The sequence below is a fragment of the Saimiri boliviensis genome, chromosome 1 (assembly GCF_048565385.1).
Source record: "Saimiri boliviensis isolate mSaiBol1 chromosome 1, mSaiBol1.pri, whole genome shotgun sequence".
NCBI lineage: Eukaryota > Metazoa > Chordata > Mammalia > Primates > Cebidae > Saimiri > Saimiri boliviensis.
This window is the reverse complement of record NC_133449.1, coordinates 126,289,297-126,350,244: the sequence shown is the minus strand read 5'-3', so window position 1 is coordinate 126,350,244 and position 60,948 is coordinate 126,289,297. Positions and strand designations below refer to the sequence as shown.

At 54.0% G+C, this 60,948-nt stretch overlaps 3 protein-coding genes and 1 long non-coding RNA gene across 8 annotated transcripts; 3 read left to right on the top strand and 1 right to left on the bottom strand.

Moving 5' to 3' along the window:
• Window positions 1-1,265: 1,265 nt before the first annotated feature.
• On the top strand, window positions 1,266-5,518 carry DUSP2 (dual specificity phosphatase 2). Its single transcript, XM_003941260.3, has 4 exons — window positions 1,266-1,775; window positions 1,860-1,981; window positions 2,385-2,604; window positions 2,716-5,518. The coding sequence occupies exons 1-4, from the start codon at window positions 1,388-1,390 to the stop codon at window positions 2,928-2,930; spliced, it is 945 nt and encodes a 314-aa protein (XP_003941309.1). The 5' UTR covers window positions 1,266-1,387; the 3' UTR covers window positions 2,931-5,518.
• Window positions 5,519-7,958: 2,440 nt separating this feature from the next.
• Window positions 7,959-22,981, top strand: ASTL (astacin like metalloendopeptidase). Its single transcript, XM_003941259.4, has 9 exons — window positions 7,959-8,013; window positions 8,625-8,750; window positions 10,893-10,954; window positions 12,206-12,299; window positions 13,155-13,272; window positions 13,963-14,144; window positions 16,550-16,631; window positions 16,714-16,868; window positions 22,543-22,981. The coding sequence occupies exons 1-9, from the start codon at window positions 7,959-7,961 to the stop codon at window positions 22,962-22,964; spliced, it is 1,296 nt and encodes a 431-aa protein (XP_003941308.1). The 3' UTR covers window positions 22,965-22,981.
• A 782-nt stretch (window positions 22,982-23,763) lies between these two features.
• On the bottom strand, window positions 23,764-29,923 carry LOC141585259 (uncharacterized). 2 transcript variants are annotated; one of them, XR_012518657.1, is made up of 4 exons: window positions 29,765-29,923; window positions 29,236-29,343; window positions 27,811-28,012; window positions 23,764-26,022 (listed from the first exon to the last, which is right to left on the bottom strand). It is a non-coding gene; the product is annotated as an uncharacterized LOC141585259 (long non-coding RNA). The 2 variants fall into 2 exon arrangements; XR_012518655.1 differs by having other exon boundaries at window positions 23,764-28,012.
• A 66-nt stretch (window positions 29,924-29,989) lies between these two features.
• ADRA2B (adrenoceptor alpha 2B) lies at window positions 29,990-39,903 on the top strand. Of its 4 annotated transcripts, XM_039479449.2 has the most exons (4): window positions 29,990-31,099; window positions 31,286-31,796; window positions 38,990-39,133; window positions 39,252-39,903. In XM_039479449.2, the coding sequence occupies exons 1-4, from the start codon at window positions 30,454-30,456 to the stop codon at window positions 39,301-39,303; spliced, it is 1,353 nt and encodes a 450-aa protein (XP_039335383.1). In that variant the 5' UTR covers window positions 29,990-30,453; the 3' UTR covers window positions 39,304-39,903. The 4 variants fall into 4 exon arrangements, with proteins under 4 accessions (XP_039335383.1, XP_039335359.1, XP_010350317.1 ...); XM_039479425.2 differs by having other exon boundaries at window positions 29,992-31,796; XM_010352015.3 differs by lacking the exons at window positions 38,990-39,133; window positions 39,252-39,903 and adding exons at window positions 32,052-32,179; window positions 33,176-33,747 and having other exon boundaries at window positions 29,993-31,796.
• The last annotated feature ends 21,045 nt before the right edge of the window (window positions 39,904-60,948 follow it).

The following is a 60,948-nucleotide window of genomic DNA, read 5'->3' as shown; positions in this document are numbered from 1 at the left end:
AGGGCTGCGGGCTCTACACAGGTCCTGGCTGTCACTCTCCAAGATGATGTGGACATAGAGGTCTGCGGGGGAGCTGGAAGGGTCTGAAAGACCCTGAGGAGGGCCTCAGGAGACTGGGGGCTGGGAGGGTGGGTTCTGAAATCCCACGCAGCTGGGGGCAGGGCGGGGGCAGCTCCATCTCAGTGACACTGTCCCCACCCACCTGAACTTCTTGCTTGAGTCTTGGGAGTTCACTGCCAACAATTCTTGTGGCTCAGACCCCCCCACGAACACCTGGGCCTCACAACATCCGGCAGCAGGGCTGGGGGAGGTCAGGATGGAGAGGATACCCAGGCCCCAGTCCTAGGGCTGCAGTGCTAGTCCTGGACTTTGCTGCCCAGGAGGGCTGGACAGGGAGGGCTAGGAAGGCGGAGGCCAGTTCTATTCTGTTTTTCCCTCTTCCCCTTGCCAAGGTCTTGAAAACCCCGCTAGTCTGGGGAGGGCTCAGAGCCGTCAGTGGACTTCCCTCCAGGGCAGGCTTGTGGCAGGGGAAGTGCTTCTCTCCGGGGCCTGGGGGCTTTCCCTGGGCCCAGGAGGAAGAAACTTGGCCCCACTCATAACTGGAAACCCGTCACAGACCCCCTGCTTTCCCCCTGAAAGGCCCCAGGACCCGCCTCATTTCCCTTTCGCCCAAGCCCAGGGGCCTGGGCCTCCGGGGACTGTGTTCTGGCCTAGCTTGGCTATCGACCTACTGCAAGACTCTGTGTGCTGGTCTCATGTGGGCAATGGGGCGGGGAGGTGGAGGAGAGTCCCTCCGGCCCAAGGTCTCCAAATAGATGAGAAAAAGGACAGTGTAAAAATCACCCGTGGCAGCAGGCATTTGTCAATATGGTGACAGATTCCTAGGAGGGAAATTCTGGGAGGTAAAGGGAAAAGGCAGAGGGAGAACGGGATGGGGTGGTGGGGTGTGCCAGGAGACATCTCTGTCCCTGAGGGAGGACTTGCTTCTGAGAAGCTGGGTTCCGGACAACTGAGTGGCTTGGGACAGGTCAAAGGGTGGGCGCAAAGACACCCTGTGGAGGGGGTGCTGGTCCCTCCAAATACAGGCAACAGCTTCCCCTCCCTCAGTCGCTGGTCCTTGCCTCCTCCCTGTGTGTTGGTCCCGCGCCCCGCCTTCCCTCGGAGTCCCCGGGTCCGCCCTGCCTGTGCCCCACGTGAGGGGCGGGGGCGGGCGCCAGCGCCTTCCTGCTCTGCCCTTGTATGGTGCCCCGGAGGCCGGCCCACGGGTACTTAACCCAGGCTGTTGCAGAGGGTGCCTGGAGCTGACCAACCGCTCGGGCAGCGCCACCGCCACGAGAGCTCGGGACGCGGGGAATAGCGGCAGGAAGAGGAAGAGGCACCAGTGGTCATGGGGCTGGAGGCGGCGCGCGAGCTAGAGTGCGCGGCGCTGGGCGCGCTGCTTCGAGAGCCGCGGGAGGCGGAGCGCACGCTGCTGCTGGACTGCCGCCCCTTCCTGGCCTTCTGCCGGCGCCACGTGCGCACCGCGCGACCGGTGCCCTGGAATGCGCTGCTGCGGCGCCGCGCCCGCGGCCCTCCTGCCGCTGCCCTCTCCTGCCTGCTGCCCGACCGCGCGCTGCGGGCGCGCCTGGACCGCGGGGAGCTAGCGTGGGCTGTGGTGCTGGACGAGGGCAGCCCCTCGGTGGCGGAGCTCCGGCCCGACAGCCCGGCCCACATGCTGCTAACCGCGCTGCTGCACGAGACCCGCGCGGGGTCCACAGCCGTGTGCTTCCTGCGAGGTGAGCGCGCCCACCGCCCTCGGCCGCCCGCATCGGACCCCGGCCGGGCCTTCCTCGCTGACTGTGCCCTTCCCCTCCCTGCAGGAGGCTTCGACGGCTTCCAGGCCTGCTGTCCGGATCTGTGTTCAGAGGCCCCCGCTCCTGCGCAGCCGCCAGTAGGGGACGAAACCAGTCGCTCAAACCCCAGGGCTCCCTTCTATGACCAAGTGAGTGGAGATAAGAGGTTCTTGTCACTGCCCTCCGCCCCTCCCTCCCTCCCCGCTGCAGGCTGGACGCCTTTAGGGAAAAAGCCTGCCATTCAGGGATGTGAGCAGTTTGCCCATATACACACCTTTATACGTGTGTGTGCGGGAGTGGGAGAGGGGCGGATACTGCTGCTCGAGCGTGCCTGTGTGGGTCTATGTATGTCTGCATGTGTATGCTGAGGGCATGAGGGGCCTGTGTGTCCCCGTGGGTCCTCCGCACATTCCTGAGTCCTGTCTCGGGTCAGGAGGACTGGCTGAGGGTTCCTCTTGTCTTGGCCAGCCCATGGGCTCTCCACCCACTGCTGCTGGTCCAGCCTTCTGGGGCTGGGCTGAGAAGGCCTCACCACCCCTCTGCCTCCTCCAGGGTGGCCCTGTGGAGATCTTGCCTTACCTATTCCTGGGCAGCTGCAGCCACTCGTCAGACCTGCAGGGGTTGCAGGCCTGTGGCATCACAGCCGTCCTCAACGTGTCCGCCAGCTGCCCCAACCACTTTGAGGGCCTTTTCCGCTACAAGAGTATCCCTGTGGAGGACAACCACATGGTGGAGATCAGCGCCTGGTTCCAGGAGGCCATAGGTTTCATTGGTAAGGGGGCGCCTCTGCCCAGAGATCCCAAGGGGCTCCAGGGGAGAGGAGTGGGGGCACCTATCTCCTGGCACATTCCTGTCTGACATCACTCCCCTGTTTCCCTTGCAGACTGGGTGAAGAACAGTGGAGGCCGGGTGCTGGTGCACTGCCAGGCGGGCATCTCACGCTCCGCCACCATCTGCCTGGCATACCTCATGCAGAGTCGCCGTGTGCGGCTAGACGAGGCCTTTGACTTCGTTAAGCAGCGCCGGGGGGTCATCTCCCCCAACTTTAGTTTCATGGGGCAGCTGCTGCAGTTTGAGACCCAGGTGCTGTGTCACTGAGGTGGCACCCCTCTGCCTGCCTGCCTTGCTGCTCTGGCTCTCCCTGGTTCCTGGGGGAGCTGACTGCGGACTGGTGGGCTCCCCTCTGAGCCAGTACAGACCCCTCACCTCTGGGAAGGCTGCTGCCTCCTCAGAGGTTGAGGAGCCCCCACATGGGGGCTCTAGGAATGCTGGCATGCTGGCCTTTTCAACCTGGTGCTCTTCTGCTGGGGGAATGAGGCTGGTCCTCATTCGGGGGTTGGGAACTGAGGTTGTGTCTGCTCTCTCCCACCCCATCTTCTGGCAGAAAACAACCGCACTCTACGCTGTGGACTCTCCCTAGTCCACCACTATGTTGAAGCCCTTGGGAGCCTGAGAGCTCCAAGGAACAAGCTGTGACAACCAGGAGCCCTGTCTTGGGGGGTGGTCCGCCCGGGGCCTGGAGCCTAAGCCCTGTGTTCCTGGGGGAGCTGGGGACTTGGGAAGTGATGAGTGTGTCATGTTGCACGTGTCCTCTGTGAGCCTTCCGCACCTGTGCTGGTGCTGGAAAGTTATTTGTGCTCTGCTGACATTTAACACTCCCTCCCCCGCTTCCTCCTAGCTCTGTGGGCAGGGGTTGGAAACTTAGCACTTTATATTTATACAGAACATTGAGGATGTGTCAATAAAATATTGTTTTGTTTAAAAAAACAACAGTCCCCCAAGCGTCTGGTCTTATCTGATGCCTGGGAGCCTTCTTGGACCTCACCTTTCCTTGTGCCTGCGCGGTTTGGGAAGTGGATGGGCAGAAGGGCCAGTGACCGGAAGGGGCTTTTCTGACCCTCCCGCAGAGGCTGCCCTGCTGGCCCTGGTTCTTCTACCCTGGGCTGCTGTCCTTTCCCAGACAGGGTCCTCGCTCTGGAGATGAACAGGGTCGTCTCTGAGAGGCTGGCTCCTGTCTGTGACTCAAAGCAGGGCCCAGTGCTGCCTTGATCAGACCCTGCTTCCTTTTCAGAACATGGAAGGATGTGAATGTGTGCCTGAGGGTGTGGTCCTGTGAGGGTGGGTGGTTTTGGCCTGTGCACACGTGTGTTGTGCGTGGTGTTCCTGTGGGAGCATTTGTGCACTCCCACGCGAGGCACTTCCCAGGCCGTGTGGGCCTCTGCTTCCTCACAGCAGCGTCCCGAGGCCTTTCTATTCTTCTCCCACACCCTGGGCGGCGGGAGGCTCACAGTGGCCCCTGTTCCAGGCATGTGGCCCCGTGTCTGGTACAGGACCTGTCACCAGGGATGGGATTCATTGCTCTGCACACCCACTTAACTAGCGCATCTTGGTTGAACTTCCAGTTACGGGCCCAGCATAGGACTAAGGTGTCTGTGGAGAGCTGAGACCAGGGCTCCACCCATGCCAGAAGCCAAGGGGTGCATGCCGAGGCTGCCGGAAGCGGTTGCTGTGATCTGCCTGAGAGCAGGGGTGCTGACGCCTTTGGGGATGGTGGTGCTGGAGCCAGTCCTGCTTCAGGCTCACTGGGACACTTTCGGCCACTCGGAGTGTCATCCAGACAAGGGTTGCCTCTGAACAGTCTACCTCTGCGGCAGGGGTCCCCAGGCCGTGGGCAGATCTCTGTTAGGAATTGGGCTGCACAGTAGGAAGTGAGCAGCTGCATCAGTATTACAGCTGCTCCCCACGCGCCCCATCGCTTGCATTACTACTACCTGAGTTCCACCTCCTATCAGATCAGAGATGGTATTAGATTCTCACAGGAGCTCGAACCTGTTGTGAACTGCATTTGAGGGATCTAAGATGCATGCTCCTTATGAAACTAACTGATAATCTGTCACTGTCTCCCATCACTCCCAGAAGGGACCATCTAGTTGCAGGAAAACAAGCTCTGGGCTCCCACTGATTCTACAGTATGATGAGTTGTATAATTATTTCCCTATAGATTACAATGTAATCATAGAAATAAAGTGCACAATAAATGTAATGCACTTGAATTATCTAGAAACCAACCCCCTCACCCCTGGTCCATGGAAAAATTGTCTTCCACAAAACTGGTCCCTGGGCCAGGCACGGTGACTCTTGCCTGTAATCCCGGCATTTTAGGAGGCCTTGGGTGGGTGGATTATCTGAGGTCAGGAGTTTGAGACCAGCCTGGCCAACATGTCGAAACCCTGTCTCTGCTAAAAACACAAAAATTAGCCGAGTATGGTGGCAGGCGTCCTGTAATCCAGCTACTTGGGAGTCTGAGGCAGGAGAATTGCTTGAACCCAGGAGTGGAGGTTGCAGTGAGCCTAGATCACACCATTGCACTCCAACCTGGGCGCCACGAGTGAAACTCGGTCTCAAGCAAACAAAAGAAAACTGATTTATGGTGCCACAGAGGTTGGGAACTGCTGTCTTACGGCATTCTGTATGCCTGGAAGGGCATACACGTGGGGCAGTGGGCAGCATAGTTTGACAGTATGGCGGCTGGTTTTGCTTAGCCTTGCTGTATACAGTTTTCTTGTCTGTAAAATGGAGTTTCGTCATTAGCCCCACCTCTCAGGTTGTAGACTTACACAAGCCAATCTGTGTATTGCTTGCACATAGTAGGTGGTCAGAAAATGTTAGCTAACTATGGCCCTAGCAGTGAGGTTGATCTGATATGCAGGTGTGCAGGTTCGAGGTGTGCATCTGGACCAGGATGGACACTTAACGACTGCTGGGCCTGGGGTCCTCTTAGCCCTGTGCCTGGAGCCCAGCACAGGTGGGCGCTCACTCTGTGAGGCTGAATGAAGGATGATCTTTCTTTCTTCCCTCTGCTCTCTGAGGGTGGGGTGAACCACTCCGGTGTAAACCGGGCAGAGCCAGAGCTGCTATCCTGATTTCCTTAGGACTTGAGCGGGTGTCTGTTGGGACCAGCTTATATCCCCATGCCCAGCTTGGGGCTTTAAGTCATAGGGGACTTCACACCACACAGCCTCATCTCACCAGCTGGACTGGTGGCCTCTGCCCACCCCACCCTTGGCCCGACCCTGTCCTGCCCCACCCAATAGCTTGTCATCCAGCAAACTGGCCTCTTTCTCGTTCCCTCCTTTTTTTCCTTCTATTAAATTTTCTAACTCTTAATTGTGGTAAAAAATGCAACATAAAATGGATCATCTTTACCATGATCAAGTGTGTAGCAGTAGAAAGTGTATTCACATCATTGTGCGACAGATATCCAGAGCTTTTTCATCTTGTAAACCCGAATTGTTACACCTATTAAACGATAACTCCCCCTCCCCACTCCCCAGTCCCTGGTAAGCTGTGCTCCACTTTCCGACTCTGTGCATTGGAATATTCTAGACACCTCTTGGAGGTAGAATCATGCAGGGTTTGTCTTTTTGTGACTGGTTTGTTTCCCTCAGCAAAATGTCCTCAGACCAACTGCAGTTCCTAATAAAGACCCTGTTTCTCTCCCAAAGCAGGATGATTATTTCTTACCATTATTTTAATTTTTTTTTTTTTTTTTTTTTTTGAGATGGAGTCTCACTCTGTTGTCTAGGCTGGAGTGCAGTGGCATGATCTCGGCTCACTGCAACCTCTGCCTCCTGGGTTCATGGGATTTCTGACTAATTTTTGTATATTTAGTAGAGACAGGGTTTCACCATGTTGGACAGGCTGGTCTCAAACTTTAGACCTCAAGTGATCTGCCTGCCTCAGCATCCCAAAGTGCTGGGATTAGAGACATGAGCCACCACGCCTGGCCTACTTTAATTTTTTTACTGAACACTTACCTTAAGTGGTCAGCCTCATGCACTTCTTGTTTTTTTGAGGGGACCTATTCTTTATTTTACTTATTTTTTCTAGCTTTATTGAGCATAATTGACGAATAAAAGTATCATATGTTTAGGTGTGCAATGTGATGTTTTGACATACGAATACCTTGTGAAATGATGACCACAACAGGCTAATTAGCACATCCATCATGTGCATCCTGACATCTGTCAATACCCTGCCCTGGCAGCAGGGTATCTGCCTCCAACACAGTCTCCCTGTGATTCTGATTCCTATCTTTTGAGAAGCTCTGGATTGCTGAGAGGTCTTTATGGACAATAGCTGCTGTTCTTGGCTCTGTGGTTTCCCTTCACTGGGCATGGGTGGCTGTGAGGATGTCCCCAAATGCTGCCCAGTGCTGACATGCTCCACCTCTGGGATTTCAGTCCAGGTGGGCCTTGAGTGACCTGGCTCTGAGGCAGGGGTACGGAGGTGGGAGGATATAGGTAAGGAGTTTAAATTTCCAAATCTGTGAAATGGGGATAAATACTGACTGATCATGCCAGCTGCTGTGGGATTAGGGAGGTGGACTTCCTGCGAGGCTCTGGGCATCTGGAGGTTCCACCTTTTCCACATGGCAGGCTTTTTGGGGTACTGGTTGCACACTATTCAGTTTGTGAAATTTCCTGGAGCCCTGTGCTTGTGATAGTGCGCTTTTCTATCTGTGTACTAAAATGAAAGCTTGTGAAAGTGCAGTGACCTTTCCCTCCTTCCAGAGATACACCGGGAGTGCCTCGGGGTCTCAGGTAGCTTTCCCCACGTCTAAGCACAGGCAGGGGCAGGAAAGGGTGTCTCCCTCGCTGGAGGGATACGTCTATCCCAGGGCTGGGGCCTCAGCTGGGCCTGGAGCAACTTTCTGCGATGTTTCTCTGCCCCCTGGTGGCGGGAAGGAACCTCAGAAGAGCCACACTCCCAAGTGGGCCCCACAGTCTTACCCACGGCAGTCAGGAAGAGGACTGGGCTGGGGTGGGAAGCCTAGGTCGCAGGGGTTGCAGGTAGAGGTGTTTGGGGTGGGGCTGCAGGTGGAGCTGATTGGGGTGGGGCTGCAGGTGGGGGTGGCTGGGCGGGGCTGCAGGTGGAGGTGGTTGGGGCGGGGCTGCAGGTGGAGGTGGTTGGGGCAGGGCTGCAGGTGGAGGTGGTTGGTAGGAGCTAGGTGGGAGCTGGAGCAGCTGCTATTTTAGAGGCGGTGGTGGTGCTGGTTCTGTAATTAGGTTTCTGTGTCCTACTGGGGCTTAGTCTTGCTTGCTGAAGGGGCGGCAGGGCTCTACCATGGAGGGCATAGGGGGTCTCTGGCCTTGGGTGTTGGGTCTGCTCTCCTTGGCAGGTAAGCTGGCTGCCTGGCCCTGCTGCTGCTGGCTCCAGCCTGGAGAAAGCTGGGGAGAGGCCAGAAGGTTGTGGCTGGAGCCTGCAGGGATTGTAGCTGAGTTCAGTGGCTCAGAGCACGGAGCTCTCCAGGATTGTTCTAGAAGTCAGCTTCTGGGGGCCAAAGGGAGGCCTCCTGAAGGTCCTGGAAGTAGAGGGCCTGCCTGGCAGAAGATAGCAGGTGTTGTGCCCCAGACCTACTTGTCTTGTGGTAGGGGTAGACTGAAAGTCCCCACTCCAGCCTGGTCAGGCCAGGAGTCATCCAGGCTGAGCCCACTGTCCAAGAGTCTGGGCTGAGAGTCATAGAGTTGGGTCTGAGGCTGGCCCTGCCTCTGCCATGGGTGTCAGAACCTGAGGTCTGTCCTGCCTCTTTCGGAGCTCCTTCCCTGAGGTCATCTAGACTTTGGCACCAGTTGGGGTTGAGCAAGGAGGCCAGGAAGGCTCCTCAGCTCTGTGCTGGAGCCTACTTGGGGCTGAGTCTTGCAGTCTGATCCCCTACAACCACCCCATATCCTGCGGTCTGGTCTCACCGGTGGGTGTTCCAGGATATATGTCCCTGTCTGTCTGGACCAGGTATGATCCTAGGAGTGCCCCTGGCCTCCAGCTGCCCAGGAGCCTGTGATACCAGCTTCCAAGATGGCCTCACCCCTGAGGGAACTCAGGCATCCTGGGACAAGGACATTCCTTCAATTAACCAAGGTGAGGCCACTGCTTCTTCTCAGTGCCTGGAGAGGCATGACATTGTCTATGTAGTGTGAAAACCACACTGAACACTCAGAAATGCAGAACCTGGGAGGAAATGGACCACCTTACTTTGGGCTCTAAGTGGTTTTTAAGAGATTGGGTAGTCTTGCTATGTTGCCCAGGCTGGTCTTGAACTCCTGGGCTTAAGTTTAAGATCCTCCTGCCTCGGCCTCCCGAGCAGCTGGGACTACAGGTGTGAGTAGGTGGAAATTCTGTAGGCAATAGCTTAAGTCTACTTTTTCTTTTTGTATCTTTCCTAGTGGATTGTTACTTTTATAAGAAAAACTAAGTTCTTAAATGGCCTGATAAAAGTCGAGGTCATTGGCTCTCTGAGCCTGGGTGTGGAGCTAAGTGGTTAGTTGACGTTTGAGAACATCAGCCACCCTGTGCAGGACTGTTTGCAGGTGTGATTAAGAAGTCTGAATCGGCCAGGCACAGTGGCTCACACCTGTAATCCCAGCATTTTTGGAGCCCACCTTGGGTGGATCACGAGGTCAGGATCCGCTGGTCAATATGGTGAAACCTTGTCTCTGCTAAAAATACAAAAATTAACCGGGCGTGGTGGTGCATGACTGTAGTCCCAGTTACTTGGGAGGCTGAGGCAGGAGAATTGCTTGAACCCTGGGGACGGAGGTTGCAGTAAGCTGAGACTGTGCCACTGTACTCCAGCCTGGGTGACAGAGTGAGACATCATCCTAATCAAAAAGTTTGGGGTCTTGCTATCTGGGAATGTGGGGATGTCAGCTGAGGAATGAGGGTGTATAAATAGCCTGAACAAAGCCAGTCAAAATGGAGACTGGATAGAGCCGTGACGGCTGAAGCACTGGGGAAACAGGGCAAGCCTGCCCTAAGGGTGGGTGAGATCCTGCCAGATGTAGCCACTGTAAGATTTGCCTCCCTCTTCCTCCATGAGCTGACACGGACCCGCACTAGCTAAGCCTTAAGCCCCAGGCAATGCCCCACCCTTAGGTCACCGTGAGTGGTCTGGAGGTAACCAGAACAAATGACTCTTCCCTGGCATTGACTGTCAGATGCCATGGAGAAAATTCCCAAATGCTAGTGACTCCAACACCTATCCTATCACCTATGGCAAGGCTGTCTCATAACAGCTGTCAGTGCCTTCCCCGGGAAACAACTACCCAATCTATAGCAGCTGTGAATATGGCTAATGCCACACAGCTGTATCTACTCCTCCAAGACTGGCCCTCAGCCAAAGGGAGCTGCCTCAGCCAGAGATGCCTGGGGGCTACTCCTTCACTTGCCCAGGTTGGCCCACTGTGACTCCTCAGGGACAGGAGTCTGGCCACTGCCTCAAGGTGGTACAAGTCAGAGGTGCCATTTGTGGTCTGGAGCACCCATAGGATCTGGCTGAGGCTGCACCTGGGTCCTTCCCTGCCTTCTCTTCTCTCCTGCTTCCCTCACTCCGAGTCACTTGTGGGAGACCCAGCTCAGGGAGAGACGAGAAGCAGATGCAGGCTAAGAGTGGAGAGGAGTTTGCGAGAGTCAGTACTTGCCTGCCTCTGATGGTGCAACAAATTTGAATTTGCCACCTCAAGGGGCCTGAATATAACAGATGGGTGGGGAACAGATGGGGGATGAGGTGAATGGAGAGCCCAGCGCCTGTTCTGAGGAATGTGGCTCAGGCTGGAGGAGGCTGCTGCTTCCTGATAGCAGGGACTGGATTGCGTAGGTCATAGGAGCCATGGGCTGTGTTTGAGCAGGGGAAGGATGCAGCCTGGCTGAGAAGGCTTGCACACTCAGGCTGTGCCACTTCCCCGAGGCCACGCAGGTTCAGTGCTCAGGGAACCTCTAGCTCCACAGTCAGGGGAAGGACAGACTCCAGCCTCAGATACCTTTGCTTTTGTCTCCCTGCCCCCTCACACCTGCAGACAGCCCCACACAGGCTGACATTCTCAAACATCCAAGCTCGGAGAGCCAACGACCTATAATTTCATCAGGCCATTTAAGAACTTACAAAAGTAACAATCCACCAGGAAAGACACAAGAATAGACTTAAGGAGGGATTTGCCTGGCCTGTCCGTTGAGTCTGTGTTCTGGGAGACATGGGCCAACAAATGTCCTTCCTTCCCTTCCCAGGGCTCATCCCAGAAGAAACCCCAGAGAGCAGCTTTCTCATCGAGGGGGACATTGTCCGGCCAGTGAGTGCACATACAGACGTGTGTGGGTGCGGATGAGCCCAAGGCTGGCCACAGGCCCTCTGTGCCCACCTCGGGTGTCATGGGGCCTGATGTGTGAGGGGCATACATAGCTTGATGAAGTCCCCTTTTTGTTGGTCAGCGACTCTTCTGTTAGGAATAAGCCAGCCTGAATGCTAAGGGACACTGGTATCTGAAGTGCTAGTACAGTTGGCCTGAGAGGGCTTCCTGAAGGAGGAGGTTTGAACACTTGACCCAGCTTGGTACCCTGCCTGGGGGAGGTGCTCGGACCAAGGAGGAGATGAGCAAGGGTTGGCAGAGTGGCTGGTGAGGGATGAAGGGCCTGGTGGCAATTGTGACCTGGGGATGGTGGAACAAGGAGTGGTGTGGAGTCTGACCATCTTGGCTGGGGTCGAGGGCCCATGTCTGAAGGGAGAAGGCTGCTGGGGATTGGGGTGCCTTGCTGGTGGAAAAGGGAACACTGCCCAGGGCAGCAGTGCTGTATTTTAGGTGACTGGGAATGGTAGAAGGCTCCTGAATAGGACAGTGACCCAGGGGAAGGCAAGACTGTCCTGTTGGAGGCTGCCACTGATGGCACAGCCTCCAGGAGAACCAAAACTGGCCCAAGCCTGCCCGGGAACTCCGGGGACAGGGCAGGCCCCTCTGTGGGTTATCCAGAGAGTGCGCAGGGAGGTGGTATGGGACCACCTGGGGCAGAATCAAAAAATGCCTCCAGCTGATGGTGCAGGCACACCAGGGTGCTCTGGAGCCTGGGCTCTGAAGGGCTCTGTTTGCTGGAGAGCAGAGAAGAGCGGGCCAGGGTGCTGCCTTGCCTTCACTCCAAATAGGATCTGTCCCTATCATCATCCCATATTCAGGGAAGCTTGGTGGCTGTTCCCCTCTGGAAGGGGCACTGCTCACATGCTGGGGTGGGGTTGCCAGCCCAAGCCCTTCGGATCCAGGCCACGCTGGGCTGCTGGGCCTCCTAGCCAACATCCTCAGGGACGAATCTCTTTGCTTGATATTGAAATTCTTCCGTTATAGGCCAAGAGACTGCCTTGTGCATCAAGGTTCACATAGCTGGCCCCCTTGCCTTTCACACCTCTGTCCCATCTCTAATGGTGCCCCATCCTCATGCACACAGGTCCTGACTCCCACATCTTTGGGTTCTGGTGCCCTGGGGTGTGGTACCCTTGGGGCACAAAGCTTGTGTGGCCTCTGCTCCCAAAGGTTGAGCTGCTGCTCTCTCCTCAGAGTCCCTTCCGACTGCTGTCAGCAACCAGCAACAAGTGGCCCAAGGGTGGTGGCGGTGTCGTGGAGGTGCCCTTCCTGCTCTCCAGCAAGTACAGTGAGTGAGCGTGGCGGGCTCCCTCCTTGCTGCCGCTCCTTCTTCCTAATGCAGCTGGCTCTTCTCTTCCCTTTTCTGCTTACACGACCACATCCCCTCCACAGAGGCCCTTTTGTTCCTGAAGGTCTCCTGAGTTGGAAGGGTTAAAATCCTGGAAGAGCTGATGGGACAGTATATCTAGGGGGATCTGGTTCCCCTTCAGACCAGGCTGTGCAGAGGACAGTGACCCACCCAAGGCCACACAGCCAGGGTCTGTCTGGGGCCCAGCTTCTTCCCGGCACTACTAGGCTGCCCTTTATTTTTTATTTTTATTTTTTTTTTCAGTCTTTGTAGAAAAATATTTTATTTAAAAAACTTGCTTTCTTTGGGGGAAAGAAAGAAGTTCAATAATATGTCCACGTATTTCCAAAAGCCATTTTCTTTTTTTCTATATTTTTATTTTTATTTTTATTTTTTTTTGAGACAGGGTCTTGCCCTGTTGCCCAGGCTGGAGTGCAATGGTGTGATCTAGGCTGACTACAGCCTCTGCCTCCCAGGTTCAAGCGATTCTCCTCCCTCAGCCTCCCAAGTAGCTGGGATTACAGGTTCGTGCCACCATGCCCGGTTAATTTTTTTGTATCTTTGGTGGAGATGGAGTTTTTAACATGTAGGTCAGGCTGGTCTCGAACTCCTGACCTTGTGATCTGCCCACCTCACCTTCTAAAGTGCTGGGATTACAGATGTGAGCCACTGTGCCGTACCAGCTGCCCTTTCTTGATGCTATTTTGGGAGAGTTCAGAGCTCTGCTTCCAGACCCCCATGTAGAGCTCAAAGAACACCAGGGCTCTGGGGGTTCAGCCAGACAGTGTCTTTCAGGTGAGCCCAGCCGCCAGGTCATCCTGGAGGCGCTTGCGGAGTTCGAACGTTCCACGTGCATCAGGTTTGTTACCTACCAGGGCCAGAGAGACTTCATTTCCATCATCCCCATGTATGGGTAAGTGCTGGGGCTAGTACATGTATCTCAACTTGCTTCTGTGTTACAGCCCAGAATTAACTTGTCCATTGTCTAAAATTTACTTCTGGGCCATCCTCCAGGGCTCACAGTCCCCCGCCCACCCTGAGGGGTCTGCCCAATGCGAGCTGGACTTCCAGGGCGGAAAGTGGGAAAGGGATGGGAATGGTGCCAGACCCTCATTTACAAAGCCCTCCTCTCCCAGGGGACTCCATGGGTGGTGAGGAAGGCAGGTTTTGTGGGACAGACAGTGTGTGAGTCATTGAGTCCTGGCAAGTCCCCTAACTTCGGAGCCTCTTCTGCCCTCTCTGGGAATGGGAGTGGTAGCAATATCTGCTTCCTAGCTTGTCAGGGGCCTGAGGCAATGTGTGTGAAAGCCTTGGCTCAGGGCTGACCAGGAGGGTGTGCTCACATAGTGAGCTATTCTGAGTTTATAGCAGCTCCTGCCACTTCCCTGCAGCCAGGCTGGTGAATGGGGTCCAGTATGCCCATTTCACAGAAGTCCAGGCAGTAAAGGGGCTTGGAGAATGGTGGACCTGAGACTAGAGCACAGAGTGGGGCCTGCCTATTGTGTGTTTGTCTACCTTGTAGTGTTGGGGGATGGAGAGCCCAGGTCTGTGTGTCTGGGGGGATCTGGGCTGGCACTCACCCCTTGCTCTCATTGCCCTGCAGGTGCTTCTCAAGTGTGGGGCGCAGTGGAGGGATGCAGGTGGTCTCCCTGGCACCTGCCTGTCTCCAGAAGGGCCAGGGCATTGTCCTTCATGAGCTCATGCATGTGCTGGGCTTCTGGCATGAGCACGCGAGGGCTGATCGGGACCGCTATATCCATGTCAACTGGAACGAGATCCTCCCAGGTAAGCCAGGCCATGTGCAGGACAGGTTGGTGCTGGGGAGGGAACAGCTTCCGTGGATGAGGCCATCCATCCTCCCTACCACCTGCCTGCTTCCTGTGGGGAAGGTGGAGGTTCTGCTTCTGTCTGGGATCTGGAGGTGGTCCAGTTGCTGTTCTGGGCCCCAGGCCTTCGTCTGCCCACCTGTAGTTATGCCTGAGCTGGGGTGTCACCACCTGCTTTGTCTTGATTTTCATCCCTGAACCTGTCCTCTCCCTGGGGATGGGGCAGGCAGTGCCCATGACACCTGCTTGTTGAGTACTCTAGCAGCGGTCTCATGTGCCAGATGCCACCACCATGGGCCAGGGCTGTGTGCCAGCTGGAGGAAGCTGAGCCAAGGCTTCAGCCCCAAGGTAGCAGGCTACACAGGCCAGGTGCTGGGCCACGGGCCGAGGGCAGCATTGTGGGGCTGGGACATGAGCCAGTGGTGCCAGTGTGCAGGAAGAGGAAACACAGACTGTGGCCATGGGACAGTGGAGGCTGGAGGGAGGCAGGTGGGCTGTGGTCTGCGCTGGGAGCAGCAGCTGTGTGGCACTGGTGATCAGATCCTGGTGATGGTGGGGTCCCTCCCACTGTGGGCTAGATGGCCTGGTTCAGGAGACAGGAAGAACCCCATGAGGGAGGGGCAGAGGAGGTGTGGGCGGGAGTCTGGCTTGGGGGTTAGAGCCGGAAACCCTTCTGCAGGTGGAGGGAATCCAGCAAGAGACTTTTCACTACTGTTAGCCAGGTGAGGCGGCCAGGGAAGCTGCCTGGGCCCAGGGATCTTCCTGGCCCCAAACACTGCTTTCTCAGTGGCTCCCAGCACACACAGAGCCACAGAGAAAGGGCTGTCTGGGGCACATGGGTAGCACCTCACCATGTGAGGGAAGGGGATGGATATTGAATCATACCAGACTGGGGAGGTAGTAGCAGGGGTAGTGACAAGTGACTCTGCACCCAAGACTGTGATCTTTCTCAATGCTCTTGGAACAGTTGTGAAAGTTTACCCTGATAATTTCATGACATGTCATGAAATACCATGAAAAACTCCAACTCTGAAAGTAGACGAATGTAAACACTCTGATCATGATGTAAAGTAGAAACCAGTACATCAAAATGAAAAGCTGCTCCTAATTAGAAATTAAAAAAAACAACAAACCTTTCTTTCAGCTCTGGAGTTAAAGAAATTACAGCAATTCTAAAACAAAAATCATGAAAGACTATCCAAAAACCAATGATTCACAGCTAAAGCAATGCTCAGGGAAAATGTGGAGACTTATGTATTGGTAAAAAGAATAAATTAAGCATTAAGTCAACCCAAGTTCAATGAAAGCAGGAGGGAATTAAAGGTAAAAGCAGAACCTGAGTTGGAAAACAGCACTAATAATTATTCCCAATGATAAAACAGGCTAAAACACCCGGTTCCCCTCATGGGAAAAATAACATATATTTGTATATTAGGTTAATATGTTCAGAAACTCTGCTAGGGCAGACACATTAATAGTAATTAACTGTTGTGGGGTGGGGAGGTGGGAACTGGGTGGGGGGATGGAGTAGGAAACTTCTATTACATCTCAATGTTTGACTTTTGAACCAAATGAATATATTACTTATTTAAAATTATTTTTGGTGAGTTTTTAAAAGGAAGAAATGAGCTCAAGAAGCAGCTATGCCAGGCAGGTGGTGGGGTATGAAGGTGCTGGAGCGCTGATCTGCTCCGTGGAGAGAGAGCTGCTGTGACCGAGGTGGGGTGTGCAGGTGGCTGGCTGGGTTTGGGGGAATTGGGGGAGCAAAGATGGAGGGTGAAGCTTCTTTCAGGGTCTCTCTCTGAAGGCAGGAGAGAACCTTGCCCTTCCCAGGCCTGGGGGACCAGAGCAAGGGAGGATGGGCTCCAAATCTGGGGAAGTATTGTGGCCTGAGGCAGGAAGAACAGCGGGCCTGTGGCTGCGGACTAAGGTGTCACCACTGCAGTTGACAGTGTGGCAGATTTTTAAAGCTGGGTCAAGGAACAGACACTTCATCTGGGGTGGGAGGGGCATCTGAGACCCTGAGCAGTATGTGAGCTGTGGTAGCTGTGCGTTATGCCGAGACCAGCCCCGTACAGGGTGAATACTGCAAGGGGGAAGGATGGGGGAGAAAACTGCTAAGAGGTCATTGTTGGCCAGCCATGGGGTCTCTGTGCCTCCATCTCACCACTGGTACAGGCTAGGGCTCCTCCCAGGGCTGGGGAGAGCTGGGCCAAGCAGGGCCAGTACCAGAAGCAGCATGGTAGCTGAGGGCTCACACCCTTAGCTTGGGTGAGTCATGAACTCCCAGAAGACACTCAGCCCTTGCCTGTCCTTTCTTGCTCGTCATCTTTATATGCCACTAAATCATTTTTGTGTTTTGAGGCTTTGAGATCAACTTCATCAAGTCTCGGAGCAGCAACATGCTGACGCCTTATGACTACTCCTCTGTGATGCACTACGGGAGGTGAGGACCCTGCCCTCCTCTCCCACTGCTTCCCCCAGCCTCTGTCGTGGTCTGGACTCAGGGGTCTCCTTCTGGGTTCCAGGCTCGCCTTCAGCCGGCGTGGGCTGCCCACCATCACACCGCTTTGGGCCCCCAGCGTCCACATCGGCCAGCGATGGAACCTGAGTGCCTCGGACATCACGCGGGTCCTCAAGCTCTATGGCTGCAGCCCGAGTGGCCCTGGCCCCCATGGGAGAGGTGAGTGGGGTGACAGGAGGGTGACTTGAACCTGGAGAAGGCTCCTGTGCTCTAAGGGTGTCAGAGAGGGTGACATGGAGTGAGATGAGGTTGCAGGGGGTGCAGGGTGAGATGATGGGGGCTTGCCATGATGACGCAGAACAAGCACTTGAGGAAAGTTAACACTGATGACTCAACTCTAACCAAAGAAGAATAGGGCTCAGTTGCTTAATCCAGATAATAAACATCTACCAAAAACCTACAGCAAAAGTGAAGGGTAAAACATTACAACTGAAAGACAAGTTTTCCCACTGTTGTCGCATATACTCCACATTGTATGGCAGTGGAGGTCCTGGCCATTGAGGTGGAGCAAAAAACTAAAGGTCCGAGGATTGGAAAGGAAGCAAAAAAATCACTAATAGATGATTACTGTATTGAAAGCAACAATCTATAAACAAATTATTAAAACTAATAAGAACTAGAAAAGTTAGATACAATTAATTAAAAGTTAGATACGATTAAAACTACACCCAGTTAGAAAACACAATTGTTAATAAGCATACCATTATAATAGCAATCATAAAGTTCCCAAGGAATAAATCTGATAGCTGTATCAAACATCTGTGAAGAAAAATAAACCTTTATTAAAATCATCAAAGAATACTTAAATACAGAGAAACATATCCATTATTGAAAGGGAGGGCAATGTTATAAAAATTCAGTCTTCCTAAAAAACCTATAAATTCCCACTCAAAATATCAATTTTGATCTTGACAGTGATTTTTTTTTTTTTTTTTGAGACAGAGTCTCACTCTGTCACCCAGGCTGGAGTGCAGTGGCATGATCTTGGCTCACTGCAATCTCTGCCTCCCAGTTCGCGCAATTCTCCTCCCTCAGCCTCCTGAGTAGTTGGGACTACAGGTGCCCACCACCATGCCCAGCTAATTTTTTGTATTTTAGTAGAGATGGGGTCTCACAATATTGGTCAGGCTGGTCTCAAACTCCTGACCTTGTGATCTACCCACCTGGGCCTCCCAATTGACAGGATTATTCTAAAGTTTTTATATGAAAACATGAAAGGTCAATAATAGCCAAGACATCCCTGAAGAAAAAACAAGGACTTGGCCTAGCAGATATTAGTTGTATAGTTCACTGTCTTTACATAAATGTATAGCACTGGAGCAAGGCTAGACAGTTGCCCCTTAGAACAGAATCAGATTCAGAAACAGATCCCATTCAGAAGCAGAGTTCTGATAAAAGGGCCGTTGATGGTCACTAGAGAAGGACAGTTAAGTTACTTAGTTGTTTGTCTCAGAGGCATTTAGCATCTATTTAAAACTTTCTAACTTATGTCATGCGCAAATAACTCTGGATTCATAAAAGACACACATGTAAGTGAAAAAACTTTAACACTTTTAGGAAAAAAAACAGTAAGATATTTTCATGACCTTGGGATAGGGAAGTATCCCTTAAATGAGATACAACACTAGTTGTAAAACCAGAAAGTTCATAAATTAAACTATATTAACTATAACTTAGTCCAAAGGCACCAAAAAGAAAGTGAATGTACAGGTTACAAATGCAGATTTATTTTATTTTATTTTTGAGACAGTTTCACTTTTTCCTCAGGCTGGAGTGCAACAGTGTGATCTTGGCTCACTGCAACCTCTGTCTCCTGGGTTCAAATGATTCTCCTGTCTCAGCCTCACATGTAGCTGGGATTACGGGTGTGTGCCACCATGCCCAGCTAATTTTGTATTTTTAGTAGAGACGGGGTTTCACTCTGCTGGCCAGGAGGGTCTTGAACTCATGACCTCAGATGATCCACCCACCTCAGCCTCCCAAAGTGCTGGGATCACAGGTGTGAGCCACTACACCTGGCCCCAAATATTTTTTTTCGCAACACATAATTTGTATACAAAATACATAGCTACACATTAATAAAAGAACAAACCAGCTGAATGTGATGGCTCATGCCTGTAATTCCAGCACTTTGGGAGGCTGAGGTGTGTGGATTGCTTGAGTTTGGGGGTTCAAGACCAGCCTGGGCAACATAGTGAGACACCCCATCTCTATAAAAAACAATGCAAAAATTAGTAGGGTATAGAATAAGCACAGGTATAATGCACCTGTGGTCCCACCTACTCAGGAGGGAGGCTGAGGCAGGAGAATCATTTGAACCTGGGAGGCAGAGATTGCAGTGAGTCAAGATTATACCACTGCACACGTGTCTGGGTGACAGAGCCAGACCCTATCTCAAAAAAGCAAAACAAAACAAAACAAAACAACAACAACAAAAAAACAAACCACCAAATAGAAAAATGGCAAGAGACTTCACAGACATCTCAGAGGTCAAATGGGAAACACACTAACAATGTTCAACCCCAGTAACTGAGGAAATGCAAATGAAGACTACAGTACCATTCTATAGCCACTAAATTGGACATTTAAAAGCCCAATAATACCAAATACTGGTAAGGATGTGGAGTGATGAATGGAAATGCTAGACCCTATTGACAGGAATATAAATGGCTGCAACCACTTTGGAAAACAATTTGACATCCTGGAAGGCTGAAGTATATATAACCTCTCACCCAGCTTCTACTCCTAGGTCATCTTGTGTGCGAGTGCCTCCCACTCCCCTCACTACCTGCTTTTGCCCCCAGCCCAAGGTAATCACTAACCTACTTTGCCTCTCTGGATTTGTCTATCCTAGACGTTTCCCATAAGTGGAATCATAACACAGCCTCTTGTGTCTGGCTTAATGTTTTCAAGGTTCATCCATGTTGTAGCAGGTATCAATAACATTGCTGAATGTTCCATTGGATGGATATGCCATATTCACCAATTGAGGGACACTTGGGTTTTTACTTTGCAGCTATTATGAATAGAGTTACTATGAACATTTGTATACAAGAGTTTGTGTCAACATGTCATTTCTTTTGAGTATACAGCTAGGAATGGAATTGCTAGATCCTACAATAACTCCATGTTTAACTGCTAAAATATTTTCCAAAGCAGATGCACCATTTTTATTCCCACCAGCAGTATCTGAGGGTTCCTGAAGGTTCCAACTTCTATCCTTGCTGATATTTGTTATCTATCATTTTGATGAGAATCATCCTAGTGAGTGTGAAGTAGTATCTCATTGTAGTTCTGAGTTGCATTTCCCTAATGACTAGTGACGTTGAACATCTTTTAATGTGCATGTTGGTCTTCTGTGTAACTTCTTTGGAGAATGTTCACATCCTCCACCTGTTTGTTTGTTTTTTTTTTCAATTGGGTTGTCTCTTCTGAGTTGTAAAAGTTCTTTATCTTTATTTCACGCCTGTAATCACAGCTTCGGGAGGCCGAGGTGGGCGGATCACGAGGGCAGGAGATCGAGACCATCCTGGCCAACATGGTGAAACCCCGTCTCTACTAAAAAATACAAAAATTAGCTGGGCGTGGTGGTGTGTGCCTGTAGTCCCAGCTACTTGGGAGGCTGAGGCAGGAGAATTGCTTGAACCCAGGAGGCGGAGGTTGCAGTGAGCTGAGATCACGCCACTGAACTCCAGCCTGGTGTCTGGCAACAGAGACTCTGTCTCCAAAAAAAAAAAAAAAAAAAAAAAAAAGCTCTTTGTATATTCTAGACACATGTCCCTCATCAGATGTAGCCCTTAAATGCTTCTCACATCCTGTGTTTTTTTCCCCCCACTTTTAAATGATGTCCTTTGAACACCAACATCTTAAATTTGGAAGTCCAGCTGACCTATTTTGTCACTCTTTTTTGGTATCTATGACACCTTTGCCTAACCCAAGGTCATGGAGATTTGCTTCTGTTTTCAACTAAGTCTTAGTTTCAGGTTTTATATTTAGGTGTATGACCCATCTGGAGTCAACCCTTGAGCATGGTGTAAGGAAGGGGTCCAATTTCATTCTTCATGCAACTAGCCAGTTGTTCCAGCACCATGAGACTATTTTTCCCCCGACATTTTTTACTGCACTATTTGCAGCTTTAAAAAACCCCCCTAAAGAGCAGATATAGTGAGAAATTTGTGTGTAATTTCTTTTTTTGAGATGGAGTCTTGCATGCCTCAGCCTCCCAAGTAGCTAGGATTATAGGCAAGTGCCACCATGCCAGCTATGTTTTGTAATTATAGTAGAGACAGGGTTTTACCATGTTGGCCAGGCTGGTCTCGAACTCAGTCTCTAGTGATATGTCTGCCTCAGCCTCCTGAAGTGCTGAGATTACAGATGTGAGCCACCATGCCTGGCCTTGTGTGTAATTTTTCTAGCTGTTTGACTACCATGACCAGGGAACTGGGAGATGGTGGAAAGGCCTGTGGTCAAGGAATGGGTTTATCAAGATGGTGAGCATGGGAGTGCGTTCATATGCTGGAACCATGACCCGCTGGAGAGGGATGGATACAGTGGGGAGAAAGGACACCCAGAATGTTTGGAAAACGGCTGCTCGTGGTGGGGGCTGAGGTACTTTGTTGGATCTAGTGGGATGGAAGAAGACAGTAGACCCAAGTCTGCAGGAGGATCTTGACGTACAATGATGATGACGTACAGAGACGGGGGCCTCTGTTACATAGAGTGAGGTGAGGCTACCAGAGGTAGGGAGAAAAGAGATGGAAAGAAAGGAAAAGATATGCATCCGTTGACTGCAAAGTGGGAGACAACCTGATAGAGATGGGCAGGCCTGCAGGAGGGGGTGCCAGCGTTCCAGGGCAGGGAAAGGTGGCTGGCGCTGCCTCCGAGGGCATGACTGTAGTGGGGGCTCTGGAGCCTGTGTAATGGGAGTGGTCTGAAGTGGGGAGGGGCTAGTGTAGGAAGATGTTGGGACCTGTTCCTGTGCTGGGGAGTGCCTGCAGAGCTGCTACCTCAGTGTGCGCAGGTGGAGGGGATGCTGTGGGAGGGTGGCCCCCTGGGTATGGGCAGCAGTGGTGGTAGCCCCTCGTGCTGGCCAGGTCCGGAGGGAGGCGCGGGCTGTGAGGCTAACAGGACCTGGTCGAAGAGTCACCGGTTGACGTGTGTCGGGGAGGATTTTGTCAGGGTAGGCTGAGGGAAGAGGCTCCTGGAGAAGCCCTTGCTGCATGAGTAGAAGGCTCTGGGATGGGAGGCAGTGCTGGGAGGCTGGGGCCAGCCAGGGAATGTGGGCCTGAATGAGGAAGAGTGTCCGCAAAGAGGTAGGGGGCAGTCGTGATCTGGCATGACAGCAAAGCACAAGGAGGCCCCAACCTACCTCCTGGCAAGGTGCAGTTTGGATGTGGCCGTAAGTGCAGGAACATTCTGGGGGAGGTCTTGGGTCTGGGGCAAGCAGTTGTGGGTATGGCTGTGGGCACAGTGGCCTGGGTGAGGGGTCTAGAGGCAGGGCTTTGATGCTGGGTCAGGCGATTTAACTGCCATAGCAGTCTTAGATGTGAATGAGGCAGTGGTGGAGCCTGAGTGGCCTGACATCCTGATGGTCACGTCAGGGGCCAGGCAGGGAGGAGATGGGATGGCTTCACTGTCCTGGTCTCTGGTAGTGTGGGAATCTGGGTCTTGGTGGCATTAGGCAGTGGCTTAGCAGTGGCGTGGGTGGGCACTGCTCCCATGAGCTGGGCTCTTTGTCCCCGTGAATAACACTAAAGCCAGCTCTGGCTCTGCACAGCTGAGTCATGTGTCATCCTATGGTTGTGGACTTGACCTCCTGGCTTTCCTGTTTCAGGGTCCCATGCCCACAGCACTGGTAGAAGCCCTGCTCCAGCCTCCCTACCCTTACAGCGGCTTTTGGAGGCACTGTCAGCGGAACCCAGGAGACCTGACCCCAGTGGTTCCAGCGTGGGAGACCAGCCCGTTCCTGCAGGACCTGGGGACAACCCACGTGGGTGGGAGTCCCCTGCCCTGAAGAAGCTCAGTGTAGAGGCCTCGGCAAGGCAGCCTCAGACCCTGGCTTCCTCCCTAAGGTCGAGGCCTGGAGCAGGAGCCCCTGGTATTGCTCAGGAGCAGTCTTGGCTGGCTGGAGTGTCCACCGAGCCCACAGCCCCATCTTCAGAAGTAGGAGGCCAGCCAGACCCCGTCCAGGGAAGCCCAGCTCTGCCAGGAGGCTGTGTACCTAGAAATCATTTCAGGGGGAGGCCCAGATATTAAGCCTGTGGCTTCTGTCCCCAGACAGGGAGGGCATCCTCTGCCTGGAGGAGCTGGGTCGTCTACCCCTTGCTCTTCCAGGTCACACCCCTGTTTTCCAACCCCAAACTGCCACCCCATCTCAGAGGGCTGGGCCTCTTTCCCTCTCTTCTCATCATGTTCCCCTAAGGGCTCCTAGGGCCAGGGGGCCTTCTAGGTCTGCTGTGGGGGAAGGGCAGACCTGGCTCTGCCTGCTCTTGAGTTTTTCCCCAGCACTGCAGGATGCTGGGGATGGGAGGTGACATTCTCCAGGGACAGGTCCTGGAAGGGGTGGGGAAGAAGTAGGTTCCAGCCTGGCAGCACCCTGGAATCCCTCCTGTGGCTGAGGCCTTGCCCCCAGCATGGACTAATGGTGTCCCTGCCTCTTCCTCGGGGCAGCCCTGTGGCTGGGACCCTGGGAACAGCCTCCCATCTCACCCTACATGCCCAAGTGTGGGGGATGTTGTTCTGCAGCGGTATACCCTCCAGCCTGGGTCTCCAGGAGGCTTTGAGAGCCCAACTCACTCCCCTGCAGAGCAGGAAGGTACTGGGCCAAGGGTTGCCACGGTCCAGGAGAAGAAAAAGAAGTGGGACCCTACCACACTATACAATGGCAACCTCAGCTGGCCCCTGAGGCCCTTGAACACAGGACTTGGTCATCTCTACCCCAGACTGCTATTCCCTGGAGCTCAGCCAGGTGCAGCCTTGGAAGGAGAAAGGGCTGGGATTACCTGGCCTGTCCTCCTTCAGGCAGGCCCCCCTCCTCCTCTGCCCCAGCTCCTGGCTTTCCCCATGAGGTTTGTCCCAGGCATGAAGAAAGCGTTCAGGGTGCCAGTAAGTGGGACTGGGCCAAAGGCCCCTCAGTCCCCGAGGAGTACTATTTTGGTGGCCTTTCAGAAAGTCAAGGAAGCCCTTCTTGGGGTGGAAGGGGGTAGGAGTCCCATGTGTTGGGGGAGGAAATAAAGCCGAGTATGCTATGCAGAGCGTCCTGCCTCCTGTGTGCCTTTAACGCCACTTACCCTGTGGTCCCCAGTGTGGCTATCCCACCTTCCAGGGAAGACAGACTTCAGTGAGTGCTCCGGGGGTCCTGGCTGGGAAGCAGCAGGGCAGGGCTGAAGCTTGGCGTTCCCAGGTTCTGGGGAGAGGCTGCTATTTGCCAGCCTTCTGGAGGGTCACGTGCTGGGGCCACACTAGGGACATGAGGATGTACTCAGAGGACTCTGTGGCCTCTTCAGCCTTCAGTCTGCCTCGGGTTTCAGTCTTGAGTCACGAACCCTGAGACTGAACAGCGGCCCAGTCCCATGCATCAGAATGAGGGAAGGACGGCTCCTGGCTTGGGGAGTGGGTAGGGCCTCTGGCCATGCCCCTAGGATGGGGGTGGGGAGTGGGGGAGACACCCCCCGCCCCGGGAGGCTCCCAGGCAGAGACCTTGAGGCAGCCATAGACAGAGGCAGTACATGCAATGCCCCCTTTATCAAGGACAGAGGAAGCAGGCACTCCTGTCAGCCTCTGCTGCTGGGCTGGGGTTTCGTAGTGGCCACACTGGGTTGAAGGAGGTACTGTTGCTTCGTGCCCTGGGAGGCCCCTGGCTCTCAGGCCACCCATCACCAGCCTCTGTTAGGGTTTGGCTCTTGGTCTCCAATTCTGGGTTCTCTCAAAGCCACTGAGCCTGGTGGCTTAAGGGCAGGGTAGAGACAAGGTTCAGTCCTTTGAACCTTGGTGGTGTGAGGGGTACAGGCCCCTGGGGTGTTAACTAGAGCCCAGGTGGCTAGCTAACCCCCTGCGGTCTGTGGCCTGTTTACCTCCCCAGTCACTGACCATGTAGCTGTGTGGGCTCAGTTTGTTCACTCATCTAACATACTATGGCATGGCTGTTTGGTGCCAGGCAAGCTCTGTTCTGCTGGGAATAGCAGAGTGAGCAAAGCAGGCTCCTCTTCTCATGGAACTTATTCAGGGCAGGGAGGACTAGACAATAAGTTAACAAACCAGCAAACATCTGGCATTGGCAAATGATGGGAGAGGGGAGTGCCCCCTTAGGCTGCTGGTTAGGAAGGTCCCCTCTGAGGATGTGACATTTCAGCTGAGCCCTAAATGGAAGGAGGCTGCCTGTAAAAATTCAGGTACCGAGTAGCCAGTGCAAAGGCCCTGAGGCAGGGGAAAGAGAGGCAGGTCGGGTCTGTGTAACTGGCAGGGGGAGGGGGCTGCAGCCAAGTCAGGCAGAGACGGGGTGGGTTTTATTTCACAGGCAGCAGACAGCAGCTACTGGAGGTTTTGAAGGAAGATGGTGCCAAATCCGACTTAAGGTTTAAAAAGTCCTTGATGCCTTCTGGAGAATGGGCTGGAAGCAGAATAGCTGGGAAGCCACTGCGGTTGTGCAAGGGAGAGGGGCTATAGAGATGGACAGGAGTAGGTGCTTTTGGAGTGTTTAGGGGTCACGGTGGCCCCACTTATGATTGCATGCATGGGGTGAGGGCACCGGCTCTCAGGTGGGGAGCTGCACCATTCACTGACAATCCCGCACTGAGGACCGCGGGGCTAGGCAGTGCTGGGGGAAATGGAATGTCAGGTCTGAGGTGTCCATGTGACATCAAAGGGGTCAGTTGGTGGGCTGAAGGAGCCTGGGGTTCGGCGGGGAGAGCAGGGCAGGAGGTGGCTGGGGGAGCCCTGTCACATCTGAAGGGGAGCCATGGGTATAGAGGAAGAGGAAGGATCTTCAGACTGAGCTGGGGTGCTGCAGCATTTAGAGCAACATTTCTTAATCTCAGCGTTTCAGCATTTTGTACCTGGTAATTCTTTGTTGCGGGGGTGGCCCCCCAACTTGCAGGAAGTGTGGCAGCATCTTTGGCTTCTACCCACCAGATGCCAGTAGCAGCCTCCTCCCTCTATTCCAGACATTGCCAAACGTCCTTTGGCAGGGAGAGAATCACTCTTAGCAAGAACCTCTGACTTAGAGTTCGGGAGAAGAAAAGGCTGCGGAGGAGTGGCTTTCAAGGAGGGTGCAGACCCTGCGGGTGTTCCAGGGGAACGGCTGCTGTGCCAAATGCTGCCGAGAAAGAGGGCAGAATAAGCCTGGTTCTTGGTGATGTGCAGCAGGGCATGACCCACCGGGGTAGACTCTAGTGGAAGGTCTGCAGACACCCTGCTGGGGGTTAAGGAGAGAATGTGAGGGGTCAGCGACAGTGCCTGGACACAGACATGTGAGGAAGGTGGCTATGGGAGGCAGTGGAAAGGGGAGAGAGGGTGCTTTCTAAGGGGTGGGGATGGCTTTGTAGAGTGGGGGCAGTGACCATGAAAGGGGGATAGCTGAAGTGGGGGAGACCCTGGCGTGAGGTGAGAAGGGTCAGGCTCCAGGGCACAGGCTGAGGACTTGCCTTTCAATCAGCAAAGAGAGTTTGAGCTTAAATGCCAGCGGCAGGTGTGGGGGGATGAGTTTCTGCCTGGACTTCCCTTTTCCCCTAAGTACCAGGCAGAGTCACAGCATGGGTGGGGGGCGGAGGAGCGGATGGGAGGTTGGAGAGGGAGGAGGGATGCTGATTTTAACAAGTGGGAAAGTGAATGTACTAGGGAAGTTTGGAGATTTGTGGTCATGAATTTAGAGCGAGGTCAGTCGATGCAGACAGTGTTTTGCTCCGGAAAGAGCAGCTGCTTGGTCGAAAGCAGGCAGTGAGTGGATGATTTAGGTTTGACCAAGGCTGGGGTTTTGTCAAGATCTTTACGCCGAGAGGATGACCAATTTCTATTATAGAGGGCATGACTCAAGGATCTGGGAAGTGGGGAGGTTGGGGCTTACACGATGGTCTGGGATAAGAGCCCCAGGTATGAGAAAGGCTGTTGCAGGGGGGCATCTGGAGAAAGATGGGGTGTGTGGCCCAATGAGGGTCAGTCCCAGTGGGCCCTTAGGGGAAAGAAGGCACGGCTGTGAGCTGCTGGTGTACCAGCCCAGGAGATCTAGTGGCACCATCTCACCTTTCAGGCCTTGAGAAGTGGCCCCACGGCTTCTAACTAAGGTCTTACAGCCAGAGATGGGACAATGGTCTTGCCCTTCTTTGGAAAAGATGGATCGCTTCCATGGCTAGGTTGCCTTTCCCCATGGCCTCTCTTCCTCAGGGCATCCCTCCAGGGCACCCTTACTTGGGCTGTCTTAGAACCCTCATGTATATGTGGCACTGCTACCACTGTCCCTCATAGTTAATGACCTTGTGCCAGGTACCAGGGACAGAGAAGGCATGCCCACCCTGATGGGCAGGAGTGATACAAAAAACCCATCAGACACCATCTTAGAAGTGTACTGAGTGTGAAAGTGGTGCCACGTGGCATTGTGGAACCTGGAGAATGGAGGTTCTCCCTCTGCCTGAGAGCATGCTGACCAGTGAGTGGACCCTGAAGTGTGAGTAGGGGCCCACCAAGCACAGAAGGAAGGGCGAGAGGGCATCTCTATCATAGCAAACAGTCCCGGGGAGAGTCTGGAGAGTGGAGACCCAGGGCACATCCAGGGTCCAACACTGGCCTGGCGGGGTAGGAATGGAGGGCTGGGATCCAAGGTGTGCCCTGCTGCCCACTCCCCAGCTATGCGGCTGGGAACGTTCCAGCAGCTCTTGCTGCTGGCTGCTGTTGCAGGTCTGGGACTGAACTCTGCCCATCCCTATGGAACGGGATGACAGTGGAAGGTCAGGTCTAGTTTAGGAAGAGCTGAAGAAAGCCTTGCTACGGCCAGTAGGCTCCAATTCCTGCACCTGGCAGCCTCATGGGGCTGGGTGGAGCAGGCAAGGCCTGAAGGTGTATGTGTTGGGGGAAGATGGTGAGCTTTGGAGAGGAGGGGGAGCTGAGTTACCTTACTGCCCAAACGGCCCTGGAGAGCCGGCACACCCATGCTGCACTCGTCCATCCTGGGGAGGAGCTGGGAGGAGACGGTTGCAGTAGAAGGTGACAGCCTGGGGGGCGGCGGTATGGATGCCAAGGCAGCTCTGCCACCCAGAGGGCACACATCTCCCAGGTCTGCCAGCTGAAGACTCCCTGCTGTTCCTGCAGTGCCCCTTGAAGGAAGATGGGCCAGAAGACAAAGGCTGATACTGGCTGCAGAGTCTGGGGAGCTGCTCACTGACCCCCAGCCTGAGTGTGGTTGGAGATGGTGGAAAGGCCATTCCTCCCGTTGCCCACATGGGCCTCTAGCAGACCCAGACTGTGCAGGCCTTGAGAGCCTCGGGGACTGGCAGACACTTGCCTAAGTAGCTGCTCCCCAGGCTTCTGTAGCCACCCTCTGTCCTTCCTTAGGGAAGGAGCTACTGACATCTCTCCATCCCTGGTGATGTATGCCCAGGTGGTGCCCAGGCCCTGCCCAGCCTGGAGGGTGGGAAAGACACCTAGGAAACTGGTTGGTTTTGAGCTGAGGCCTGGGGTTGTGGGTGAGGAGGAGGCTGATTACCATGTCCTAACCCAGCCCTGGCAGCATCCACCCCATGGGCTGTGGGCACTTGCACCTCACCAGAAGCTGGGGAGTCTGGCAGAATGACAGGGACGGTGGGATCAAGGAGGTACCTGCTCCCAGCACTCCCCTGTGGCTGGGGTTGTTGGTCTGGGTACCTGAGACAGGGCACTTCCCACCTGAGCCTGGGGAGGGGCTAGACATTGTCCCTGGGCACTGAGAGGCCGTGTGCTCTGCTCCCATGGAGGGGGCAGGAAGGAGCGGAGGTCCAGCAGGCTGGAGGGGACCTGGGGGGAGCCCCACTATCAGAGGTGGATTGGTGCTTATTTATACAGAGAATGCCTCGCAGAGCCGTGGGCTGTGAATAAGAGGCCTGGCTTGAGGTGGGGCCTATGGCATTAGGGGCTCCAGAATGGGGTGGGGGGCAGGGAATGCCCTCAGGGCTGCTCAGGCTGGTGCTGGTGTGGCAGGGAGAGTGAGTGGGGGCCCTGGGGGAGAGCAGTTGCTCATAGCTCTTTGAAGGCGAGTAGGGGGCCTGAGTCTGAAGTTTCTTTTAACTGCAACCTCTCTTTCCACTGTCACCCCCAGAAGGGCTTCAGTGTGTATGTAGGGGAGCCAGGTAGGACCGCAACAGGGAGGGAAGGTCAACCCCTTCTCCCGGGATCACTACAGAAGCGGGAGGGACGCTCCTCCCTTCACGGCTGCCCCTGAGACCTGCTTTTTCTCGGTGCTGTGTGAACAAGGCCCTACCTTTTACTCCCCAACCTCCAGGTCTCCTTGCTTTACTCCCAGGCAGGGACCTCCCTTCGCATTAGTCAAGGGGCGGCAGCTCACCCTGTGCGGCGTAGAAACCCTTAGCTGAGTCGCAGTTGACGCTGTGATTTGAGTCCAAGACAGTTTCCCTCTTACCTCCTTTGCCCTTAATGGAAGAAACTGAGGTAGCTGCGGAGACACAAGAAGCCGAAGTCGTAAGTCCCAGGTTGCGAGCGATGGCTTTGGGGCCAAGGCGGCCGCGGACGGGCTGGGCGTGTGGACCGCAGCAGGGGGCGCTCGCAGGCTGGGACGCGCCCTCCAGGCGCGGCGCTGGCCGGACAGAGCCCGTTCGCCAAGGCAAGTGCCAGTGAAGGGGTCGGGACCCGCTCCCTGCTCCCCCACCTCTCCGCGGGGTGTCTCCACTGCCGGGCTGGGCGGGCTTGTGATGTATGAAGACCCGGCGCCCCTGCCCCACGCCGGCCCCGCTCTCTCCATGGGCTCCCGGGAGGCAGAAGGAAGAGCAGCGCGCACCTGCCCGGCCCAGCCCGGCTCCCCCATGAGGAGGGTCCTGCCCTAGCGCCAGCTCCACGTCCAGGCTCCCGGCACCCACCTGCTCCACCGCTGCGCGCGTCCTGCCCAGGGGCCGAAAACCCCGGTTGCCGGGCCCCTCTGCCCTCCCGAGGCGCGGCCGCCGGGAGGAAGGCGGGCAAGGGCGCAGTGAGTCAGGGCGCGGGGCCGGGCACAGGGAGTCCAGGGATCGCGCCTCCCGCGAAGAGCACCTTCCACCCACCCCGGTCCGCCCGCCGCCCCGCCTCCCGCCCGCTCCCGCGCCCGCCTCCAGTCTCCGCCCTCCTCCAGCCGAGCGCCCAGCTCCCCGCTCCCCTGCAGGCGCTGCTGGGGCGACAGCCTGCAAGCTGAGCGGGCACAGGGGCCTCCGCGCCTCCTCTGAGAACCGGCCCCGCCCAGCCCGCGCCCCGGGTGCAGCCGGCATCCGCGTGGCAGGAGGGCGCGACTTTCTCGGGTCCCGGGCGGGACGCGGACGGCAGCGGGACAAACTCGAAAAACTTCTCTGGGTCTGACCGCTGGGATCCCGGGCGCCGGCAGAGGAGGATGTACGAGGGCGGTGGCTGGTCCTGGGTGTTTCCGACCTCCTAAGCCCCGCTCGCCCAGGCCATGGGGCTCCAGCGCCTTCGGTGCCGCCGGAGGGGCGACGCTCTCGTCTAGCCGAGCTGGGCAGCGCTGTCGCCCACGGTGTGCACCGGGCTGCCAGCGCTCCCCCTGCCCACATCCCGCCCAGCCATGGACCACCAGGAGCCCTACTCAGTGCAGGCCACGGCGGCCATCGCGGCGGCCATCACCTTCCTCATCCTCTTCACCATCTTTGGCAACGCGCTGGTCATCCTGGCTGTGTTGACCAGCCACTCGCTGCGTGCCCCGCAGAACCTGTTTCTGGTGTCGCTGGCTGCTGCCGACATCCTGGTGGCCACGCTCATCATCCCTTTCTCGCTGGCCAACGAGCTGCTGGGCTACTGGTACTTCCGGCGCACGTGGTGTGAGGTGTACCTGGCGCTCGACGTGCTCTTCTGCACCTCATCCATCGTGCATCTGTGCGCCATCAGCCTGGACCGCTACTGGGCGGTGAGCCGCGCGCTGGAGTACAACTCCAAGCGCACCCCGCGGCGCATCAAGTGCATCATCCTCACAGTGTGGCTCATCGCTGCCATCATCTCGCTGCCGCCCCTCATCTACAAGGGCGACCAGGGCCCCCAGCCGCGCGGGCGCCCCCAGTGCAAGCTCAACCAGGAGGCCTGGTACATCCTGGCGTCCAGCATCGGATCTTTCTTTGCTCCTTGCCTCATCATGATCCTGGTCTACCTGCGCATCTACCTGATCGCCAAACGCAGTAACCGCAGAGGTCCCAGGGCCAAGCAGGGGCCTGGGCAGGGTGAGTCCAAGCAGCCCCGACCTGACCGTGGGGGGGCTTTGGCCTCAGCCAAGCTGCCAGCCCTGGCCTCTCTGGCTTCTGCCAGAGAGACCGACGTACAGTCGAAGTCTAATGGGGAGAAGGAGGAGGGGGAGACCCCTGAAGATACTGGGAACCAGGCCTTGCCACCTGCCCTTCCCAAATCAGGCCAGGGCCAGAAGGAAGGTGTCTATGGGGCATCTCCAGAGGATGAAGCTGAAGAAGAGGAAGAGGAAGAGGAGGAGGAGGAGGAAGAGTGTGAACCCCAGGCAGTGTCAGCATCTCCAGCCTCAGCTTGCAGCCCCCCTCTGCAGCAGCCACAGGGCTCCCGGGTGCTGGCCACGCTACGTGGCCAGGTGCTCCTGGGCAGGGGTGTGGGTGCTATGGGTGGGCAGTGGTGGCGTCGACGGGCACAGCTGACCCGGGAGAAGCGCTTCACCTTCGTGCTGGCCGTGGTCATCGGCGTCTTTGTGCTCTGCTGGTTCCCCTTCTTCTTCAGCTACAGCCTGGGCGCCATCTGCCCAAAGCACTGCAAAGTGCCCCATGGCCTCTTCCAGTTCTTCTTCTGGATTGGCTACTGCAACAGCTCGCTGAACCCTGTTATCTACACCATCTTCAACCAGGACTTCCGCCGTGCCTTCCGGAGGATCCTGTGCCGCCCATGGACCCAGACGGCCTGGTGAGCCCGACTGCACTGCCCTTGTGGGGTTGGTGCGGTGGCGTCGGGGCCGCCTTGCTTCTTGCCTTGCTGGGTGTGGCTGCCTCTCTGGGGCTTTCTGCTCCCTGCCCAGATCCTGCAGGCCTCATCTTAGGAGCTCCTTGGAAGGGGTGTTCGGTGGTGTGGGGGGGTGCTGTTCGCAAGGGTCCCAGTGAAGCCTTCCTTTGCTGGCTCAGCTTGATGGGGACCCATTCTCTACCCTCCTCCTGAGCACAGGCCGATGGAGGTGGTTCAAAGCCTCCAGAACATAGCCAAGATCAGAAGAGAGAGCACTTCCTTCCCAGAGCCCCATGCTCTCCAGGCCAATGTCAGGGCTTCCCGTTCTTGAGGACCCTGTGTTCCTGGTAGGTCACTTGCTTACGGTGTTTTTGTTTTTGTTTTTGATCTCCTTCTACCCACAAAGAGCACAAAGCCAGCCTTCCACTTTTCCCAGTGGGGCCTGCTGCTGAGGAGGAGGAAGAAACGAAGACTGATCACCCATGCTGGGCACTCTTGGTCCCTGGCAGATGCTGGGATGGGGGCTTTGGGGTGGCACCATCTCTGGGCCCTTCTTTCCCCCTTTTGTCTGGTTTTGGATCTATGGTTCCTTTAAAGGCCAGAACTGTGGATCGGTTTCCTCACCCAGCACCCCTCCTGCAGGTGGGTGTGGTCACGTGGATGCCTCGCTGGGGTGATCTTAGAGGCTTGGTCTCTGCCTCGACAGGAGATCCCCGATCACTGGCATTCACCCCCTGCAAAAATCGGGGCGACAATAGCTTACCGCCTACTTGCTGCAGGGAGATGAAAGGCTTTGCAGAAAGCTTTGAGCTCCGTGGGGGAACACACTGGAGAACCAAAAATGTGATTATCCGGTGATATAAAAATCCCTTTCTTCTGTGTTTACCACCACCTGTCTTCCTGTAGACTTTTGTTCTGTGCCTGGGGTGTGTGAATTCCTACCCCAAACTGGAAGCGGGGAGTGGCAGACAGAATCACTATTTCAAGTTAAAGGATCTCTTTGAGAATGTGTTCTTGTGGCTGCAAAGGTCTGGTTTATCATGCTGCATGACAGCTTCTCAACATTTCGTGTATAACACCAAAAGGGTTTTTAGTGGCTTGAGCATCCCCTGTGGGGGGCAGGTCTTTTGTCATCAAGAGGGCAAATTGTTTCTCCAAGACAGCCCAAAACATCCACACCGTGGGAACAGTCTAAGAAGAGAGCCTCTAACAGGTGGCAGAGCCCCCAGGTGGGGTGCTGGCATGAAAGCCCAGTGGACCCCTAGGGGAGCCTCCCACTGGAGTGCCCAGCCAGGTCTCCAAGCCCCAAATGTGTCCTTGTGAAACATAACTGATCCCCACAGGTGGGTGCTTGTGGACTGCCTCAGACCCAGCTACACTGCTCCCCCTACGCTGATCGGACTGTGCATTCAGGAGCCTCTCCTTTCTGGTTCTTGGTCCCACCCCCAAACCTGGCACCCAGAACATTGGAAGTGTGGAAAGGAGGTTTCGGGGCCTTCCCTTGGGGAGGGCATGGCTTCAGCATTGGACCAACAGGTATCTTAGCTTGGCGGGTACAGGGGGAATGGGGTGAGCAGTGCAGACACTGTTGGCACCAGATGGACCTGTGAGATTTGGAAGGGCACTGAGGGAGTTTTTGGGATGTAGAGAGAATGGAGGGGACCAAAAAGAGTTCCTCGTGGGGAGTGGGAGGCTTCCCAGTCCAGGCCTCAGTGGGTTGTCATTGTGAGGCTAGAGCATCGCCCTCGGGTGTGGTGGGGAGCTGGGCCAGGGGAGGGACTGACTGTGACCCTCTGCCGGCCGGTCTTGTGTGCACCCCATGGGACCCCCAAGTGTTCTTGCCTGTGATCTCTTATTGTGACATGTAGGTGTTTTTTTTTTTTTTTTTTTTTTTTTAAGTCTGAGCTATTTTATCAATAAAGGATATTTTGTAATAAGCAAGCAGTGTCCTCGTTGCTCAAGGGCTGTCTGGAACAGTTATTCCTCAGCTGCTGGCACAGTAGACTCTGGGTGTTGGCTCAATGAGCTGGGGCTCGCTTCTGGGGCCAGTAGTCCTCTCTTCCCCTAGATGTGGCTGGCTGGTCTCCCCAGGCCCCTGCCCTGCCTGCCTGCCTTCATCCACGCAGGATCCTTACTTATCATCACAAGCCAGTGGATGAGGGTGGCTGAGGAGCCTGAGACTGGCTACCTGGGAAGGGAGAGAAGGGAAGGCTTCCTGGAGGAGGTGGCCTTTGGGTTGGGTCTTGGAGGAAGAGCAGGAGTATACCAAGAGGCAAGATGGGTTTTGGGTAGGGGGAGAGGCATGTGTAAAGGATATTGTGATTGGTAGATTTGTGACTGATTTTAAAAACAGCCCTAAGCTAGCCCTGCTGGGTGGTCTGGTGCCACAGCCTTCCTGCCCTACTTAGTTGCCCCTGAGTGGGCAGTCCTGGGGACCTGAACCAGGTTGGTCTGGTCCCATGGGTAAGGGATAGCACCAGTGGCCAGCCCAGGGAGGAGAGGGAGAAGGGGGGAGCAGTGAAGCCCCAAGACCCTCAGTGTGAGGCTACCCTCTACTTCCACATTGGCCCAGAATCTTCAGTCTCACCACCTCCGTACTGTTGCGGGGCATGCTTCTGCTAAGGACAACCAGTGGGACCTCCAGTGTACCCACCATCACTGATGACATGGGGACATGGGCTTCACTTTGTAATTAACAAGAAAGACATGCCCTGCCCTACTCTCAGTTCCCTGCGCCTGCCGAGGTGCCCACTGCTGACACCCAGAGGCCTGATATGGGTAGGTGAGGATAGTTCATTGACTCCCTTTTACTCATCCAGGCTTTGTCTGATGACCTCATTTAATCCTTATGCCTGCCTGTAAGGTAAGTATAAGCCCATTTTATACTAGCGAAATGCAGGCTGAGAAAGCTGTAATCACCTGCTTGAGGTCATCCAGGCCCAGGTTCTTTCTGCTGGACCACACTGTCCCCTGGTGCTTAAGCATCTGCAAGGGGCAGGCCTGGGGCCTTTGAGTAGAGTACCCTGCCCCGTCTCTGGAAATGGTGGTAGAAAGGTACCACTGCTGGAATGGGACTGTTTGCTAGCCCATTTTGAATAAATTATCTCATTAATTCTCACAACCTTGCTGAGAGTGATCATTTAACACAAAACAAAATTCAGACTTAAGGTGACCTCTCTAGGTCCTGAAGTCACAAAACTATGAAATTCAGGTGATGAAGAATTGTGATTCCATCTCTTGGGCCAGCTCACTCAGCGGCGCTGGGTATCTGAGATCCTGAAACTGCATGTGGATAGATTCAGTAGGTGACTGTGCTGTGATTGATTGTTCATGTCTGTCACTGTCACAGAATATGTAACTGATGGCAGATATGTCCCAGGTTTTCCATTCCCCACAGCTCAGTTCAACCCTTGAATTATATGAAGGAAGGGACTGGGGCCCACAGAGAGGAGATGACTTGCCTCAGGGGGCCTCACACAGACACAGCTGGCTCGGCTGGATCTAGATCTAGACCTAGACCCAGGATGCCCATCACGCCACACTTCCACACTGAAAGGATTGCATCCAAACTCAAGGAATAGCAGGCCCACATTCAGGAAGCATCCGCTGAGAGTCAGCTGTGTGGCAGGGGCTGTGCTTGGCTTGTCTCCATTTTGCTATCTTGCTCAGTTCTCAGGCAAGGAACTGCGGAGGGCATGGAGTCTCAGGACCCTGGCCAGGCCATTTGGCTAACGGGGTGCAGCCGGAGCTGGGCCCGGGATCTGGCTCCTGATCAGGCCTTCTCTCTTACACTCTATGCCTGCAGCTGTCTCTGAGTAGGACCTGCTTTTGATTTCTCTCTGAGCCCATCTGAAGGCTACAGGCTGATGAGAATGGCTGAGAAAAGCAGAGGTGGGAGTGGGGTGGGTGCAGCCCTCTGCCTCCAGGAATAATTCAGGCAAGTTGCCTGGAGGTGAGGGTCAGGGGTGTGAGGATAGCAGGGGTGCTTTGCCTGGCAGTTCAGGTGGACGGGAGCTGTCTCGGCTGGTCACATCATCCTTCCAGACACCCCTTTCTTAGGACATCCCTGCTGGAAGGGAGGTGCTGCTGCAGAACGCAGTTAAAGAGGAGCTGGGCAGAGCAGGATGAGGAAGACCCAACAGCTGCACCTTCTCTGTGAGAACCTGGGTCCTTAGATGGCAGGGATACCCTTGAGAGGGTCTTATGAGCCAGCTCTACCTGGGAATACTTGCTGAGAACTTTGGGGCTGCTGAACACTCCTCTTTGGAGCACTGTGGCTGAAGGGACTCCTGACCCTTGCTCAGGAAGGGACCTGTGGCAGGAGGGCTCAGCTTATCTGCTGCTAATATTCAAGGGGGAGGCTTGTGGGCTCATCAGGCCCTGGTGACTGTGGTGTGATTGTGCTCTCCCTGTCCTCTGCACGGTCCCCACCCTGTGTGTGTGTTGGGGGGCTACTGGCAAGGGGTATGAGACCATGTGCAGCTCCCACCTGCAAATGGGGTTGCCTCTGGCTGGGGAGGAGGCATCTGCCTGGCTGGAGTTGAAGCTGGGCAGCCTTTGGCTTCCCTGACACTGGCAGGGCTTTCTGCTCCCAGGTCCTGGTTGCTGCGGGCGGCAGGGCAGGGGGAAGTGGGGAGATCAGGGTTCATGTCCTCACCCTGCCATCACCTGTCAGTCTGTCCATAGGCAGGAGTTGGTCCCCCTCTGGGCCTTGGCGTCCTTGTCTGCCCATGCAGGACTGCCCCTGTGGTCCCCAGGGTTCCCCCGCTTGGGGCTTCATCTCTGCCTTCCCCCCACCGCACTCCCTGTCCCAGCTCCCTGGGAGGCCCAGACCTGAAGGTTCCTGGAGTTAATCAGTTGTTCTTGGCGTCAGGCTTGTGGGCAGGATGGCGGTGGTGTTTTCCTCACCTTTGTACCTCAGTGCAAAGTTAAGCACCAGGTCTGGAGTAACAGATCAGTTTGGGGACCTCTGAGATGTGCCGTGGTGAAAGGAATCATGACAGTCCTGAGCTATTAGGGTCCAGGGCCAGATGCGCCATCATCTGAAATTGATGTGATTGCTATGGCTATTTCACAGGCAAGGAAATTGAGGCAGAGGCGATTGGCTGAGGTCATCCAGAACCAGGACATAAACGTACCCAATCTCATCTCAGTGGTGTCACCCACTAGCCTCAACCTCTGCCTCCTCATCAGGCCTGCCTCCAGCACCACAGCTCAGACTTTGGGTCCCTCCCAGTCCAGCAAAGCCCCTGCCCTGTGTGAGCTTGGGAGCCTCACCTGCAGACCCCAGCCACTCTTGGCAGCTGTCCCTGCCAGCTGGCGCTTCCATAAGAGCAGGAGCACTGGCAAGGGGTGCAAGGCTCCCACCCGCCCAGGCTCTGCTCACTGTCAGCAGGGGAGGCGGGGAGCACTGGGCTAAAATTAGATTCTGGGATTCTTCATGCTCCCGCATCCGTCCTCTCTTCCGTTCGGGCTTGGGGAGGCTGTTGTCAGAAGGCCAGCGCTAGAAAGGCCTGGATGTCAGCTTGCACCCTCCCCCGGGCTTGTCTGCTCTGATCTTCTCACACCCTGGACTGGCCCTGGCCAAAGGCTCCTGCCCTTTGTGTGACCTTGAGACCAACGATTGATCAGCAGTGATTTCAGAGATGAGGCACCCATTTACCTCCCACCCACTGCCCCCTGGGATTCTCTGTCCCCTTCTTCCTCTGCTCTCCCTTCTCCCTTCTTTCCTTCTCCTATCCTGGCCCTTCCCACTTCCGGGTCCTCAGTGACTCCCCCTCCTCTGAGCCTCCCAATCCCTCCCGCTGACTGCCTGACCCCTGCCTTGCCCAGGGAAATGGTCCTGACTCTTCATGAGCCTATGGGCTCCATGGAGCAGTGGTGCCTGCGAGGGGACCGAATAGACTGGAGACCAAAAAAGATCCTCCCTCCCTGGAAAGTCAGGGCTATTTCTGTCCCTGCAGCAGCCCATGGGGCTCCCTGCTCTCCGGCAGGACAGGCAGGGGAGGTGCTGAAGGTCCTGACCTTTGATTTCCCCGGGGAGGGGGCAGGCCCCTTCTGGAGCAGCAGGTGGGCCCCTCCAATCTCAGAGCAGCTGGGGCTCAGATGGAATTTCCTCCCCACCTGTGGGGACTGGAGCTGCTTCAGGAGGGAAGAGGGCTGGGATGTGGTGTGGGGGACCCAGGTGTCCTGGTGTCACAGCCCAGCCCAGCCCAACCACAGCCATGAAGGGAGGGTGAGAGGCTACCTGAGGCCACTGCTTGGATTCCCCAGGCACTTGTCAGGGAGGCAAGGGTTAAACGCAGCCTTCCTCCTCCCAGTGCAGAAAGGGCTGCTGGAGCAGCCACTGCAGCAGGCTCCACTGGTCCCTGTTTGTCAGGTGCAGCTTTGATGCAGCTGAAACAGCTGCAAATCTCCAAAGGCTGGCCTGGCAGCTGGATTCAGGTGGGCACCTAGCTGGCAGCTCATTGAGGGATTCCTCAGCTGTTTCCGGGGTCCAGAGGCTCAGGGCATGATCCTAGGAGGACCACCAAATTGCTGGGTGGCCCCGGGCAAATCTGCTCACTTCTCTGGGTTTCAGATGCCTTCTTGTCAAGTGAGGGGGTTGGACAGGAATGTGGTTCTAATGATGTCCTGGGTGCTGCCCCAGGAACCCCTGGGCAGGGGAGACACGAGGGAAACCAAGGCCTCCCCCCCCTTACTCTCCACCTTTCTGCTTGTTGACTTCAGAAAGCAGCTCCCCTCCCTGCTCACCAGGCTTCCTCCTCTGCCCTCCTACCTGCACCCACATGGCCTCCATCCCCCAACCCCACCAGGGCTCAAGTCACACCCCTCAGTCACATCCCCATCCTGCCCATGATACCTGTGTCCTGGGAAAATCTAGGTGGCTGAGCCCCAGAAGGGTCATCTTGAAAGACATTCCCCAGGGCAAGTGGAAGTGGGCGGAGAGGGGAGTGGCCAGCTGCCTGGGCTGGACTTGGTGTCTACAGAGCTGGGAGGGGTACTGAAGTTAGCGGGCAACAGAGGAGGAAGTGGGTGAGATCCTCTGGGAGGGGCAAGTGGGGAGGTGGGCTCTGGGAAACCAGGCTTCCATGGGGTCATGGCTCAGGATGACGCAGGAGAAGATACGGCTCTTAACAGACCCGCTTTCATCCCAGCAGGGCTGGGCCTGTGCCCAGGTGCCTCCCCCGAGAGGACAGCCCAAGAAGGCAGGGACTCGGCTGCCTCATCTGTCTCCACGCTTCTTGCCCTGTGGAAGAGCCTGGCCTGGAGCAGGTGCCCAGTAAATATTTGTTGGAGAAGTGAGTTTTCCTAGCAAAGTGGGGCGGCCTTGGCTATCTAAGGCTGGGACACTGGGCTGTGGGAGTGTGTCTCTGATTTGGGGTTTTCATTTTCTGTTTTGTTTTGTTTTCCCCATAGTTTCCTAGAGAAATTCTGTTGGAAGATTCCATTCTGGTCTTGGCTGAGCTAGAGGCGGGAGAAGTGTCCCCACAGCACCGGGGATATGCCAGGGCCTCTGAAGATGTGGTGGCAAGGACCAGACCCAGAGAAAAAGAGGCTGAGACAGGGTTGGACAGAGAGGGGATGAGCAGAGAGAGGGCATGGTTGGGGCCATTCCTGGAGCAGCATGCGAAGAGCACTGGCTTTGGAGTCAAAACTGGTTCTACTGCTTACCAGATATATATATGGTCTCAGACTGCTAAACCTCTCTGAGCCTTGACTTAACGCACATTTAAAATGGGCCGGGTGTGGTGGCTCATGGCTGTAATCTCAGCACTTTGGGAGGGCGAGGCAGAAGGATCACTTGAGCCTAGGAGTTGGAAACCAGCCTGGGAAACATAGTGAAATCCTGTCTCTACAAAAATTTTTAAAAAATTAGCCAGGTGTGGTGGCATGTGCCTGGGGTCCCAGCCATTTGAGAGGCTGAGGTGGGAGGATCGCTTGAGTCCAGAAGTTCAAGGCCTCGGTGAACTGCACTCCAGCCTGGCAATGGAGCAAGACTGTGCATCAAAAAGAAAAAAAAGGAGGGAGAAAATAATGAAAATAAATAAATAAATAAAATGAGCTAACATCAACCACTTTCAGACTGGGCAGCGTGTTGAGAGGTAGAGATGACATGTAAGGTGCTCCTATAGAGTGTGAGGGTGAGGGTACAAAGCGGGCACCTGCAAATGGCAGAGCCATTACATTTAATCCTCTGGACCCTCAGGTTCTCTTCAAGGTGCTTGGGCAGAACTCTCTGTCACAGGTGTCCTCTGACTCCTTCTCGGAGGCCTGATGGAAGGAGGGTGGACCCTGCCCTGTGTCCTGCCTGCTGTCACCCCTTGCTTCCACGGGCTCCAGGCCTCTCCCATGGAGAGCTTCAGCAGGGCCTCTCCAGTGTGGAGCTAGTAAAGGAAGATTCTCAGGCAGCTGTCTCAAATGTGCCACATGTGAGCCTATGCCCTTCCTGCTGTGCCCATTCCAGATATCAGTAACAGGCCCCAGAGCTCTCTCCATAATTAGAGAAAAAGTTGTGGGGAGTCCCAGGTGGCAAACAATTGTTGGTGTGAAAGATGAAATCATTTGCCCCTCAAATCTGCGGAGAACCTCGGTCTTGTCCTTGGTGGGTGTAGGGGAAAGGGCTGCTCACCATGATGTGAAGGGCGTCATCCAGGGCGGTGCAGAGGGCCATCTCCGGAGACCTCTAGGATTCCTGTACTACTGCTGCATTAGAGGCATCCAGGGGTCAAATGTCAGCACCCTGGATGACCCTGATGTTTGGAGAAGACTGCATCTGGAAACACAGCCAGTGAGCAGAAGGAAGTGCAGTTTGATGAGGATGGGAGCTTCTTGAGCCAGCACACCTTGACTTACACTGGAGATGGGCAGGCAGGGTGGTGAAGGGATGCAGGGGATCGGGAGGTCCTATTCTCTCAAGAGTGTGGAAAGCAAGGAAAGGATGGTTCAAGCACTGCCTGGCCCACACAGTTGAGTGGCCTCTGGTGCCGCCTGCGAGTCTGATTTTCCGGTTGCAGTGTGGGCATAATTTGTCCCCATACTCCAGGAGTGGAACTTGAGCCCCAATTCCCTCCACCAGCACAGTGCTCTACAGCAAGGCCAACCCTGAAGTTTCCATCCTGACAACATGGGGAGCCCCCATCCACGTGTGTCAAAATATTTCTGTCTTGTTCCCTGTGTATCCCGCAACTAGATGTGACAATGCTCAGCAAATAGTGAAAATGGAAAGGCTGGCCTGGCTTGTCAGCGGCTCCTGACACCAGTCTCTCAGGGGTGCTAAAATATCCCTGGAAAATTGGCGAGGTAGAGAAAACTATATTTATGAGATCTCCTCCCGGAGAGGGAGGAATAGTTGAAGCCTCCAGAGACAGGCTTGAACAACAACAGATGCTGGTTGGTTGTTAAGTGGCCCTTGTGGAGGGTGGCTGGGCTGAGTGCCCTTACAGCACAGCACTGGTATTGCTGAGTAGGGTGAGCAAGTTTGGGGTTCGAAGGGAATCGCTGGGGACCTTGGAGGTGGGCAAGCACCCTCTGCCACTGCACCCATCTCAGCTGCAGTCATGGGATGGCCACTGGTCCAGGATACACAATTTAGAGCACCCTGTGTGGAACCTGCCTGAACTCTAGTCTCCTGTGTGCTAAGCTCTGTGCCAGCCTCAAAAGCCACAGAGAGCCAACACCACCTTGCATCCTGGGTGTGAGGTGGGGTCAAGCTCCCAGTGCCAAGGGTACAGAGCACTGAGGGATGGCATGAGTGACCCTTGTGGAAGGCGAGGCTCAGCAGGCACCTGAGTAGGTGGGCCTTGGTGGGGGGCAGGGAGGAGGGTCTGTGGGAGGGTGGCACCCTCTGTGTGGGTGGGAGGGCCAGGGGCAGGTGAACCCTAGCTGTCCCATAAGCTATTGAATTCACACGACAGCGTCCGAGGCAGGAGATGGGGAGCAGGGGCATGCTGTCCAGAATGTGGCTTGGGTTTGGGCTTGCTCATGTTCTGAGGTGACTTCTGGCCCCAGGCTGCCCCCTCAGGGGCAGAGGACAGGGCAGCAAGGCCCCAGGCCAGCAGCCAGGCTCCAGGAGGCAGCTGACTAAAATAAGCTGGGATGTCAGAGTCTCCTGTGTCCAGGAAGTGGAGAAGAGTGATGAGTGTCAGGAGCTGGCCTCGAGTGCAGAGGAGCAGGGGAACAGACGGGAAGAGGAGAGGGAGGAGGGGAACGAGGGAGGAAGCGGGGAGGAGGGGTAAGGAGGGGAGAGGAGGGGTAAGGAGGGGAAAGGATGGGATAGAGGAGGTGGGGAGGAGAGGGAGAGGAGGAAGGGGAGGAAATGGAGGAGGAGGAGGAGGAGGAAGGGGGAGCGGGAGAGGAAGGGGAGCCAGAGATGGAGGGGGACAAGAAGGAGAGGAGGAAACCGGGCAGAGACAGCGGTCACAGCTGAAGGCGTCCGACAAACTTATTGTCTTCTCCCTGGACTGAAGTCTCAGGCTGTTGCCCCCTGGATCCAGTGAGGGCAATGGTCTTCCAGGCTTGCTGCACACCCAGCACCCCGGTGTCCTGAGAATGTCTAGAAACCCAGTCATTGGAGGGTGGGAGACAGGATCCAGAGAGTTTAGGCGAAAGAACCAGGTTTCCAAGAGCCGGTTTGGAGGACGAGAACCACCTGGTGCTTTGAATTTGATTTCTAGCCCTTCCATCCTGCAGATGAAGGAATCTGGCCCAGGTGGTTTAGGGATGTATCTCAGGTCCTGTGTCTGAGGATGCTTGGAGCCACCCTGGAGTCCAGGTCTCCACACGCCCAGGGCACAGCCCTCTGTGTGGGGCTTCAGCCCATATCAGTGTGGGAGCAGGGGCAGTGGGGAGGGCTGGCCTGCAGTTGTGAGAACAGGCCTCTGGGTGTGGATGGGAGGGCCGGGGCAGGTGGGCCCTAGCTGTCCCACAAGCTACTGGGTTCACATGACAGCCATCTCAGCCTACCTGCCAGGCTTCCAGATACCACTGAGAAGTAAATGTGTGGGGGCCCCAAGCCCTCTGCCTTTCGTGGCTAGTGGGGAGCCCCCTTCTTGTCCTGGCTGCAGAGTTTGCCAGGGTGGCTAAGACACAGCCTCTCGTGTCCACACTGTGGCCTGGGTGGGGCAGCAGAAGATGCATGCTGCTCTCGCTCTGCCCAGGCATCTCGCCTCGCCTGGGCACACCAGGCCTGGCCTGGGACCACCTGTGACCAGAGCACCCCCTTTCCCTCCACCTCCCTCCGTTGGGGTGAATCTTGACCACCCCAGGTGGCAGTTCACGGGCTGCCCTGATGCCTCAGTGCAGGGCTGCGGATTCACCTGTGCCCCTCTGATCACAGCTGGCTTTGAGCTCTGTGATGTTCAGCCTCCGTCAATACAGGGCCCACCGCTGCAGGGATAGACTTGCATCCGGGGGCATGTAAGGCAGTCCAAAGCAGGAGGGCAGCCTGCATGAAGGGCTGCCCTGCAGGACCTCAGCACCCTGCACTCCCTCACCTCAGTTCCTCCCCTTCTCTTTGTTTAAATCAAATCTTCAGTCAATGAAGTCTCTAGAAGGGCTCAAAATCCTCAGGTCGGCCAGAAGCAGTGGCTCACGCTTGTAATCCCAGCACTTTGGGAGGCCGAGGTGGGTGGATCACTTGAGGTCAGGAGTTGGAGACCAGCCTGACCAACATGGTGAAACCCGCCTCTATTAAAAATACAAAAATTAGCCGGGCGTGGTGGTGCATGCCTGTAATCCTAGCTACTTGGGAGGCTGAGCCAGGAGAATCACTTGAACCTGGGAGGCGGAGGTTGTGGTGAGCTGAGATCGCACCACTGCACTCTAGCCTGGGGGACAGAGGGAGACTCCAGCTCAAGAAAAAAAAATCTCAGCTCTGCCTCACCGACAGCTGGAGCTCGATCTCTCTCTCCCTCTTCCCCCACCTCTCTCTCTCTCTCTCTCTCTCTCACACACACACACACATACACACACACACACACACACACACACACACACACACACGTACACCTTCCCTCTCAACAGCCCCACTTTTCAGGGGCAGTCAGCTTGGGGCCCCTGGAAGCCCTCAGCCCCTGGGCTCTCTCCTCTCCCAGCTGGATCATCCCCCACCCCTGGCCAGCCTTTCCAGGTCCAGGGTGTTATTTCAGGGAGGTACTGGGGTCTGGGTTCTGTCCTTGAGGAAGCTTCTTTGCGGTGAGCCTGGAGGCTGTTAAGAGACCCCTGTCACCCCAGCGATGCCAGCCAGGCAGAGGTCTGGGCTTGGGGTAGGAGCCCGGAGGCATGCGAAAGGCCAGGGCCTCATCCTCTCAGAGCCTGGGATCCACCGACAAGCAGGTCCCCCGCAGAGGCTGTGCCGAAGCTCTTGGCTGCCCAGGCCAGGCCACTCCTCTCCCTGCCCTCCGAGCTCCCCAGGGCTGGGACGTGCCCCCTCCTGTGGACCTGGTGGATTTCCAGGAGGCCCTGTGGGTGTGAGGCCAATGGCCGAGAGGACAGAGGCAGACAGGGCAGCTGTGGACGCTGCAGGCTTCAGGGCTGGGACTCCCCTAGGCTGGAGGGAGCTGGATGGGAGCCTTGGTTTTCAGGGTACCACAGACTTGAGGGTCTACCAAACAGAGCCCAGGCCCCACAGTTACCCTGCAGTGTTTCCCAAATGCTTGGAGTGTCCAGTGTCCAGTGAGCTGCAATAGAAATAATCATCTCAAGGGCCACAGTGGTGTAGTGTGTATAGAGAGCCATGTGCAGATAACACTTTCCAGCTCTCCTTGTCTTCTCATCCATAAATGCTGTCTCCAGCTTTTTCTAGGTGCTGGAGGATGAGGTTTGTAAGAACAGCCTGGCTCGAGATCTGCCCAGGAGCAGTTCTTGCACATGGGAATCATCTGGGGTGGGCCAGTGTAGAGCAGTAGAGCTGTGTTCAGATCCTGGCTTAGTTGCTGGGTGACGTCAGAGAAGTTACTCGGCTTCTCTGATTCTTATGTTGTTATCTGTAAAATGAGGTTCCTGCTGTACCTCACTCACAGGGTCCTGCAGAGAGTCACGCTGAGATGCCTGTCACAGAGGCAGTGTCCACCCGTGGGGCCTGGGTTTGCTGTCAGCCTTGGGCAGGATGGGCGAGGAGGTGGGACCTGGGCATGTGGGTGTGGCTCAGAAGGTCTGCCCTGGGGTGGCCTGGCCTCAGGGACTAGGAAGGTCCTGACTAGGCTCAGGTGCAGGGAAGGGTCTGGGATGAGGCAGGGGCTAATGGGGCCTGGGGCTGCCTCTGAGACCCCGTTTTTGGGCTGCAGCACCCACCAGAGCTGCCACCTCTTCTCTCTGTTATTCACCAGTAATTACCCTAAATGCTACATCTGTTGTCATGACAACATCTTACCCATCCTTAGATAAAAGCCCTGTTTGCAGGGGAGTCAGGCTGTCTCTAGCTCCCCAGCCTCCATCACTGTCCCTCACAGCCCCCGCTGGGGTTCCCCAGCTGGTCTTCCTCCCTCCCATTTGAGTCTTTTAGAGGGGTCACTCCTGTGTTTCTAAATTTCTTCTCTGTCTCCCTTTGTGTCCCTGGGTCTCTCTCCATCCTCTTTCCCTCACTTTCTCCTCTCTCCTTCTTCCTGCACCCTCTCTCCATTTCCTTTGGTCCCTTCTCGCTCTCTTTCCTTCTGCCCACACCCCTGCATGCAGTGGGGTCGCAGGAAGGTGGCTGGTGGGCACAGGAGGGGCCTGCTGCCTTGGATGTGTCTGCTCTTCAGGAGCCTCAGGAAGCCCCTCGGGCTCTCCAACCTGGGGAGAGGTGAGCCCAGGGTGAGCATGCTGCCCCAGGCCCCAAGCCCACGAGCCTCCAGCCTCTGTGGTGTGTGTGGCCAGGAAGGCTTAACTTCTCCTGCAGAAGCATGGCCAAGGAAGCTGCCCTTCCCCCACCCTGCCCTGCCTTCAGCTCAACAGTCTCTGGGGCTCCAGCTCTCCCACTGCCTTGAATGGGGCCTGGCACACATGTCCAGTGCTGACTTCTGCTCAGCCCCATCCTAAGGGCACCCACACAGAGGCTGTGCAATGGCTTCAGAAGGGGTCATTATTCCATTTTACAGCCCAGGAAATTAGGGACCAGAAAGGTCAAGCAACTGGCTCAAGGCCACACAGCTGGTCAGTAGAGGAGGAGGCATGTGAAATTCCACTCCAAACAATGCTCTTAACCAGGACGCTGGATGGATGACTTCTTCTTCTCCCCCTCCCCCTCCTTTTCTCCCCCTCCTCCTCCCCTTCCTCCTCGTCCTCGTCCTCGTCCTCCTCGTCCTCCTCCTCCTCCTCCTCCTTCTTCCTTAGTATGTGTTGGGCACTGCATTTAAGAACACTGGGAACTCATCTAGCTTCACAGCAAACCTACAAGGTTGGAGCCATAAATATCCATTTTACCAGTGAGGGAATCAGGGAACAGAGAGGTTAAGTAACTTTCTCAAGTCACACTGTAGTTAGGGCTGTGTTGGGATTTGGACCCAGGTCTTTCTGCCTCTAGAGCCTGGGCTTTTAGTCCTGAGTGCTATGCAGAGGGGATGGCAGCAGAGAGGGGACTGCATCTGCGGGATAAGGACATGAGCTTTACATACACCCAAGCCCCTCCTTCTCCTTGATTCCTGTCAAGTCCCCTGTGGTCCCAGCCAGAGGCATTTTTGGGAATCAGAGAAGGAAGCCACGTGGCACAGTGTCCTCTTTGCTGCATTCTATGTAAGGGGGAAGCGAGTTCCAGGTCACTGGGAGAGGCCCACGGATCCTATAGCAACATGAGCCTCTGGGGTAACTGCAGCACCCCTGGAACCCAGAGGCCCCTGTCACTGGACCTGACACCCAGGGTCTTGGGAGGCGGGCGGACTCACATGTGGCTGGGATGCCTGGACTGAGATGTGGGGCTGTGGGCATCTCTCCCAGCCTGGGTGGGGCTGGAGAAGCCACAGCCCTTCCTGCCCCACCGCTTCTGTCCCTGGAGAGCAGCCTGGCCTTGGAACGCACTGTCCCGGAGTGCGGCTGTCGGGATGATGGAGAGGTGGGTTATTTTTAACAGCCAGGATTCATCGACAGAAGCCTCTTCTAGGCCAGGGTAAAAGATATCAGGGAGGTGGGGACCACAAACTCCAGGTCCTCTCACCCTCTCCCCACTCTCCCTTCTCCATCCTCCTTGCTCCTGAGAGCCACGAGGGCTTGGTGGCAGTCCCTGAGGTTGATGGAATCTTTAGGCTGAGGATGGCTGCCACCTAGCTATCAACCCAGAGGGAGGGCCTGGCAGTGGTGGCGGTCTCAGAAGTGAGCCCCGTCCCTTGTGTGGACCCTGCAGGTCTGGGGGCTAATCAGGAAAGAGAAGTACTGGCTCCTGTGGGCCTGCTCTGCACAGCCGCCGCCAATCCTGGACCCCCTGTCCTGTGGGGCCTTTCTGCTTTCTCTGAGGGAAGTAGCTCATTCTCCAAGTTCCCCAGAATCTTTTCAATGTGAGCCAGAACCCACTGGATCCTGGGTGGAGTGTGGCCCTGCCAGGGCCCTCATTTCTTCAGACACCTCAGCGCTGGCTCCTGCTGGTCTTATGACACTGGTCCTTCCCTGCTCTGCTGAGGAGGGGTGGACATGCCTTGTCCACCCTCGTCTGGTCCCGTAATGACCCTCTCCACCCTCCTGTGCCCTGCCCGGAAAGATCCTTTTAGGACTTTCAAAAGATACACGGTCACCTTTGCCAGAGCATCTTTATGAGAACAGCCTGTTGCTGGGAGGGAGCCCTGGGCTGGGAGGCAGGCACCAGGCTTCTGTCCGCTCTGCCGCCCCGCACTGTGGGGTGGTCCCTCCTCTTCTCTGGGCCTGGGCCTTGCCATCAAGCCCAGGGTGGTGGGGCAGGAAAGAGCCCAGGACCTCTTTTTGCTTGGGGTCCACACTGGGTCTGCTCCTGGGGTTCAGGCCTGACCAGCCAGGTTTGGGCGCTAGGGGATGCTTGCTGCTGAATGTGCCAGTTTTACAGGCCCCCCCAACCGCCCCATATTTCTGACTTGAGACCTCTATAAACCCCTCTCTACCCGGCACTCAGAGGAAGCTTTACAAATGATTATCCAGATCAGACCACGAAGGGCACAGACTTTACAGTACAGCTCAGAGACAGTTTACAGATGCATACGGCACCCTGAGCAAGGGGCAGGGTGGTTTCTTTACCCCAGCAAGTCCCCTGTGCCCCTTCTCAGTTGATACCACCCAGAAAGAGCACTGTTCTGATTTCTACCACATGGATTAATTTTGCCTGTTCTAGAACTTTCATGTAAATGTAATCGAAACAGTCTCTGCATCTGGCTTCTTTTGCTTAGTATAACATAGAAGAGTCATCCAGGTTGTTTCAGTATTAGTTCATTCCTTTTCATTGCTGAATAATATTCCAGTGTATGGATGTATCACTGTTTATCCATTCCCTGCTGATGAACATTAGGTTGTTTCCAGTCTGGGGCAACTGTAAGTAAAGCCAATAGGAATGTTCATGCACATGTCTTTTGGTTTACAGAAGCATTCATTTCTTTTGGGTAAGTATCTAGAAGTGGAGTGACTAGGTCATACAATAAGCAAATAGTTAGCTTTTGTGAATACTCAATCTTCCAAAGTGAGTCGACCAATGAACACTTCCACTGCCAGTGTTTGAGAGTTCCGGTTGCTCCACACCCTCACCAGCATTTGGTGTTATTGGTCTTCTTGCTTTTAGTCATTCTGGTGAGTGTGTAGTATCTCCTTGTGAGTATCTTTTTGGAAAAGAAGGGAGTATTTTCTTGCCCCAGTTTTCTTAGTTGCGGTCAAATACACATAACAAAATTTACCATCTTAACTATCTTTAAGTGCACAGTTCAGTGATATTAAGTGTACTCACAATTTGGGCACTCATCACCTCCATTCATCCCTAGGAATCTTTTCATCATGTAAAACTGCATCTCTGTCCCCATTGTACAATAACTCCCGTTTCCACTCCCTGTCTCTGTGATTGTGACTACTGTAGATACCTCATGTAAGGAGAATCATGCAGTATTTATCGTTTGATGACTGGCTTCTTTCATCTAGCAGAATGTCTTTGGGTTTCATCCATGTTCTAGCCTATGTCAGAATTTCCTTCCTTTTTAAATGCCTAATCATCTTCCATGGTGTATAAACCACATTTGTTCATCTGTTCATCTGTACATGGACACTTGAGTTGCTTTTACCTGTTGGCTGTTGTGAATCCTGATTCTATGAACATGGGTATACAAATATCTCTTCAAGATCTTGCTTTTGGCTGGGCGTGGGGCTCATGCCTGTAATCCCAGCAGTTTGGTAGGCTGAGGTGGGTGGATCATTTGAGGTCAGGAATTCGAGACCAGCCTGGCCAACTAAAAATACAAAAATTATCTAGGTATAGTGGAGGGAGCCTGTAATCTCATCTACTCGGGAGGCTGAACAGGAGAATCATTTGAACCCAGGAGGCAGAGGTTGCATTCAACCGAGATCATGTCACTGCACTCTAGCCTGGGCAACAGAATGAGACATTGTCTCAAAAAAAAAAGGAACTGTAATGCTGTTTTTCTCAGTGGTTGCACTATTTCACATTTCCACCAACAGAACAAAAGGGTTTCAGTCTCTCCACATCCTCACCAATACTTGTTATTTTATATTCTTTCTGTTTTTGTTTTGTTTTGTTTTGTTTTTTAAATAATTGCTATCCTAATGGGTTTTAATTTGCATTTTCCTGGTTACTAGTGATGTTGAAGATATTTTCACATGCTTATTGGCTGTTTGGCTATCCTCTCTGATGAAGTGCCTGTTCAAGCCTTTAACCCATTAAAAAATTGTTTTCTTTGGTCTTTTTCTTACTGGCTTATACAAATTCTTTATGCAGTCTGAATATTAGTAGTTTGTCATATATATTTTTTTAAGGCAGGGTCTCACTCTGTTGCCCAGGCTGGAGGGCAGTGGTGCTATCATGGCTCACTGCAGCCTCTGCCTCTTGGACTCAAGGTATCTTTCTGCTTCAGCCTCCCAAGTGTCTGGGACTACAGGTTTGCATCGCCACTCCTGGCTAACCTTTGTATTTTTTGTAGAGATGGGGTTTCACCATGTCTCCCAGGCTGGTCTTGAGCTCTGGGCTCAAGCAATCTGCCCCCCAGTCCCCGGCCTCCTGAAGTAGAAAATGTATTTTTTAATTGAGGTAAAATTACCAATACATGAAATTAACTATTAAAAATGTACAATTCAGTGGCATTTAGTACGTCCATAATGTTGTACAATCATCACCCGTATCTCAATTCAGAACATTTTCATCACCCTAAAAGAAAACCTCACTCCCATTAAAACATTACTTCTTATTTCTCCCTTTTAACAGCTCCTGGCAACCATTAATCTACTTTCTGTCTCTATGGATTTACCTAGTCTGCATATTTCATACATATGAAATGGCATGATCTGTGGCCTTTTGTGTCTGGCTTTTTTCACTTAGCATATTTTCCCCAGGTTCATCCACGTTACAGCAGGTATCTGTACTTCATTCCTTTTGATAGTGGAATGTGGATAGACTGCATTTTGTTTATCTGTTCAGCAGGTGAGGGACATTTGGCTTACAGCCAACTTTGGCTATGATGAACAGGACTGTTATGAACATTAGTGTCCTTGTTTTCAGATCTCTTGGGTGTGTACCTAGGAGTGGAAATTCTGGGTCCTATGAGAATTATTCTTTTTTTTTTTTTTTTTTTTTTTGAGACGAATTTAGCTCTGTTGCCCAAGCTGGAGTGCAGTGGTGCAATCTTGGCTCACTGCAACCTCTGCCCCCTGGGTTCAAGTAATTCTCCTGTCTCAGGCTGCTGAGTAGCTGGGATTACAGGCATCCGACACCACACCCAGCTAATTTTTGCATTTTTCGTAGAGATGGGGTTTTACCATGTTGGCCAGGCTGGTCTTGAATTCCTGACCTTAGGTGATCCACTTGCCTTGGCCTCCCAAAGTGCTGGGATTACAAGCGTAAGCCACTGTGCCTGGCCCCTACAATAATTCTACGCTGAGTTTTTTTAGGAACTGCCAAACTGTTTTCCAAAGTGGCCACACCATTTTACACTCCTAACAGCAATATATGAGGGTTTCAATTTCTCCACATTTGTAATATCACTTTTAATTGTTTGCTTTTAAAAATTCTGATCACTCTAGTCAGTGTGAAGTAGTATCTCACTGTGATTTTAATCTGCATTTTCTTAATGAACAGTGATGTTAAACATCTTTTCATGTGCTGTTTGGCCATTCACATATTGTCTTTGGAGAAATGTCTATTCAAATCCTTTATCCAGTTTTTCAGCTGGGTTCTTTGTCTTTTTGTTATTGAGTTGTAAGAGTTCTTTATATATTCTAGATGCTAGATCCCTATCAGGTGTGTAAGTATTTGATTTTCAAATACTTTCTCCCCTTCTGTAGGTTGTCTTTTCACTTTCTTGATGGCATTCTTTGAGGAACAAGTTTTTAATTTTGATTAATTTTAATTTATCTATTTTTTCTTTTGTTGTTTATTTTGGTGTCATAGCTGAGAATTCATCACCAAATCCAAGGTCATGAATATTTACCCCTATATTTTCTTCCAAAGATTTTATAGTTTAAGCACTTACTAATGTAAGATATTTGATCCATTCTGAGTTAATTTTTGTAGATGGTGTGAGGTTGGGTTTCATTTTCATTATCTAGCATGCAGATACCCGGTTTTCCCAGCACCATTTATCAAAAAGACTATTCTTTTTTAATTGAATGTTTAGACCAATCTTGTTGAATATCAATGGGCTACAGACATATTTGGCTTATTTCTGGACTCTCAATTGTACTCCACGAGGCTATGTGTCTATATGCTAATACCACATCATTTGGATTGTAAAGTATATATTTTTTCTCCTAAAGAAGTCAGGTGCGTCTTTTTTGCACTTGCCGTTCCCTTTTTCTGGAATGTTCCTTCCTTCAGTTTTGTGGGGCTCCTTTCTATCACTGAGATTTTCTGGAAATATCTCCTTAGAGAGGCCTCCCATTGTTACGTTCTGCCACATGACCTTTTGATTTTCATTTTTGATGAATTCTAATTTATCTATTTTTTCTTTTCCCCATAATTCTAATCGTGTTTGAATTCATATACCCTCTGAGAGCAGAGTCTTCTGTCCTATTTACTGGGCGTAAGGCTCCTGCACATAATGGGCACTTAAATATCATCGAATGAACAGTCACTGTTCCTGAGCCTGGAACACACTTCTCCACCTTCTGCATGGTACCAGCCAAAGTCCCCCTCCTCCCTGCGACCTTCCTGTTCTCTCTTGGTTGGCAGTGCTGTTGGCCCCTCACCTCTGTCATGGTGAAGATTGGGCAAGTTGTCCTCCTGCATTTGATTGGAAGCTCCCAATCTCTGCATCCCCACCTCTAGCCCATATGATGTAGCTCATACAGAATGGGCCCTTGCCATGGACAGCCTCTGATCCTGACCCTGGTCTGATTATGGAGTGAAAGGTGGAGGCGTGAAAGCAAATTTGAGTGAGAGACTTAACTAAAGTATGGTGGCCACTTAAGCCAAGAGACAAAGTTAACGATTATTTCACAGCTTTTAGCCCCAGCATTAGGGAATGTCATTCTCGGGCCAGAAACGTGGAAGTGGAGGATCTGGAGTGAAGACCAAGACAAGGAGTTCAGTTTTCCAGAAGCTGACTTAAAGGCTATATGGCACAGTGGACGGACGAAACACCCCAAGGTGGCCAGGACTCTGGCAAGTCACAGTGGGAGCTCTGGTTGCTGAGTGCCAGTGTGGTGTGAACTGTACAGCATGGGATCCTCAGAACCACGCTGCAGGTTAGGCTGCGCTAGCCCATTTGCACAAGAGGAAACTGAATCCCCAAGAGGCAAAGCCACTTTCCCAGGGGCACACAGCCCTTAAATGAGAGGCTGGACCTGCAGACCCAGGCCTCAGATTCCAAAGGGTCCCTCTCCTCCCCTGTGCGACCCTAGCAAGGCTAGTGCTACAGGAGTTATTCCTGCCAGGGGGCTGCCCCAGACTTCTGCCCACAGGATGGCACCCTGGCAGTGAGAGAGATGGGACAAGGCCCAAATATGAAGAAGGTGAAGCCACAGCTTTGGGCACCTGCAGAAGGTGTTTGTGAAGGAATTAGAATATCAACAATTTTCACTTAGGCACTGGCTTGGGGCTGATACCTCATTAGATTACGTGGCTGAGTGAGTAAAGATCCTTAAGCAGGATCCTAAGTACCGTGAGTCAGTCTCCTTATCCTTTCCCTCCCCTCTTGTCTTCTGCTAAGCCTGTCCCAGCTGCCACCTTCCCCAGGCCACCACAGAGCACCTCTAAGACTGACCTGCAGGTGAGCCTCCCAGCTGCCAGCTTCCCTCTTGCCCTTTGGGGATCCTTTCTGGCTGCTTTTGTCAGTAAAAGCGGGCATTGGTTTTCCACCATTCCTGGGTCGCCAGGGAGGGAGAGTGTATATGTGAGGCACAGTTATAATGTCCTTGGCTCCAGGGACCCTGTGGTGGGAGGGGAGGGTGGGGCCCCTGTGGGTCTGAAGATAGAGAGGAGGGGCTGGTGCAGGAGGGAAGTGGTAGCAATTCCCGAGGGACACACCTGTGAGTTTATGGACTGACTCTACCCCCTGTTACTGTGATCTCAGGCAAGCTTCCTCCCCTCTCTGGGGAGCCGGCCATCCTCCATGCACTGGGGAGAGCACAGGGCTCACACTGTTCATGAGATGAAGTGGGGTAGTGCAAGCCAAGCTTGAGAACAGGCCTGTCCTGAGGGCTCACACTGGGTGGGGAGGTGGTTGCTGCCGGAGGCCTGTGATGGGAGGGAGGACGAGGACAGGGAGGAGCCAGCAGCGGCCATCAGGGTTGGGCAATGGGGAAATCCCACAGGGGCTCTACCCATCTCCTTTTGCAAAGCCTGGAAGGGCCTGGAGGGGACAGAGGAGGCAGCATTGAGTAAGAATGGGTGCGAGGAGGTTTACAGGGAGGAGGTTTACAGGAGCCAACATGTACCTGCACACCAGGTGTTCCCATACATCAGGAAACACCTCTCCGCTCCAGCTAAGGAAGCCAAGATCCAGGGCCCGACTCCCTGCCTGCCTCACCAAGCTTCGCCCTGGGGAGGGCACCTCCTCACCATCCAGCTCTTTTCACACTGCCCTGTGCACCCACCACATGGCCCCAGGAGACGGGGTGTAGAGTCAGGGACCAGCTCCTGGCAGTGATTCTCAGAAGCCGCCAGCCTCCCACCCTCTCGAATGGCCCTGCCGAGGTCTGCCCTTGGTCTTCTGCTCAAGCCCCTGCCCTAACGAGGCTGCTGGAAGATGGTTTCCCTGCAGGGTACATGCGGTCTGGGTGACTGGCTCCTCCCTGGGCCTGAGTGATGTCCCCGGCGCCTGCAATGAACAAAATGTGGTTATCGGTCCCTCTGCCCCTGCTGGCTCCCAGACGCTGGCAATAGAATTACAGTCTCACGCCCGCCTTCCTGCTGCCTCTCACAGTCAGGGCAGCCTTCCCCTCAGCTGCGCTCTGGGGCAGGGCTGGGTGTCCCGCCTGTTGCCCCTGTCCGCAAGGCATCACCAAGGCTTGGATGGCCAGGATTTCATGATGGGCTGGGAAGGAGGATGAGCGCTGGATCAGGGGTCCAGAGACTCAGCCTGTAGTCCCCAAGGGCTCTGGGCTGCTCACACGACCTGCAGCCCTGCTCACCTTGCTTCTGCCTCCCTGATGCTCTCTCCTCAGCAGTCTTATCTCTCTGCCCAGGCTTGCCCAGGGCACTTCCCTTTTGAAAGCCTGTCAGTGGCTCCTGGCAGCCCTCAGGACAAAGTCCTGGCACCACCCCAGTTACTTGCCATTCTCCAGGGTGCCCAGTTCCTCCCTGATGCGTGGGAGACAATAGCCTCTGGCTAAGGACACAGGCCCAGGATAAGCTGCTCAGGGATGAGCTGTCCAGAGGCCCCTGACATCCTTGGTGTCCCCCTCTTCCTGGTGTCTCCCTCTTCCTGACCACCCTGAGACCACATTTCCCAGCCCCCTTGATCAGGCATGAATAGAGCCAATGGAAAGCGGGCAGAAGAGAGACTCACGCCACATCCACCTGGCCCATAAAAGCCTCCCAAGTAGGATTCTCCATCAGTTTCCCTTTTGTTGCAAGTGTGAAGACCACAAGTTAAAGATGGTAGCACTAGAGAACAGTAGGGCCTGGGTCCCTGAGTTCCACTTGGATTCACCCTAGACTGTGACATGAGCAAGGAATCAACTTTCGCTCAGCTGTAGAGATTTGGGATTCTTTGTTCTAGCAGTTCGCTTACCCTGACTTACAAAAATCTTAGGAGTAACTGTGAACAAGTGGTGTAACATGAGATCAGTTTTCTCATCTGTGAAATGAGATAATGATATGTACGGTGTAGAATGATGGGAAAGATGGATCTCCAGGCACCTGGCCTTTAGTAAGCCCTCAGTACTCAAAGCTATTTGCAATTTCTAGGCCTTTTCTTCCCAGCTGGCTCCATTCTGGGCCTCCTTCTAGGCTCACTACTCTAGGAGGCCTTTCTGAGCCCCCAGATTCCACGCTCCTGCGCCTGGGGACCTGCAGCCTGGGGACTCAGCTAGAGCACTTCCCTTGCAGCACCATTCTCAGTTGTCAATATCTGTCTGTCTCTCCCTGAACTGGGTCCCACTGGCAGCCAGTGCAAAGCCTGACACAAAACAGGGCCCATAAGTGGCTCTTTCATTTGCTAGCGAGGCTGGAGCTGCCTGTCTTAGGCCGGGGCTGGTGCTGTGAGGTGGACTGAGGCCCTGAATGTGAAACTACATTAGAAAATGGAAAAGACTCTCCCAGACTCTCAGGAGCAGGTTCCCTGGCCCAGAGCACACTCCAGCCCCTGCTCTGCCACAGCTCCCGTCTCAGGTGCCCCTTCTGCCACAGTTCCCTTTGCTGCCTGCTTTTCTGTCTTGGAGACTCAAAGTCAGCAGTTGTCAAGGCAAATGGCACCAAGCAGGACTCAGGTGAGGCCTGGAATCCGGACTAGGGCCCGTCACCATTCACCTGATGCGCTGCAGCCCCTGCTAGCTGCTGGCCAGATGTCTGGCCAGAGGCTGCCAGACAGCAAGGGACTCTCACACCCAGTGCTGGACACAGCCAGCCTGGGGGTGGTGCGGACAGCAGCCCTGCTTGGTTCTCCCTCCTGCTCCCCCTCCACCCTTTCTCCTTTCTCCCAGGTGTAGGGTGTCAGGAGTGTGTGGGTTCCCTCCTTTGTCCCTGTGCAGTGTGGAGTGCGAGTGAGACACCTGAAGGCTTGTAGGGGGCCACCCAGAGAAGGCAAGGGGCAGAGGAAGGAAGGGAAGTGGCACCTGGCTCAGGTATAGAAAGCTTGCACCCCTACGCCCAGGGTTCCGACTCATCTGTGACATGGGCTTGTAAAAAGACTGGTGAGGAACTGGGCATGGGACCAAGCTTGGCATAGCCAGGGAAGAGGACCCAGACAGCCGTTCAAGGCCACTGCCAGTGCCCAGATAAGTCTGGGAAGAGGAACCCTGGCCTGGACCATGAGGACACATTTCCCTCCCACGTTCCCTCCTCACTCCCTCAAAGATGCTCTGGATCACAGGTAGTGCCGGTGTGGAGGGACAAGGATAGATCATGGTCACAAACAACGGTCTTTGTCCATGAGACATTTGCAGTTTGGAATGGGGCAGTGATTCCCTATAGAGGGAGCCCCTGTTCCTCTTGGGGAGTTCTAATCCATGTTGGCCCCATTCCAGCTGGGTGAGGATGTTTTACAGGGTGTACTGGCAGGACTCCCCGCCGCAGCTCACTGGGGTCCATGGCAGCTGCCCTAGGGCAGCTCTGCCCATCAGGCCATGTCAGAGGCAGCCTGAGGAATGGCTTCCTTGCTCCAGGTCCACCTGCCCCACAGGCTGGTGCAGCCTACCTACAGCCAGCCTGTACACGCAGATCACACATCGGGGACCCAATTCCAGCCTGCAGGTGCACAGACACCATGAAGGTGACAGTGATGGGTTTCTGAGTAGAAGAGGCTGACATGCACACAGTACTCCCACTGCCACCTGCCCGCCAGCTCCAGGCTGTCCCGGCCACGGGATTTCATGTCCTGCCTTCAGCAAACCTCACAGCAGCAGCACTTCCCTGTATCACCAGTGTTTGCAGACCCTGCTTAGAACAGCACAGCTGTAGCTTCTCATTTATGTAACTCTTCTCTTGTTGTCAGAAACTGAGGTGGCTTCTGGTTTTTCACCACTATAGAAAAAGCTGTGCGGAAAGTTTTTTGAGCACAGAGCTTTGTCCTTCATGAGGACGGCTCCTCAATCTAGATTTCCAGAACTGGGGCTGCCGGCTCAAAGAGCCCAAAGGCCCTCAGAAATGATCAGAGATGAGACTGAGGTCAGAGAGGGGTGGAGACCTGGCTAAGGTAACCCAGCAGGTCTGTGGTGCTGCTGGGCTCTGGCCCCGGGGCTGGTGATCCTTCCTCCCCTTGAAGCTTTGCTGCCTGAAAAAGAGGGCAGAGCTGCCAATGCATCTCCAAAGAGGATTTTTAAATAAACATCTTTATTCAGATACCGTCCACGTACCATGTAATCATCCACTTAAAGCACATACTTCAATGGCTTTTAGTATATTCACAGAGTGTGCAATCATCGCCACAATCAATATGAACCCATTCCCATCACTTAAACAAGGAAGCAAACCCCATACTCTTTAGCCACTACCTGCCCCCTGCCTCCACTGCACCCTCATCCCAGCCCTGGACAATCACAAATCGTCATTCTGCCGCTGCAGAGCGATTTACTCTGGACATTTCTTAAAAATGGAATGAGACCATATGCGGGCTTTTGTGACTGATTTCTTTCACAGAGCAGAATGTTTTCCAGGTCTGTCCATGCCAGAGCACACATCATTACTGCATTCCGTTTTATTGCTGAACGATATACTGTGGCATGGCTAGGCATTTATTTTATCTGTCCACTCATCAGCTGAGGGACGTTTGGGTTATTTCCACTTTGGGGCTGTTATGAATGATGCTGCTATAAACATTTGTATACCAGTTTCAGTGGGGACATGTGTTTTCATTACTTTTGGGTATAAACCTAGAAATGGAAGTGCCGACTCCTGTGGGAACTCTATGTTTAACATTTTGAGGAGCTACCAGACTGTTTTTTCAAAGTGGCTACACCATTTTATATTTCCACCAGTGGCATGTGATGGTTCTAATTTCTCCACATCTTCATCAACACTTGTTACTGTCATTTATTTTTTATTATTAGAGATGGGGTCTTGCTATGTTGGCAGGATGGACTTGAACTCCTAGGCTCAAGGGATCCTCTCGTCTCAGTCTCCCAAGTAGCTGAGATTACAGGCAAACACCATAGTGCCTGGCTTGTTTATTGTAGCTATTCTAGTGGGTGTGAAGTCGTACCTCATTGTGGTTTCGATTTGCATTTCCCTGATAACTAATTATGTCTAATATCTTTTTGTGTGCTTGCTGACCATTTGTATATCTTCTTTGGAGAAATGTCTTTTCAGATACTTTGCCCATTTTTAAACTGAACCATTTGTCTTTTTATTATTGAGTTGTAAGAGTTCTTTATGTATTCTAGATATGAGTCCCTTATCAGATGTACGATTTACAAATATTTTATCGCAACAGTAAGTTACTGTTCACTTTCTTTGAAGCACAAAAGCTTTAATGTTGAAGTCCAATTCATCTTTTTTTGGTTGTTTGTGATTTTAATGCCATAGTTAAGAAACCATTGCCTAATCCAATATCATGAAGATTTATGTTTATGCTTTCTTGTAAGAGTTTTATAGTTTTAGCTCTTACATTTAAATCTGATTCATTTTGAGTTTTGTATATGGTGAGAGGCAAGAAACCAAATTCAGTCTTTTGCATGTGCATATCTAGTGGCCCCATGCCATTTCTTCAGAAGACTAGTCTTCCCTTCATTGAACTGTCTTGGCACCTTTGCTGAAAATTAATTTCACCATAAATACGAGAGTTGGTTTCTGGATTCTCAGTTCTGTTCTGTTGACTGGAATGTATATCCTTATATCAGTGCCACAGTCTTAATCAATGCAGGTTAGCAGTACATTCTGAAATTGGAAATCCTTCAACTTTGATTTTCTTCAATATTGTTTTGGCTACCCTGGGTTCCTTAGATTTCTGTATGAATTTTGTGATCAGCTTGTCAATGTTTTGGAAGAAACTGCATGGAATTTTGTTAGGGATTGCATTAAATCTGTAGATCAATTTAGGAACATTTTTCATCTTCATAATTAAGTCTTCTAATTGATGAACACAGGATATATTTTCATTTATTTAGATCTTGAATTTCTTTCAACAGTGTTTTGTAGTTGTCAGGGTTTGAGTTTTTCACTTTTCTTATGACATTTATTCCTAAGTATTTTATTATCTGATGCTGTTTGTAAATAAAATTGTTCTCTAAATTTCACTTTTGGGCATTGCAAGAGCACGGCTCTCCAAAGAGATTCCAATTCCTCGTCCTCTCCTGGCAGATAGTCTGCCTGCTCTGCCCTGAGCCACCCTGAGTTCCTGCAGCATCACCCTCTGTGGCCAGGATTTGGTTGCAGGCCTATGTGTCCACCAGGCTGTGGCTCCTCAAAGGCCTCATCCCAGCATAGGGCCAAGTACATGGGCAGACTGAGCTGGAAAATGACGAGTGAATGAGTCCATGAGTGAATGAGTGAACAGACTGACCACAGGATCCGAGCTCACACTGGGTTCTGCGTGCCATGGGGCAGTGGCTCTGGAGCTTGGGCCTGGGGCCCTGCAGCTTGTCCCAGGCCTGATCTTGCACCTGCCCTCAGGCGACTTCTGCCTGTGCCCCCCACCTACTTGCAGGGGCAGTGTCCAGGCACTCCCCTGCAGGCATGGAAGGCATGGATCCCTGGAAGTGGAGCTGGGTGAGAGAAAAGGAGAGAGGGCCCAGCTGCCCAGCAGCCCGGCGCCTGGGTGCGTCCCTCCATTCTCTGGCTCTGGCCCTCGGGCTTTCCCATGAACTGTCCTTGGTCCCTCCTGCCGCCCTGCCTCCCTGATGCCTCACTCCTCATCTCAAGCAGATCTGTCCTCTGATTCAGGCAGGCAAACAGATCCCTTCCCTTTCCTCTGCCCCCTTGTCCATCCTAACAGAGAGGCACGTGGCTGTGTGTGACCTGTCTGCGACATCAGCTGCCCCCGCTGCCCACAGTGACCTCCAATCTCCAAACTCCAGGGACCCTCAGCAGCTCCACGGAAACACTGCCCCTTCTGCCTCCAGGAACCCCTCTTTGCTCGGCATCCCTGCCTCTTTCTTTGGCCTCCCCATTACATCTTTGTCTTTCCCACCTTCTGCCCCTTGCACGAGGGGTTCCCAGGGTCTCTCTTTGGTTGCTTTTCCACCTCCACTTGATTCTCTCCAAGGGCAGTCAGACCCTCTTCTGGGGCTTCTGTGATCACCACCTCCATCCCCACCCCTCAGTCCCAGCCCTCCCTCTGCAGCCCAGGCCTGCATTGCTGGCGGTCAGCAACACCTCCTGTCCTGAGAAAGCGCCTGGCTCTGCTCTCTTTCTGGCTGCTTAGGGTGAAACTTGGCCTCATACCAAAAGGAGAGTCTGGGTTGTCCAGCCTAGCTGGGGGCCTGGCCCTGTTCCCCAGGGCTCTTCTGCCTTTGAAGCCTCAGCACTTGCGCCTCCTCTTCTCACATCTAGACACCCTAAAATAGACTCAGGGCCACTCCCTGGTGGCACGAGCTTCCCCTGTGCTGGGTCTGAGCACACAAAGTTGCCTGTGACTGGAAGCTTCTCCCCTTTCTCCTCCACTCCATACATCCACTGTCTACACCCCACCTACACCCTAAGGCCCGCCTCAGTCCCTCAGTCTCCATGAAGTCCCTGCTGACCGCACCTCTGGGCTCGCACACCTTCTTGCCTCCTCCAGCCTGGCTGCCACTGGCTGGTGGCAGGCAGCGGCAAACCAGAGGGGCTCCTCAGGGCAGGCCACTCGGGTCACTGCTCCACCTCCAGGCCTCCCTTAGGGTTTACTGGATTAGCTAAAGCAGTGCAGGTGGCCTTGGCTGCCGGGGAGGGAGGCCC

Coding starts and splice junctions, on each gene's coding strand:
- DUSP2 (XM_003941260.3), top strand. CDS start 1,388: ATGGGGCTGGAGGCGGCGCGCGAGCTAGAGTGCGCGGCGCTGGGCGCG. Junction 1,982..2,384: donor GGGCTCCCTTCTATGACCAA/GTGAGTGGAGAT, acceptor TGCCTCCTCCAG/GGTGGCCCTGTGGAGATCTT. Junction 2,605..2,715: donor GGAGGCCATAGGTTTCATTG/GTAAGGGGGCGC, acceptor TTTCCCTTGCAG/ACTGGGTGAAGAACAGTGGA.
- ASTL (XM_003941259.4), top strand. CDS start 7,959: ATGGAGGGCATAGGGGGTCTCTGGCCTTGGGTGTTGGGTCTGCTCTCC. Junction 10,955..12,205: donor AGGGGGACATTGTCCGGCCA/GTGAGTGCACAT, acceptor CTCTCTCCTCAG/AGTCCCTTCCGACTGCTGTC. Junction 14,145..16,549: donor CTGGAACGAGATCCTCCCAG/GTAAGCCAGGCC, acceptor TTGTGTTTTGAG/GCTTTGAGATCAACTTCATC.
- ADRA2B (XM_039479425.2), top strand. CDS start 30,454: ATGGACCACCAGGAGCCCTACTCAGTGCAGGCCACGGCGGCCATCGCG. Junction 31,797..38,989: donor CCATGGACCCAGACGGCCTG/GTGAGCCCGACT, acceptor CTTTCATCCCAG/CAGGGCTGGGCCTGTGCCCA. Junction 39,134..39,251: donor AGTAAATATTTGTTGGAGAA/GTGAGTTTTCCT, acceptor TTTTCCCCATAG/TTTCCTAGAGAAATTCTGTT.